Below are 51,918 nucleotides of genomic sequence, written 5' to 3' on the forward strand. Positions count from 1 at the left end.
GGAGTTTAACTCGGTGACACTTGCAGCCGGGTCGTGCTCCTCGGCCGTGGGGCACTGGCAGGAGGTGGGGGGTTGGCACCGTGCGGCGGGACAGCAGATAACAGGGGGTATCTGCCAGCTCTATCAAAACCCAGGGGCTGCCCCGCCTGCCATCCCCGGCCCCTCCGGGCTTCGGCAGTGCTGTGTGAACCGCTCCCGGCCCTAGAGGTGGACCCCGGAGCTGCGATCTCACACCGGGATCAACAGGGTCCTGCCCTAGGGGACCCCAAACCCCCTGGCTCCCCCCAGCAGGGCCGGGCTTTAGCAGATGGGGGCGTGTTCTGTGAGTGAAGGGCAGGGTTAGGGGCAGAGGAGGGGAGTGGGGCTGATTCAGCCCGGGACCCACAGCCCCCGCCAGGTGCTGGCACCGCCTGGGCTCCAAACTCGGCCGGTTCTCGCTGGGGCGTCGGAACCCGACCTTGGGCAGGTGCTATTTGCCTCTACAGCTGCCAGGCTGGGCTCCCTCCCATACGCATCCATACGCACCCCTCTACCATCCATCCATCCACCCCCCTGCGATCCATCCCTCCCATACGCACCCCTCTACCATCCATCCACCCCCCTGAGATCCATCCCTCCCATACGCACCCCTCTACCATCCATCCACCCCCCTGCGATCCATCCCTCCCATACGCACCCCTCTACCATCCATCCACCCCCCTGCGATCCATCCCTCCCATACGCACCCCTCTACCATCCATCCACCCCCCTGAGATCCATCCATCCCATACGCACCCCTCTACCATCCATCCACCCCCCTGCGATCCATCCATCCCATACGCACCCCTCTACCATCCATCCACCCCCCTGCGATCCATCCATCCCATACGCTCCCCTCTACCATCCATCCACCCCCCTGCGATCCATCCCTCCCATACGCACCCCTCTACCATCCATCCACCCCCCTGCGATCCATCCATCCCATACGCACCCCTCTACCATCCATCCATCCCCCTGCGATCCATCCATCCCATACGCACCCCTCTGCCATCCATCCACCCCCCGCGATCCATCCCTCCCATACGCACCCCTCTACCATCCATCCACCCCCCTGTGATCCATCCATCCCATACCCACCCCTCTACCATCCATCCACCCCCCTGCGATCCATCCCTCCCATACCCACCCCTCTACCATCCATCCACCCCCCTGCGATCCATCCATCCCATACGCTCCCCTCTACCATCCATCCACCCCCCTGCGATCCATCCCTCCCATACGCACCCCTCTACCATCCATCCACCCCCCTGCGATCCATCCATCCCATACGCACCCCTCTACCATCCATCCACCCCCCGCGATCCATCCCTCCCATACGCACCCCTCTACCATCCATCCATCCCCCTGCGATCCATCCCTCCCATACCCACCCCTCTACCATCCATCCACCCCCCTGCGATCCATCCCTCCCATACGCTCCCCTCTACCATCCATCCACCCCCCTGCGATCCATCCCTCCCATACGCACCCCTCTACCATCCATCCATCCCCCTGCGATCCATCCCTCCCATACGCACCCCTCTACCATCCATCCACCCCCCTGCGATCCATCCCTCCCATACGCTCCCCTCTACCATCCATCCACCCCCCTGCGATCCATCCCTCCCATACGCACCCCTCTACCATCCATCCATCCCCCTGCGATCCATCCCTCCCATACGCACCCCTCTACCATCCATCCATCCCCCTGCGATCCATCCCTCCCATACGCACCCCTCTACCATCCATCCATCCCCCTGCGATCCATCCCTCCCATACGCACCCCTCTACCATCCATCCATCCCCCTGCGATCCATCCCTCCCATACGCACCCCTCTACCATCCATCCATCCCCCTGCGATCCATCCCTCCCATACGCACCCCTCTACCATCCATCCATCCCCCTGCGATCCATCCCTCCCATACGCACCCCTCTACCATCCATCCACCCCCCTGCGATCCATCCATCCCATACGCACCCCTCTACCATCCATCCACCCCCCTGCGATCCATCCATCCCATACGCACCCCTCTACCATCCATCCATCCCCCTGCGATCCATCCATCCCATACGCACCCCTCTGCCATCCATCCATCCATCCCCCTGCGATCCATCCATCCCATACCCACCCCTCTACCATCCATCCACCCCCCTGCGATCCATCCATCCCATACGCACCCCTCTACCATCCATCCACCCCCCGCGATCCATCCCTCCCATACGCACCCCTCTACCATCCATCCACCCCCCTGTGATCCATCCATCCCATACCCACCCCTCTACCATCCATCCACCCCCCTGCGATCCATCCCTCCCATACCCACCCCTCTACCATCCATCCACCCCCCTGCGATCCATCCATCCCATACGCTCCCCTCTACCATCCATCCACCCCCCTGCGATCCATCCCTCCCATACGCACCCCTCTACCATCCATCCACCCCCCTGCGATCCATCCATCCCATACGCACCCCTCTACCATCCATCCACCCCCCCGCGATCCATCCCTCCCATACGCACCCCTCTACCATCCATCCATCCCCCTGCGATCCATCCCTCCCATACCCACCCCTCTACCATCCATCCACCCCCCTGCGATCCATCCCTCCCATACGCTCCCCTCTACCATCCATCCACCCCCCTGCGATCCATCCCTCCCATACGCACCCCTCTACCATCCATCCATCCCCCTGCGATCCATCCCTCCCATACGCACCCCTCTACCATCCATCCACCCCCCTGCGATCCATCCCTCCCATACGCTCCCCTCTACCATCCATCCACCCCCCTGCGATCCATCCCTCCCATACGCACCCCTCTACCATCCATCCATCCCCCTGCGATCCATCCCTCCCATACGCACCCCTCTACCATCCATCCATCCCCCTGCGATCCATCCCTCCCATACGCACCCCTCTACCATCCATCCATCCCCCTGCGATCCATCCCTCCCATACGCACCCCTCTACCATCCATCCATCCCCCTGCGATCCATCCCTCCCATACGCACCCCTCTACCATCCATCCATCCCCCTGCGATCCATCCCTCCCATACGCATCCCTCTACCATCCATCCACCCCCCTGCGATCCATCCCTCCCATACGCACACGTCTACCATCCATCCACCCCCCTGCGATCCATCCATCCCATACCCACCCCTCTACCATCCATCCATCCCCCTGCGATCCATCCATCCCATACGCACCCCTCTGCCATCCATCCATCCCCCTGCGATCCATCCATCCCATACGCACCCCTCTACCATCCATCCATCCCCCTGCGATCCATCCATCCCATACGCACCCCTCTGCCATCCATCCATCCATCCCCCTGCGATCCATCCCTCCCATACGCACCCCTCTACCATCCATCCATCCCCCTGCGATCCATCCACCCCATACCCACCCCTCTACCATCCATCCACCCCCCTGCGATCCATCCACCCCATACGCACCCCTCTACCATCCATCCATCCCCCCGCGATCCATCCATCCCATACGCACCCCTCTACCATCCATCCATCCCCCTGTGATCCATCCCTCCCATACGCACCCCTCTACCATCCATCCACCCCCCTGCGATCCATCCATCCCATACGCACCCCTCTACCATCCATCCATCCCCCTGCGATCCATCCCTCCCATACGCACCCCTCTACCATCCATCCATCCCCCTGCGATCCATCCCTCCCATACGCACCCCTCTACCATCCATCCATCCCCCTGCGATCCATCCCTCCCATACGCACCCCTCTACCATCCATCCATCCCCCTGCGATCCATCCCTCCCATACGCATCCCTCTACCATCCATCCACCCCCCTGCGATCCATCCCTCCCATACGCACACGTCTACCATCCATCCACCCCCCTGCGATCCATCCATCCCATACCCACCCCTCTACCATCCATCCATCCCCCTGCGATCCATCCATCCCATACGCACCCCTCTGCCATCCATCCATCCCCCTGCGATCCATCCATCCCATACGCACCCCTCTACCATCCATCCATCCCCCTGCGATCCATCCATCCCATACGCACCCCTCTGCCATCCATCCATCCATCCCCCTGCGATCCATCCCTCCCATACGCACCCCTCTACCATCCATCCATCCCCCTGCGATCCATCCACCCCATACCCACCCCTCTACCATCCATCCACCCCCCTGCGATCCATCCACCCCATACGCACCCCTCTACCATCCATCCATCCCCCCGCGATCCATCCATCCCATACGCACCCCTCTACCATCCATCCACCCCCCTGAGACCCATCCATCCCATACGCACCCCTCTACCATCCATCCATCCCCCTGCGATCCATCCCTCCCATACCCACCCCTCTACCATCCATCCACCCCCCTGCGATCCATCCACCCCATACCCACCCCTCTACCATCCATCCACCCCCCTGCGATCCATCCACCCCATACGCACCCCTCTACCATCCATCCATCCCCCCGCGATCCATCCATCCCATACGCTCCCCTCTACCATCCATCCATCCCCCTGTGATCCATCCCTCCCATACGCACCCCTCTACCATCCATCCACCCCCCTGCGATCCATCCATCCCATACGCACCCCTCTACCATCCATCCATCCCCCTGCGATCCATCCCTCCCATACCCACCCCTCTACCATCCATCCACCCCCCTGCGATCCATCCATCCCATACGCACCCCTCTAGCATCCATCCACCCCCCTGCGATCCATCCCTCCCATACGCACCCCTCTACCATCCATCCACCCCCTGCGATCCATCCATCCCATACGCACCCCTCTACCATCCATCCACCCCCCTGTGATCCATCCACCCCATACGCATCCCTCTACCATCCATCCATCCCCCTGCGATCCATCCCTCCCATACGCACCCCTCTACCATCCATCCACCCCCCTGAGATCCATCCATCCCATACGCACCCCTCTACCATCCATCCACCCCCCTGCGATCCATCCATCCCATACGCACCCCTCTACCATCCATCCATCCCCCTGTGATCCATCCATCCCATACGCACCCCTCAACCATCCATCCATCCATCCCCCTGCGGTCCATCCATCCCATACGCACCCCTCTACCATCCATCCATCCCCCTGTGATCCATCCATCCCATACGCACCCCTCTAGCATCCATCCATCCACCCCCCTGCGATCCATCCATCCCATACGCACCCCTCTAGCATCCATCCATCCACCCCCCTGCGATCCATCCATCCCATACGCACCCCTCTACCATCCATCCATCCCCCTGCGATCCATCCCTCCCACACGCACCCCTCTACCATCCATCCACCCCCCTGCGATCCATCCATCCCATACGCACCCCTCTACCATCCATCCATCCCCCTGCGATCCATCCCTCCCATACGCACCCCTCTACCATCCACCCATCCCCCTGCGATCCATCCCTCCCATACGCACCCCTCTACCATCCATCCACCCCCCTGCGATCCATCCATCCCATACGCTCCCCTCTACCATCCATCCACCCCCCTGTGATCCATCCATCCCATACACACCCCTCTGCCATCCATCCACCCCCTGCGATCCATCCATCCCATACGCACCCCTCTACCATCCACCCATCCCCCTGCGATCCATCCCTCCCATACGCACCCCTCTACCATCCATCCACCCCCCTGCGATCCATCCATCCCATACGCTCCCCTCTACCATCCATCCACCCCCCTGTGATCCATCCATCCCATACACACCCCTCTGCCATCCATCCACCCCCTGCGATCCATCCATCCCATACGCACCCCTCTACCATCCATCCATCCCCCTGCGATCCATCCATCCCATACGCTCCCCTCTACCATCCATCCACCCCCCTGTGATCCATCCATCCCATACACACCCCTCTGCCATCCATCCACCCCCTGCGATCCATCCATCCCATACGCACCCCTCTACCATCCATCCACCCCCTGCGATCCATCCATCCCATACGCACCCCTCTACCATCCATCCATCCCCCTGCGATCCATCCATCCCATACGCTCCCCTCTACCATCCATCCACCCCCCTGCGATCCATCCCTCCCATACGCACCCCTCTACCATCCATCCACCCCCTGCGATCCATCCATCCCATACGCACCCCTCTACCATCCATCCACCTCCCTGCAATCCATCCATCCCATACACTCCCCTCTACCATCCATCCACCCCCCTGCGATCCATCCATCCCATACGCACCCCTCTACCATCCATCCATCCATCCCCCTGCGATCCATCCCTCCCATACGCACCCCTCTACCATCCATCCATCCATCCCCCTGCGGTCCATCCCTCCCATACGCACCCCTCTACCATCCATCCATCCCCCTGCGATCCATCCATCCCATACGCACCCCTCTACCATCCATCCCACCTTCTATCTATCCATGCATCACCATACACATCTATCTATCTATCTATCTATCTATCTATCTATCTATCTATCTATCTATCTATCTATCCTGTCTGTGCGTTTTTATTGCGCTCACCCCACTGAATCTCTCCCATACCCCGTTTCCTGTTTCCACCCCTCCCCGCCCCCGGCTCTCTCCTCACTGTTACACCTGGGGGCTGAGGTTTGGCCGGGTGAGCCTGACCCTGGCCTGGGTGACTCTGGGGCTAATCCAGAGCGACTGCAGCCGAGCCGGGGTGACTCTGGGTTGAGACGGGTCTGGGGCTCGGGGCAGGGCCCCAGGGGCTTTGCTGCTAACGCAATCGGTTCCATAGGCTCTCGTTTCCCTGGGCTCCCTCATTCCCACCTGGCAGGATGTGAGGGGCGATGCTTCCCTCCTTTCCATGCAGCCAGAGCAGGGGCGGTGATCTCGGGGGGCTCTAGGAGTCGCTGGTTAACACCCCCCAACTGGCCAGAGAGTGGGGGGATTTCTCCAGCTCTGGGGGTGGTGGTGTGGAGACACCCCCATGTGGAGCTGGAGACTCACCCCCACCCGCTGCTTTGTCTTTTGAAAACGCGAGTTAGAGGGAAAACTGCGCCCAGGCAGAGACTGCGCGGCTGATTGAGTCGTGCTCCGGGCCGGCTAGACGGCTGTATGGGGACCAGGGAGCCAGGACGCCTGGGTTCTATGCCCAGCTTTGGGAGAGGAGCGGGGTCCAGTGGTTAGCGCAGAGGGGCTGGCAGCCAGCCTAGACTGGTTGAACAACAGTCACACTCCTGCCTCCCTGGGGCTTTGGGAGGCTTCCTCCGTCAGTCTGTAGCACTCCCAGGTCCTTAGATGAAAGATACTTTAAAACCCCAGCCCCACCCCTCCTCCCCCGGGAGATGCTGACACTGGAGTAGCTGGGAGCCCCCGCCACAGCCAGCTCCTGCCCCACTCCCCACAGCGCCCCCTGCTGGGCGAGGCTGGAATTGGAGTAGCCAGAAGCTCCTCCTACAGCCAGTGCCCCTCAGAGCCCCCTACTGGGAGAGGCTGGGACTGGTGTAGCAGGGAGCTCCCCCCACAGCCAGTGCTCCTGCACTGAGAATCCCCCACCCATGGGTGACTGTGATCCCTCTCTCCCAGGGTGACCCCATGGAGCCCAATGGCAGCAGCCCCGGGCCGGGGAACACCAGCCACCCCAAGGATCTCTTCGCCGGCCTGGAGCTGCTGCTGCACTTCAAGCCGCTGTTCATCCCCCTCTACTGCCTCCTGGTGGCCGTGGCCTGCCTGGGCAACGCCTTCCTGGTGGGCTGCATCGCCGCCAACAAGAAGCTGCACAACGCCACCAACTTCTTCCTGGGCAACCTGTCGCTGGGCGACCTGCTGATGTGCCTGACCTGCGTGCCTCTGACGGCCTCCTACGCCTTCGAGGGGCGGGGCTGGCTCTTCGGGCGCGCCATGTGCCACGCCGTGGCCCTGCTGCAGGCCGCCACCGTCTACGTCTCAGTGCTCTCGCTGGCGGCCATCGCCGTGGACCGCTACGTGGTGGTGGCCTACCCCGTGCAGCGGCGCATCGCCCTGCGCTACTGCGGCCTGGTGGTGGCCACCATCTGGGCCCTGGCCCTGGCCCTGGCCGCCCCACCCGCCTGGCACACCAGTTACGTGGATCTGCGGCCCATCGGACACGACTTGATCATCTGCGAGGAGTTCTGGAGGCACATGGAGAGGCAGAGGCTGGCCTACTCCTGCGCCATGCTCCTCCTCTCCTACGTGGTGCCCCTCCTGGCCGTCACTGTCTCCTACTGCTTCATCTCGGCCCACCTTCGCCGGAGGAGCCTGCCCGGCTCGGCCAACCTCAGCCAGGCCCGGTGGGACAAGAAGAAGCGCAAGACCTTCCTGTTGCTGGTGGTTTCTGTCCTGGTCTTTGCCGTGTGCTGGTTGCCCTTGCAGGTCCTCAACCTCCTCCGGGACCTGGACCCCGATTTCACCCTCCTGGGCAAGCGCTACATCAACCTGGCCCAGGTCTCCTGCCACCTGGTCGCCATGAGCTCGGCCTGCTACAACCCCTTCATCTACGCCTCGCTGCACCGCAAGTGCCGAGCCCACCTGCGCGGCTACGTCCGGCACAGGCAGCGGCACAACGGGCAGTGCGCCCGCGCCAACACTTGCCTCAGCCTCCTGCCCGACGCCCCGGGACTGGGACAGGGCGATCGAGCTGCCAGGGACAACGCGGTCTAGGGAAGGGCCCTGCAACCCCTCCCTCTGGGAGCAGGGGCCGGCTGCCGTGCCTTGGGTGCGCCCTGCGGCTCAGGGCATGGGGACGGGGATGCACTGCGGGCATTAGGGATCGGGGAGGGGAACCAGAGAAGAAAGGAGCGGGTGGTGCACTGGGCTGGGAATCAGGACTCTTGGGTTCTGCGCTGCTTTGGGAGGGGAGAGGGGTCTAGTCGGTTGGAGCAGGGGGATGCTGGGAGCCAGGACTCCTGGGTTCGATTTTTAGCTCTGCCACTGATACCTTGTCTGACCTCGAGCCCTAACTGCGTTCTGCCCGTGCCTCAGTTTTTCTCTCTGTTCAATGGGACTACAGACCCCGACCTTCTTCCGATCGCACTTGCATCTGCTGTGTGAGCGCTGCACGATTGTTTGTCACTTTAATGCCCTTATCCAAATCCCGCCGTCACCCCAGCCCGCCACCTCATCTCCCCTGCCTTTTGGGAGGCAGCCGCTCCTCAACAGAGATCGTCATCCACAGTATGGACCCACCAACTCAAAGCGGCACCAGACCCTACCAGAACAACAGATGAAAAACCTGCAGCCGTATCTCCACCGCTGCAGTGATCAGCGCCCCCCACAACACATCGTTCAAGGTCCATGGGTCCTGCCCATGCCTAGCACAACATGTGGTGTAACCTCAGCCAGCGCACTAAACACCCCCATCACAACCACGTGGGTGAAGCCAGACAGTCCCTGCGCTCGCAAATGAGCTCTCAAGGGAAATGACAAAAGACAAAACCACCCCGTCCCCAGTGGGCGAACACTTTCCACAAAGCGATCGCTCCATAACTGACCTCTCCTTCCTCCTCCTCAACGGAAACCTGCCCAACACTTTCAAACGAGGAGCCCGGGAGTTTAAATTCCTAACTAGTGTGATGTTGCACCCCATAATGCTTTACAGAAATATGCTTATGAATGTAAATATGACATAACTGGCATACGTTTTTGTGACGAAGTGGGACTGTTCTTAATGTTTTCTCTGAATACTGGGTGGGTGCCTCAGTTTCCCCTATGCAGTTCTTAAGTATCTAGGTGGTGGGAGAAGGGGGTGTGAATGTTGTAGAGCCCTAGAGGGCCGATGTGATGCTGTCTGGACAGAAAATGGCCGACACTCTGTCTCTTGGCAACTAATGACCTGGGCCCCTCCTCTACAAAGGTGCCAGCCAAAGGCGTTGGAGAACAAAGAGATCAGGTGACCTCCTGGCCTGGGAAAGGGACAAAGGGAGAGAAGGGGCTGGAGAGTTTCAGTTTGGAGCTGGCTGGGGACATGGAGTGAGTGCAGACGTGGGTGTCTGGCTCACTGCCCCCCAAAGTGGACCCGGCTGAGGGGTCCTGTTCTCTGTACCCACAAGCTCTGTTTTAGATCGTGTTCCTGTCATCTAATAAACCTCTGTTTTACTGGCTGGCTGAGAGTCATGTCTGACTGCGAAGTGGGGGTGCAGGACCCTCTGGCTTCCCCAGGACCCCGCCTGGGCGGACTTGCTGTGGGAAGCGCATGGAGGGGCAGAGGATGCTGAATGCTCCAAGGTCAGACCCAGGAAGGTGAAGCCGTGTGAGCTCCTTGCCCGGGGACAGTCTGCTCCGAGAGAGGAGACTTCACCAGAGTCCTGCCTGGCTTCATGGGGAGCAGTTCCAGAGCCTCGCCATGACAGTTTTATGCTAGATACGCCATGTAACATATCTCTGCAAAGGTTATGATCTCCTGGATATATTCATCCTATTTCCATGCATGTCTCATTTTTGTATTCGAAGTTATGAATATTGGCTATGTACTTGTTTGATTTTAAGTAGCCTCAGTGAAGCATTTGGGCAGCTTCTTGAGAATAGACTAGTCTCAGTAAGTGCCCAATCAAGAAACACTAAGCTGACAATGAACTTTGAAAGACGCCAATCCACATCTGAGCTTCCCTGGGAATGTAGCTCGGCCTGTAAAGTTCTGAGTCATGCATGGACATGTGACTTGCCCATATGACTCCAAAACTCCATCTTGCAGCTGGATTCTGCATAGGAGAGGGGCAGGGGTTTACACCCACAAGAGAGAGTCTATTTAAGCCGCTGGAACCCCCTCCATTTTGGTCTTCAGCTGGCTCAAAAGATGGCCTCTCCACCCCAAAGGATATCTGAAAGAAACTGGAACAAAGGAAAGTAACTACAGGGGGTGTGAGTGATTGCTGGACCCAGACTAGAAGGAGGCTAGTCTGTAAAAGAAGCCTATTGAAACATCTCTGAGGGTGAGGTTTTATCTGTATTCAGTTTTCCTTCTGTATTAGGCATAGGCTTGCGTGTTTTATTGTATTTTGCTTGGTAATTCACTTTGTTCTGTCTGTTATCACTTGGAACCACTTAAATCCTACTTTTTTGTATTTAATAACATCACTTTTTACTTATTAATTAACCCAGAGTATGTATTAATACCTGGGCGAAGGGGGCAAACAGCTGTGCATATCTCTCTATCAGTGTTATAGAGGGTGAACAATTTTTGAGTTTACCCTGTATAAGCTTTATACAGGGTAAAACGGATTTATTTGGGGTTTGGACCCCATTGGGAGCTGGGCATCTGAGTGTTGGAGACAGGAGCAGTTCTTAAGCTGTTTTCAGTTAAGCCTGCAGCGTTTGGGGGATGTGGTTCAGACCTGGGCCTGGGTTTGCAGCAGGCTAGCATGTCTAGCTCAAACAAGGCAGGGCACTGAAGTCCCAAGCTGGCAGGGAAAAGAGGCTCAGAGGTAGTCTCAGCACATCAGGGGGCAGCTCCCAAGGGGGTTTCTGTGATCCAACCCGTCACAACTAGAAATCCTGGTCTGAGCGGAGAGCCTGGATTCATGGCTTATTACAGCAATCGGTAGCCCACCAACCCCTCTTTGTGTCCTGTGACTGCAGGGGCCTTAACGGGCCTCTCTGCCTTGAATGGGCCCTTGAAATCTGTGTTCACTCCTTAATCTTGTATGGAGCTGGGATGCTCTGTACCTTTCCCAGCCCTGGAGAAGAGCTCTGTGTAGCTTGAAAGCCTCTCTCTCATCAACAGAGGTTGGGCCAATAAATGATATCCCCTCCCCCATTTTGTCTCTCTAATATTGTGGGACCGGGACGGCGACAATCACACCGCACATGCTCAGCATTTGGGCTCGCACTGAAAGGCACCGGTGGTGCCCCAGGCGTTCTGCTAAATGTGGCGCATGATCGTCACACCGGTACCGGAGTGTGTGCCAGGTCCCGGCTCTCACCACATTTCTACACCGGCGACTGGCTAGTAGGACTTGCTGGGCCACCTGTCGGAATCAAGGTTGGTCAAGACCTGTTCACTGACTAAGGGCTGCCTGGACTGTGGGGAAGTGTAGCGGGATGGATACCCGCTCCTGCCCTGAGGGGTTTAAAACTGCCCTGGAGGAGGGCCACGCCCCAATCAGGCCACAGCTGGCCTTATATAAAAAGGCTGTGAGCCAGAGGCCACGCAGTCTCTCTCTGCCTTCAGAGAGAGAAGGGAGCTAGAGACAGGGTACCTGAGTGGAGCAGGGCTGGGGAAAGGCTGAGGAGCTGGGGAGCTCCAGCCTGGAAAGCCCCAGGCTGCGGCCTAGCAGAGGGCCCATGGGTACTGGGGGTTGCAGAGGGTAGCTCAGGGTTAGGCCAAGGCAGCAGGTCCAAACCCCCCTTGCCTGTGATGAGTGGCCTATACTGCAGTCTGCCCCAGGGAGCGGGGGCTAGTTGGTGACTGGCAGTGGCCTAGTACTGAGGCAAGGTGGGGATAGTGGGTGGGGGTTCCCCGTTGGGGGAGACCCAGATCTGTGGGGTACTGCTCGGGGGCAGCACCCAGAGCAAGGGGCCCCGGGGTCCTGGGAGGGACACGGGGGCCAGTGCGAGGGACAAGGTGGATCACCGGCCTGTAGAGGGCGCTCCAGATGCTGAACGAACTGATTCCCAGAGTCACCAGCAGGAGGCGCCGCAGGGGTGATTCCGCTCCTCTATACGAAGTCAGAGAATTTCAGCCCCACCCTCCACGCTGTGGAGTTGAACGTCTCCTGGCAGAAGACCAAGATCCAGACCTGGGAGCTGGGCCAGCAGAACCCCGGGTGCAGGAAGAGCCAAGCACCATGGGGAGTGGGGATGAGTTCATCTACCTAGACTGCTGGCATTGTTTGACCGGTCGCAGCGAACGGGACGCTCCCCCACGGAGAGGTCTCGCCACTTCCTGCCTGAGTCCAGGTCGCACTACGGACATGGTCTGACTTCATGTGAAATGTCCCAGTCCCACAACGATCTGTCCTTCCTCCAGCCGCTCATTGTTTTCGTCAGGATGGACAACCTCGCCCACTCAGTGCACCGTGCTCGCCAATGCTGCACCGACATGCGACGGGGGAGGCCACGCCCTGACCTGACAGGGCCGCCCCGAGGTTCGTGGCACCTCGGGACTGAGCCAGATCTACACACCGTCTGGTGTGACACCATCAGCCGTGGTCACTCTGGCTGGCACGACGGTGCTCCACAAATGGTGCGCGTTTGCGTATGATTTGGGGATGCTCTGCACGAGGCAAAGGAAACAGCTCATCTTCCCCTGACACTTGGGGTGCCCCGATGCACTTTCCAGCTCCAGAAACCTTCCAATTGGACATGGCATGGAAATGAAGGGGGGAAGGAAAAGAGCATCTCCAGGGGAAATTGCAGCTTGATCTCCAGGGTGCAGGGTGTCTGTGAGAGGAGCCAATCGGAGCAAGAAGGGCGTGTAGTGAGGCCGAGTGGCCCCCCTCAGAGCAGGAGAGCGAGGGACCATTACATGCCTCTTGGAGGTCGGAGCCTAGATCACCCCGCCCCCCTCGCCGGAAGTACCGGGGCGTGGCCGGAAGTAGAAAAGGCAGCACAATCGGAGGGGAGCCTGTGGAGGAGAGGGCCGCTCTGCCGGTTCGGCCGTGTCCCCGAGAGGACTGGCCCGGAGTGCCTGCTGCCGTCTACCCCGAGGAGCTGGAAGAGGACTGGAAGCTAGAGGGACCGAACCCCGGGGTGGCAGGAAGTAACCCAGGGGCAGCCACGGAGCAGCCGGCTGCAGAGCTCGGCGTGGCTCAGTCGGCGCGTTGGGGCTGGATCCCCACCGACGCAGGGGCAGCCAATCCTGCCCCTGCCCGGGCCCTGGGCTGGGACGCGGTGGAGTAGGGTGGGCCCGTGTCCCCCTGCCGCCCCACCCTGGTGTGGCTAACTCCTTACTGGGCAGGGAAGTTCAGGCCCTGAGGAAGGAGCTTCCCTCACCAGCTCACCTGTAGACTGTTCGTTTGCTGGATGCCTGCGCCCCGCCCAGGCTAAAGCCAGCCCGGATAGGTTCTGTTTAAGGGTTGCCTGGCGCGACAGGACCAGCCTGAGTGGCCCCCCTCCGAGCGGAAGAGCGAGGGACCATTTCAGGCGGTCTAATTCAAAGTCAATTGCCTGCTTGGGCTTCGGTAGCGCCAGCAGAGCCAGCCGTTCAAAGCTCCTTGGGGAGTCAAGTGAGCCGGAGCTAATGGAACGGGGGAGGTTCGGTCTCTGCAGACGCCTGGCCCGTGTTTCCATTAACCCTCGGCCCCGATGCGGACGCAGCGGGAGAGAGCGAGCTGGCCTCGCGTCGTCTCTGCCGCACGCTGATTTCCCTGCGCCCAGCTTGGGCGGCAAAGCCAGCGGCGTCAATTTCATGTTCCGTGGGTAATTGGTTTCTGCTTTGATTAAGGTTACTGAATGACAGCAGCATCGCTAGTTCCACCCGAGAGCAGAGCAGAGCTGCATCGCGCCGGGCGCTGCCCAGACACACAGTGACCGAGATCAGGGCCCCGTCGCGCCGGGCGCTGCCCAGACACACCGTGACCGAGATCAAGGCCCCGTCGCGCCGGGCGCTGCCCAGACACACGGTGACCGAGATCAGGGCCCCGTCGCGCCGGGCGCTGCCCAGACACACAGTGACCAAGATCAAGGCCCCGTCGCGCCGGGCGCTGCCCAGACACACGGTGACCGAGATCAGGGCCCCGTCGCGCCGGGCGCCGTACAGACACACACTGACCGAGATCAGGGCCCCGTCGCGCCGGGCGCTGCCCAGACACACAGTGACCAAGATCAGGGCCCCATCGCGCCGGGCGCTGCCCAGACACACAATGACCGAGATCAGGGCCCCATCGTGCCAGGCGCTGCCCAGACACACAGTAACTGAACAGCACCCGGCGCGAGGGGGCCCTGATCTCGGTCACTGTGTGTCAGGGCAGCGACCGGCCCAACGGGGCCCTGATCTTGGTCACTGTGTGTCTGTGATCTCTCCCCAGCTCTGCTGCTGGCCGACTTGGGCAAGTCACCCCACCCCCTTATGCCTCGGTTTCCCCATCTATAAAAATACGGATAATGAATGATCGTCGCCTTCTTTATAAAGTGCTTTGATATCTTCTGATAAAATGCACCAGGGATTGCTCTTGTTCTCCTGGCCAAAACGTTCTTTTGCCGGGGTCTAGCTTATTTCATTCGGGGCCTGTTATGAGTTATTCCAGCTAAAGAACTCTTTGGCCAGCGTAAGCTGCATCTGCACAAGGTGGACAGGTGCTGATCTTGCTAAACCAGCAACCTCTGCTAGTGCAGACACGTTCTGAGCCAAGGAAGGAAGGTTGTCTAGTGGTTAGAGCAAGGAGACTGGGAAGCAGAACTCCTGGGTTTTATTCCCAGCTCTGGGAGGTGAGGGGAGTCTAGTGATTAGAGCAGTGGGGGGGCCTCAGCAGGGAACATGGTGCTGCAAGGAGCGGGGGGCTGGGCAGGACCGCTCTCCCCACACAATCAGTGCTCACTGAAGCTGATCGGGAAACCGAATTTCCGCTCTGTGATCGTTTTCAAATCTGGGGGAAATTCTTCGTCCTGAAACAGGATGAAAAGCCAAAAACTTGACATTTTCCCCAGCACTGAAATCCTGCAGGTTTTCATTTCGGGAGCATGGAAACGGGATGTTTCCAAAAGGAGACACTCTCCCTGGGAGCCCCAGGGGCAGGGACTGACTGAAACTGACATGATTCTTGTCTGTTTCACAACTGGGCACCAGTGAAATGACCAGACTGGCCCAGCCAGGGAGCCAGTCACCTGAGGGCCTCGCAGCTAATGGCACCCACAAAACTGGGGCCACAATGGGTACAAAATTGGGAGTGTGGACTGGGAAGCTGGTTTTAAACAGCTAGATTTACTTGGATTTCCTGATGTTTATTCCAGTGTGAGTGTGATAAATGGAGGTGGGGGGTAGCTCCCTTTTGTGGACAGCCAGCCAGCCAGTTGGCTATGGAATCCCTCCTGGTGGTTGTTCTCTACTTGCTTTACCTGTAAAGGGTTAACAAGCCCGCAGGTAAAGGGAAGGGAGTGGGCACCTGACCAAAAGAGCCAATGGGAGGACTAGAACTTTTAAAAACTTGGAAAAAACTTCCCTTTGTCTGTGTGTAGTTGTTCTCTGGGAAAGAGGGGAACGGGGAGCAGTTATGCTGTGAGAAGCTGAAAGCCAGGTATGAAAAACCATCTGATCATACCTAGAGATTGCTTAATACCAGCCTGGAGTGGCCAGTATTAATTTTTAAAATCCTTGCGGGCCCCCACCTTCTGCACTCGAAGTGCCAGAGTGGGGAATCAGCCCACATCCCCAGTGATGCCAGGAGACCAAATGACTTATCTGTGGTTAGAGTAGGGAGGGACTGGGAGTCAGGACTCCTGGATTCAATTTCTGGCTCTCCACTGATTTGCTGTGCGACCATGGGTGAGTCAATCGGTCTCACTGTGCCAGTGCCGTAGAATGGGTTTCACACCCCCTTCGTCAAGTGCTTTATGATCCTCAGGCAGCCGCTGCTCCTTGGAGCTGTGTGGTGTTATTACCCGGAGTTTTCCTTTCTCTCCCCGACCCAGTGGCCCCAGGAAGAGCAAAGCAGCAAACTTCAGCGTCGGTCCTTGGAGATTCGCCGGCTAATTCACGTTCCTGGCTTCTAATTTCATAAGAAAACGACCAAGGGCCCTTCAGAGATTTCTCTTGCTAACCCTCACTCTCAGCTTCACGCAGTGATGCTGGAGGCTGGCTTCTGAACAAACCCACCCCTCGGCCTCTGGGTCCTTACACAACTTTAATACACACAGAGCCAGAGAAATGGTGAACACACAACCCAGGAGTCCCGACTCTCCAGCTCTAACCACTAGACACCACACTCCTCCCTGTGCTGGGGAGAGAATCTGGGTGTCCTGGCTCCCAGCCCCCCCGCTCTAACCACTAGATCCCACTCCCTTCAGAGCCGGAGATAGAACCAAGGCTCTCAGCCCCACCTGCTCTAACCATGGGATCTAATTCCCCTCCCAAAGCAAAGGATGGAAAATAGCTAGCAAGCTCGACTGAGTAATCGATGGGTCACCTAAAATGCACCCTTTGGACCCTTGCGCTTTGGTCTCTTTTCACTTTGTTAAGATGTTCAGACCGACAAGAGTCCCTGCTTCCCCATCACAGACAGTCACTGAGGGTTGGTCTTAGCCTCCCCATTGCCCAGCCCAGCCCAGTTGCACCAGACCCAGGAGCTAACACAAATCACATGAGCCTGGCTTCTGGAAGGCCCGGCCGCCCGGCGCAAGGTGTCCCAGGCCTCCTCCGGAGGGGGATAACAGACTGGAGAGAGGCGCTCGGAAATAGAACTGTCAGCTGGTGCCTGGCTCCTTTGATGTGCCGGCTCCCGTCTCAGCCATTGCGTCTGACTAGAAACGAAATAACCGGATGGCTGTTTGATTCTGCCGGTCGGAGATGTGGGGGCTGGGGATGAGAGCAAACCTCAGAGCCCGTCAGGAGCAGGGCACGCTGGGGACCTGGGGCACAAATCTGGAACGATACACAAATCTAAACCCGGCAGTTAAGACTTTGGAGAGATGCCATTGCCGTAGCAACGGAAATACCAGCCAGATTCTTGCTGTGAAGAGTAAATATTGGCTGTAGTGGCTCACAGGGGCTCAGCTGGGCACCAGATCCCCCCGGGCGCCCATCGTGCAGGGCGGGCACCATCTCCACCTGGCCTGGCTCTTGGCTTGGCATATGGGGTGGATTAAGTGCTCCGAACAGCAGTCTGAGACATACAAAGAGACAGGAGCTGCTTAGTGGTTCTGGCACTCAGACGCCCCGCAAGTCTCCGAACGCCACCAGGTCGCAGTTCCCAGTCAAGAGAATAAGGGTCAGGATCCCTTTGTCTGTACGGGCTATAAACTCCTTCGGACAGAGGCTGTGTGTCTGTATAGTACCCGGCGCGACGGGGCCTTGATCTCGGTCGCTGTGTGTCTGGGCAGCGCCCGGTATGATGGGCCCTGGTCTCAGTCACTGTGTGTCTGTGCAGAGCCCGGCCCGACGGGGCCCTGATCTCAGTCACTGTGTGTCTGGGCAGCGCCCGATATGACGGGCCCTGATCTCGGTCACTATGTGTCTGGGCAGCGCCCAGCGCGACGGGGCCCTGATCTCGGTCACTGTGTGTCTGGGCAGCGCCCGGCCCGACGGGGCCCTGATCTCGGTCACTGTGTGTCTCGGCAGCGCCCGGTATGACGGGCCCTGATCTCGGTCACTATGTGTCTGGGCAGCGCCCGGCCCGACGGGGCCCTGATCTCGGTCACTGTGTGTCTGGGCAGCGCCCAGCGCGACGGGGCCCTGATCTCGGTCACTGTGTGTCTGGGCAGCGCCCGGCCCGACGGGGCCCTGATCTCGGTCACTGTGTGTCTGGGCAGCGTCCGGCGCGACGGGGCCCTGATCTCGGTCACTGTGTGTCTGGGCAGCGCCCGGCGTGCCGGGGCCCCAATCTCGGTCACTGTGTGTCTGGGCAGCATCCGGCCCGACGGGGCCCTGATCTCGGTCACCGTGTGTCTGGGCAGACTCCGCACAGTGGGGTTCTATGTGGTCTGTCAGTTCTGCCATGCTGGAGATGCTGATGTTCGGCTAGACAGGAACAAGCAGAGACACAGCACAATATGGGGCTAATGGCTTTCTTCGCACTCTGAATTTCCTCTGAGAGGGAGCAGAGGGGGAATAGGCTCTGGGGTCTCCCGCTCGTCCCTGCTGTGCGGGTTCCCCCCAGGGAGCAGAGCCTGGCGGGCGGCTGCCTACCTGTGCAATTCATTGAAGCCAAATTGGGGGGAATTATCCCCAGCAGCTGCAATTACACTGGCCAGCAGCAGGAAATCGTTGCCTGCTCCCCTCTCGGCTCCAGCAAAGTGCCTATGATTAGCCCAGGATTGATCAACTCCCTGTTGCTAGCCGCGGCAGGTATAGGACAAAAGGGCCATTCTGGATCCGGGGAGAGGGAGGGGCAGGGTTTAATCCTGGGAGCAACTGGCCGGGGTGGCACAGGTACAAGGGGCCCAACAGCACGGGATGGGGAGCAGCAGGGCAGGTCCTGAGCAGCCACCGAGCCCCTGAAGAATCTCTGTGATGCTCAGCGGTATCTGCTTCCAAACCAGCCTCCCCACTGCTCCCATCATCCCACCTCCATCAACGCCTGCCGCCAGAACCCCTCAACCCCACATCCAACCTCCATCCCCTGCCACCAGAACCCCTCAACTGCACCCCAAACCCCATCCCCTGCCACCAGAACCCCTCAACCCCGCACCCAACCTCCATCCCCTGCCACCAGAACCCCTCAACCCCACATCCAACCTCCATCCCCTGCCACCAGAACCCCTTAACCCCACACCCAACCTCCATCCCTGCCACCAGAACCCCTCAACCCCACACCCAACCTCCATCCCCTGCCACCAGAACTCCTAAACTCCATCCCCTGCCACCAGAACCCCTCAACCCCACATCCAACCTCCATCCCCTGCCACCAGAACCCCTCAACCCCACACCCAACCTCCATCCCCTGCCACCAGAACCCCTCAACCCCACATCCAACCTCCATCCCCTGCCACCAGAACCCCTCAACTCCACACCCAACCTCCATCCCCTGCCACCAGAACCCCTCAACTGCACCCCAAACCCCATCTCCTGCCACCAGAACCCCTCAACCCCACACCCAACCTCCATCCCCTGCCACCAGAACCCCTTAACCCCACACCCAACCCCCATCCCCTGCCACCAGAACCCCTCAACCCCACACCCAACCCCCATCCCCTGCAGCCAGAACCCCTCAACTCCACCCCAAACCTCATCCCCTGCCACCAGAACCCCTTAACCCCACACCCAACCCCCATCCCCTGCCACCAGAACCCCTCAACCCCACACCCAACCCCCATCCCCTGCAGCCAGAACCCCTCAACTCCACCCCAAACCTCATCCCCTGCCACCAGAACCCCTCAACCCCACACCCAACCTCCATCCCCTGCCACCAGAACCCCTTAACCCCACACCCAACCCCCATCCCCTGCCACCAGAACCCCTCAACCCCACACCAAATCCCCGTCCCCTGGTACTAGAACCCCTCAACTCCACCCCAGCCCCTATCCCCTGCTACTAGAACCCCTCAACCCCACACCCAACCTCCATCCTCTGCTGCCAGAACCCCTCAACTCCAGCCCTTGCTGCCAGAATCCCTCAACCGGACACCCAACCCCCACCTCCACTTCTCCCATCACTCCACCTCTATCAGCCCCTGCTGCCAGAACCCCTCAACCTGACGCCAAACTCCCTCAACTCCACCCCAACCCCCATCCCCTGCCACCAGAACCCCTCAACTCCACCCCAACCCCCATCCCCTGCCACCAGAACCCCTCAACCCAACACCAACCCCCCATTCCCTGCTACCAGAACCCCTCAACCCAACACCAACCCTCATCCCCTGCCACCAGAACCCCTCAACCCCACCCCCAGCCCCCACCACCTGAACTCCACTCCCATCCCCCCATCCCCTGCCCCCAGAACCCTTCAACTCCACCCCAACCCCCCAGTCCCTCCTACCAGAGCCCCTCAACCCAACCCCCATCCCTTGCTACCAGAACCATTCAACTGACCCCAGCTGCCCGCCTCCAGCCCCACCCTGGCTTCCACCAGGCCCTGAGCCCACCACACTCCCATCCCTCCCCCTCCCTCTATCCATCTCCCCACACATCCATCCATCCCCTTCCCCTCCCATCCATCCCTCCTGCTCCCTCCCTCTATGCCTCCCCCTCCCTCTTCCATCCCATAACCGCTGTGTGTGTGTGTGTGTGTGTAAGCACTCTGTCTCTGTGTGTGTGTATAACACTGTGTGTGTGTAACCACTCTGTCTATATAAACACTGTGTCAGTGTTTCTCTCTCTGTGTGTAACCACTCTGCATCTGTGTGTGTGTAACCACTCTGTGCATGTGTGTCTGAGTCTCTGTGTATATAACCGCTGTGTGTGTCTGAATATCTGTGTGTCTGTGTGTGTAAAACCACTGTGTAAGCACTGTGTGTGTGTGTGTGTGTGTGTAACCACTCTGTGCATGTGTCTGTGTGTGTAACCACTCTGCGTCCGTGTGTGTGTGTGTAACCGCTCTGCATCCGTGTGTGTGTGTGTCTCTGTGTGTGTAACTGCTCTGCGTCCGGGGGGGTGGGGGGGTGTCTGTGTGTGTAACCGTTCTGTATCCGTGTGTGTGTGTGTGTGTGTGTGTGTGTAACCGCTCTGCATCTGTGTGTGTGTGTGTGTGTGTGTGTGTGTGTAACCGCTCTGCAGGTTTTTGCACATATGTGGCCGGTGGTTGCTTGGTGGGGGGACACTGGGCCCAGCGCAGGCCACAGCTGAAACTAGGCATTTTAGCGCCCAGGGCGAGGCGGGATATGCCCCACCACCACCACAGGTGATGCGGGGGAGAAGGGTCATGGCCCCCCCCACCAGACTTTTTAGTTGTGCCCCCCCCCAACCCAGGGAGGCTGGGTGGGCTGCTGAAGTCAGTCAGGGGCTGGAGGTTGGTGCTCCCTTCCCGAGCCCTGACATGTGGGACTGGTCCCACCAAGCCTTCCCCGACCCCACCCCCTGTGGCTTTGCACCCTGGGTGGCTGCCCCAGGGCAGGGACTGGCTGGCTCAGGGGGCAGGCAATGGGACCTGGGGCCTTTCCCCGCTGGGGACGCCAGCTCCCATCTGGCCCCTGGGCAGGGATTGGCTGGCTCAGGGGGCAGGCAATGGGACCTGGGACCTTTCCCCTCCAGCGGGCGCCAGCTCCCATCCGCCCCCTGACTCTGAGGGGAATTCCTCCCCTCCAAGGAGCTGACCCCGTCTCTCCCCCACCCCGAACACTCCCATGAGGGCAGCCAGGACGCAGAGGCCTCTCCCAGCCCCTCCCACCATACCCCATTTCCCCACCCTAGTCTCCCTTCCTCGACCCCGGGGCGGGGGGGAGCAGAGCGGGTTACCTGGGAGATGCAGGCCCAGGAGCTGGGAGTGGGACAGGCAAGGCGGGTCAGTGCCCTGGGGGGAGGGGCACGGGGGAGCCAGGGCTGCTCTCGGGGAGCTGTCCGGGGTGCTGAGGGAGGGGGTGGAAGCAGGGCGGGGGCGACCAGGTCCAGCTAGCCCATCCCCAGGCCGTCCCAGGACAGGGCTGTCCCCTACTGAGAATCCCAGACCAGGTACAGTCCCATCTGCCATCCCCTCTCCTGCCCCACCCAGGTTTCACCCCGATTAACCCATGGATCAGCTACAGGCGAAGGGCTGATGGAGGCCCTCCAGCCGCACACAGCGGGGCACCCCCTGGCTGGCCGGACTGGGGAACTGGGGGAACCCTTATTGTAGTGGTTGGGGGGGGCTGTGTAGCCAGGAGGTGCCATGTTACAGCTGGCTTGTGCCGTGTGGCCGTGATATTCTGGGAATAGAACCCATGAAGCCCTTAGGAACGTTTAAATAGGGTCTCAGCAGAGCTGGGTGGTGGGGAGCCCAGGGCTGGGCTGGATGGGGGCTGCGGGTCGGGAGTGAGAGGCACCGCAGAGCTGGGGGGGACCCCAGGGCTGGGCTGGCAGGAGGCTGCGGGTTGGGAGTGAGGGGCACCGGCAGAGCTGGGGGGCACCCCAGGGCTGGGCTGGCAGGAGGCTGCGAGTCGGGAGTGAGGGGCACCGGCAGAGCTTGGGGGGAGCCCGGGGCTGGGCTAGCAGGGGACTGGGGGGCCAGGAGTGAAGGGCACCGGCAGAGCTGGGGGGCACCCCAGGGCTGGGCTAGCAGGGGGCTGGGGGGCCAGGAGTGAGGGGCACCGGCAGAGCTGGGGGGGCGAGCCCAGGGCTGGGCTGGCGGAGGGCTGTGGGTCGGGAGTGAGAGGCACCGCAGAGCTGGGGGGGACCCCAGGGCTGGGCTGGCAGGAGGCTGCGGGTTGGGAGTGAGGGGCACCGGCAGAGCTGGGGGGCACCCCAGGGCTGGGCTGGCAGGAGGCTGCGAGTCGGGAGTGAGGGGCACCGGCAGAGCTTGGGGGGAGCCCGGGGCTGGGCTAGCAGGGGACTGGGGGGCCAGGAGTGAGGGGCACCGGCAGAGCTGGGGGAGCCCAGGGCTGGGCTAGCAGGGGAATGGGGGGCCAGGAGTGAGGGGCACTGGCAGAGCTGGGGGGAGCCCAGGGCTGGGCTAGCAGGGGGCTGGGGGGCCAGGAGTGAGGGGCACCGGCAGAGCTGGGGGGGCGAGCCCAGGGCTGGGCTGGCGGAGGGCTGTGGGTCGGGAGTGAGAGGCACTGGCAGAGCTGGGGGGAGCCCAGGGCTGGGCTAGCAGGGGACTGGGGGGCCAGGAGTGAGGGGCACCGGCAGAGCTTGGGGGAGCCCAGGGCTGGGCTAGCAGGGGACTGGGGGGCCAGGAGTGAGGGGCACCGGCAGAGCTGGGGGGAGCCCAGGGCTGGGCTAGCAGGGGACTGGGGGGCCAGGAGTGAGGGGCACCGGCAGAGCTGGGGGGAGCCCAGGGCTGGGCTAGCAGGGGACTGGGGGGCCAGGAGTGAAGGGCACCGGCAGAGCTGGGGGGCACCCCAGGGCTGGGCTAGCAGGGGGCTGGGGGGCCAGGAGTGAAGGGCACCGGCAGAGCTGGGGGGGCGAGCCCAGGGCTGGGCTGGCGGAGGGCTGTGGGTCGGGAGTGAGAGGCACTGGCAGAGCTGGGGGGAGCCCAGGGCTGGGCTAGCAGGGGACTGGGGGGCCAGGAGTGAGGGGCACCGGCAGAGCTTGGGGGAGCCCAGGGCTGGGCTAGCAGGGGACTGGGGGGCCAGGAGTGAGGGGCACCGGCAGAGCTGGGGGGAGCCCAGGGCTGGGCTAGCAGGGGACTGGGGGGCCAGGAGTGAGGGGCACCGGCAGAGCTGGGGGGAGCCCAGGGCTGGGCTAGCAGGGGACTGGGGGGCCAGGAGTGAAGGGCACCGGCAGAGCTGGGGGGCACCCCAGGGCTGGGCTAGCAGGGGGCTGGGGGGCCAGGAGTGAAGGGCACCGGCAGAGCTGGGGGGGCGAGCCCAGGGCTGGGCTGGCGGAGGGCTGTGGGTCGGGAGTGAGAGGCACCGCAGAACTGGGGGGGACCCCAGGGCTGGGCTGGCAGGGGGCTGCGGGTTGGGAGTGTGACGAACTGGGACTGTTCTTACTGTGGTGTGTGAATGCTGACAGGGGAGTGTGACTAGGATGGTCTGCATCGGGGGATGGGAGCCGGCCCAAGGGAACATACCTGAGCTTGTAACATGAGAACCCAGGAGGGGGTTGGAGGTCAGATGACTCCGGGGCCCGGGAAACTGAACAAAGGCTGTGGGAGGGGTCGCTGAAGGGGAGTGCTGGAAGCAGGCTGGAAGCAGGCTGGAAGGAGGCTGGAGAGATGGCTGGGAGGCAGAGATGGCTCTGACCCCCCAAGGGGGGTGGGCTGGCATGCCCTGGGACCCCAAGCTGGACCTAACTGAGGGGGGCCCTGTTGTCTGTGCCTGCAAGACCTGTCTTGGACTGTATTCCTGTCATCCAAATAAACCTTCTGCTTTACTGGCTGGCTGAGAGTCATGGTGAATCGCAGGAAGCCGGGGGTGCAGGGCCCTGAGTTCCCCAAAACTCCGTGACAACTGGTGGCAGCGGCGGGATCTACTGCACCCCGTGGACGGCGCTTCCTGCAGTAAGTGACTGGGGAGCAGTAAAACGAAGGGGGATTGACGGGGACCAGGCACGCTGAAGAGTGGGAGAGAGACGGTTATTACCCCTGGGAGTGTGTGACCAGCGAGAAGGACTTTTGCAGTAACAGGGTCCCCTGGGGGGATCGCAGCGAGTGGTCCCAGGGGCGGAGGAGTCTGCAGCTCGACCCTGGCAGAGAGGTGGTGACCTCGAGAAGGGCTGGCACACTAGGGGTCCCCCTGGGAACTGTGGGGAGCTGTGAGCACACAGGCCGGTGAGTGGCCAGCAGGAAGATGTATGCCAAGCGGCTTAAGAGCGACCTGGTGGAGCTGTGCAAGCAGAGGCGGCTGCGCATTGGGAGGCTCACCAAAGAACAGCTCATTGCCCAGCTGGAGGCGGAAGATCGCGCGAATGAACTGATCCCTGTGTCTCAGGGAAGCAGCCTGGCAAATGCAGCGCAGGCACCAGTGTCTGTCCCAGCTGGGAGTGGTCAGCCCGCTGCTGAGGGCTTCCCGAGACCCCTCCTTCCTATGCCTAGGGGAAGGGTGGGGAGGAGCCCAGCAAATACCGAAGGCGCTGTGACCCCCCCGGCCAGCAGGGGGTCCCCCCGGCGAAGCTCGCCGGCCAGCAGAGGAGCCTCCCGGCGACGTTCGGCATCCGGGGAGCGGAATTGGCTGGAATGGGAGAAAGAGCTAAAACTGAGGGAGCTGGAGGATCGTGAACAACAGAGACAGCATGAAGAGAGACAGCATCAGCGTGAAGAGAGACAGAGACAGCATGAACGGGAGGAGAATGAGAGACAAAGACAGCATGAACTGGAACTGGCGAGACTGAGGGGCAGCGAACCCCCGGCTGCGGTGAGTGAGGGGGGACCCAGGACTACACGGAGCTTTGATAAGTGCATCATGGCCCCATACAAGGAGGGGGAGGACATGGATGACTTCCTGGAGGCCTTTGAGACGGCCTGCGAGCTGCACCGGGTGGATCCCGCGGACAGACTCCGGGTCCTTACCCCCTTACTGGACCCCAAATCCGTGGCATTGTACCGCCAACTGGGAGAGGCAGAGAAAGGGGACTACGAACTATTCAAAAAGGCCCTGCTACGAGAGTTTGGGCTGACTCCTGAGATGTACCGGGAAAGGTTCCGGGGTCAAGATAAAACCCCTGAGATCTCATATTTGCAACTAGCCGTCCGCATGGAAAGATACGCCAGCAAGTGGGCTGGTGGGGCCCAGACGAAGGAGGACCTGATTAAACTGCTGGTACTGGAGCAACTGTATGAGCGGTGCCCATCCGACCTGAGGCTGTGGTTGGTGGACAGAAAGCCAGAGAACCCGCGACACGCCGGGCAGCTGGCTGATGAGTTTGTAAAGAGCCGGTCAGGGGGTGGCAGGGAGGAGCCCCAAAGGAACAGGCCCGCCGCGATGCAGAGAGAGAGTCACCCTGGGACCTCCCAAAGGGGGAATATGGGGAATCCCCTCCCACGGGGAAGGCCCAGCATCAGGGACAACCGACCGGCTCGAGGGGACCCACAGGACATGAGCTGCTATTACTGCGGCCGAAGAGGCCACGTTCGGGCCCAGTGCCCCAAGCTCAAGGACAGACTGAGCAGACCGAACCCGCATAGGGTTAACTTGGTAGAGGCCCAGACGGACGAGGGGCAGGCTTCTCACGCAAGAGGGGCTGGCAGCTTATCAACTGCTCAAGAGAGAGAAGGGCCCCAGGCCAGCTCCTCTAGGGGGCTGGATGCCCCAGACTCAGGGTTTTTGGTTTATACGGTGGGCGCGGGGCTGTCCCTCCGGAGAGAGTACCTTGTTCCCCTGGAGGTGGATGGGAGGAAGGTCAATGGATACTGGGATACGGGCGCAGAGGTGACGCTGGCCCGGCCCGAGGTGGTGGCCCCAGATCAGGTGGTGCCCAACTCCTACCTGACCCTGACGGGGGTGGGCGGAACACCAGTCAAAGTGCCCGTGGCAAGGGTACACCTGAAGTGGGGGGCCAAGGAGGGCCCCAAGGATGTGGGGGTACACCCGTATCTGCCCACTGAGGTATTGATGGGGGGGGACCTGGAGAACTGGCCAAGCAACCCCCAAAAGGCACTGGTTGTGACCCGCAGTCAGAGCCGGCGAGGGGCCCTGCGCCCTGGCCTTGGGGGGGGTGCCTTGCCTGAGGCGCAGGACCCTAACCTGGTGGGGAGGGAACGCCCAGGGACGCGGCTCAGGGAGGCTGCAGCTTCGGACCCAGCGGGCGAGAAAGAGCAGGTGGCCATCCCTGTCCCAGCTGCTGAGTTCCAGGCCGAGTTACAGAGAGACCCCTCCTTGCGGAAGATAAGGGACCTGGCCGACCTCAATGCGGTACAGACCATGGGACGAGGTGGCCGGAAAAGGTTCCTGTGGGAGGAGGGGTTCCTGTACCGAGAATGGGCTCCCCCAGGGAAAATGGAGTCAGGGGGGATCAGGAGGCAGCTGGTGGTGTTGAGTCTGAACTTTTGATGAGCTTAAACTTAACCCAGACTTGATGTCTCTGTCTGAATTTTTAATCAAAGCTCTGACCTGCGAACTACTCATGACACCCCCCCTCCCCTTAAGTAGCCATCTCCCCTTATCTCTTTCTGAATGTACATTTTAACCTGTTTTATCCTGTAGAATCTTGTTTGATTATGCATGACCATTATGATCTGTTAATCACTTTGTTTACTTCTGTGTATAAATATTGATGCTCACCCCTAATAAACTTGCCACACTTACTCTGAAGCCTTTCAAGCTAAGGATAGTGTGAGCCCGTTGATCAACGAATTGGTGTCTGGTCTCTGACAGATTGTGAGCCCATACCAACTCCGCACGAACTCGGGTGCTGGAGAGGTGAGTGAGGACTTGCTTTTTTACCTAACAATTTGGGGGCTCGTCCGGGATATCCTTCTGGTGCGGTGCCTCTGTCCAGTGGTCAGACCACTCATATACGAATTGGCAGGCGCCACGGGAGATTTCTCCCAGCCAATTCAATATTGAGGGGTCGTGTACTGGACAGCAGGGTAAACGCCAGTTGGAGGGCTCCTGTCAGACACCATGGGTCAAGGGACTAGCGTGCCTCTTGAGAGTCCGTTGGGGATTGTAAATAAGTTATGGAACGAAGGGAAACTCCCAGTACAGACAGGAATGTCTAGGAGAAAGTTGTACACACTGTGTGTAAGGAATTGGACTGGGTATACCGCGGTATTGGCCAACCCGGAGATGAGGTGGCCTTCGTATGGCTCTTTCGAACAGGCTGCCTTAAGAGGAGTAAGGAGCCAGATCGAAAAAGACCATCCGGGATAGTTATGTTACTGGTTTTGTTGGGACACAGCAGCAGAGCTGTGGAAATCTTTAAAAATTATGGCAGTCAGGTATTCTCCCGAGAGTGAACCCCCTCCATGTTATTTCGATGAAGGGTGTAAACCACGGCGTGTTTTGACTCGTCAGTTGGTCCCCACTGCCCCTGCCCCTATTCCTCCGCAGGGGGACTCTCTCCAGGGCGCAGAGGGGAATCTGCAGGACTCCAGGTCGGAATCTCTGCAGAGGGATAAGGGGGAAATGGAAGGGCACACCTCGGGAGGAATAATTACTAGGCAAATGATCAAGCAGATGCAGCAGGTTATATACCCCACCCCTGGGGACGCCCAGAGGGTCTGGTTGCATCCGCAGATACTTACACCAGGGACGAATACACCCCTGCACCACCAGCTCAGCCCGTTCCCCAGGCCTGGATCAACTACGGGCAACAGCAGCAGCTGCAGCAAACTCAGCCTCCTCAATGACGGTACCCCGGGGGCGAAGGCAAACAATGTGATGGTCTTATTTCCTTAATGTCTTTAGCCGGCAAAGAGCCTCGTCTAACCCTTTCAGTCCAGGGACTGCCTGTCTCCTTCCTCATTGATACTGGAGCTACTTTCTCTCTTTTAAATCATGCCCCCTCTCCCTGGCTATCCTCTGAGGTTAAAACTGCAACTGGGGTGGAGGGCAACCCACAGTCTCTGGGACTCACTTTGCCTCTAAATGTTATTTATGCTGATAAATGTTTTTCTCACCGTTTTCTTTTTTCCCCAGCTTGTCCGATCCCTTTGATGGGCCGGGATTTACTCTGTAAGCTTGAGGCTACTTTAACCTGCACTCCTGAAGGGGTAGGATTATTGATGACAGTGTTAGGAGATTCGGCCCCAACTCAGGGTAATTGGGAAACCCCCCCCCCTCTCCCCTGACCTCACTGACTTGCCTTTAACCCTCTGGGGAATTTCTGACACTGATGTTGGCCTGCTCCTTTCAGCAGAGCCAGTAAGGATTCAAGTGAAGCCCTCCTTAACCCCCCCCCGTCAGTCCCTCAATACCCCCTGTCGTTGGAAGCCCGGGAGGGCATCCGCCCCATTATCGAGGGATTCATTGCACAAAAGCTAGTCCGCCCTCAGCGCACTCCCTGTAACACCCCTATACTGCCTGTCAAAAAAGCCTCCTAAAAAGGACGGAGACCCTATTCGTTGGCGCTTTGTACAGGATCTACGGGTTGTTAATCAGTATGTGGTCCCTCTTCATGCAGTAGTTCCTGATCCAGCTACTATCATCAGTCAAATCCCCTGGGATGCTGAGTGGTTCACTGTTATTGACTTAAAATCAGCTTTTTTCAGCATTCCTGTGCACCCAGACTCTCAGTATCTCTTTGGTTTCACCTGGGAGGGACAAAGTTATGTCTGGCAACGACTTCCTCAAGGCTACAGAGACAGCCCCACGATTTTCAGCCAATGCCTCCGCCACGACTTGGAAGGCTTCACCAGTCCGCAGGGATCCACGTTAGTCCTATACGTAGATGACATCCTATTAGGTAATCGCGAAGAAGCTGCCCTCCGCATCGATGGTAAGGCACTTTTATTATACCTACACACCAGAGGCCACAAGGTAGACCCTAACAAGATTCAGTGGGTCTCACAGAAGGTCCGATATCTGGGCTTCCTATTAACCCCAGAGGGAAGACAAATGGACCCAGTCCGCATAAAGACTATCCAAAACTGCCCTCTGCCAAACACCAAGAAACAACTTCGAGGTTTCTTAGGATTAATTGGCTTCTGTCGCCCCTGGTTACCGTCCTGCGGGGAGTTAAGCAAGCCGCTCCACCGACTCACTTGCTAACCTTGCTCCTGACCCTTTGCAGTGGTCCCCGGACACAATCCAAGCCTTTCAGTTACTCAAGGACAGTGTGGCCTCCTCCATGTCTCTCCGCCCCCCCAATTACAGCAAACCCTTTCATCTTTTTGTCCACGAGAGGGGCGGAATTGCTAGTGGCGTCCTTACCCAGCTGAGCGGGCCCCACCATTTCCCGCTTGCTTTTTACTCTCAGCAGATCGACCCTGTCGCTCAGGGAACCCCATCCTGCACCCGGACTCTGGCAGCAGCTGCCCTGCTGATCACAAAGGCAAAGAGCCTGACCCTGGGTCATTTTACCACGGTTTGGACTTCTCATGACTTGTCAGCCCTTCTGCGTAGGGGCACAACCCAAGTCTTTTCGGCCCATCGTCAGCAACAGCTAGAGGCCGAACTCTTAGAAGACACTAACCTAATTTTTGAAAGGTGTGGGCCCCTTAATCCAGCTACCTTGCTTCCTGACCTGCCAGTCCTCCAGGATCAGCACGACTGTGTGGAAGTAGTTTATAGCATCTTACAGATAAGGGACAACCTGTTTGACGTGCCACTGGACAACCCTGATTGCATCCTCTTCTCGGACGGAAGCTCCTTCTATGTTGATGGCAAGCGTTTCACCGGTTATGCAGTCACCTCTGAAAGGGACATTCAAGAGGCCGCCTCACTGCCAGGCAACTGGGGAGCCCAAGCCGCCGAACTCTATGCCCTGGCCCGAGCTTGCCAGTTGGCCGCTGGTAAGACCGTTACCATTTTTACTGATAGCAAGTATGCTTTTGGAGTTGTGCATTGTCACATCCACCTCTGGAAGTTTCGAGGTTTCCAGACAGCTGCCGGTAAACCCATTCAGCACCTCCCCCTCATCCACAAGCTTTTGGACGCCCTCCAAGAACCCTCGGTCCTGGCTGTAGTTCACTGCTGGGCCCATACTAAAGATGATAGCCCCGTCACCCGTGGGAATGCCCTGGCTGACGCCTCCGCCAAGACGGCTGCCGTCTTACCCTTAGCCATGCCCACGTTGGCTATTGCAGCCTCCTCCTTTACTCCACCGCACCCCGTACCAGTACCCGCTGCTGAACTACAGTCGTGGGAGAGCCTCGGAGCCACTCTGGTCAAAGGGACCTGGCTTATGCCGGATGGCCGAGCCTGCCTCCCTCGCTCCACATACCCTGTGGCAGTTCGCTGGCACCATGATAAGGGGGGTCACTACGGCACGCACGCCCTTGTGGACACCATCGCTCGCTTTTGGTATGCTCCAGGCATTCAACCCTACTGCCTGTCAATTGTGAAAGCATGCAGCACATGTCAGCGTAATGGACCTGCTCCGCCTCTTAAAAAAATTAAGGGTGGAAGACCTCCGCCTGCTGCTCCATTTCAACATCTTCAAATTGATTTTGCAGATATGCCAAAGGCTTTTGGGAAAAAGCACCTCCTTGTTTTGGTTTGCCCTCTGACTTCCTGGGTCGAAGCTTTTCCTACTGCTAATTGTACTGCTGCCACAGTGGCGAAGATTCTCCTTAGAGACATTGTACCCCGTTTTGGCATCCCTCTCGTGCTTGACTCAGATCGCGGACCTCACTTTACTGGTCATGTCCTTGGCCGTTTAGAACAAGGACTGGGCATTTCACACTCCTTTCATACACCCTACCACCCTCAGTCTAGCGGGAAAGTTGAGCGTATGAATAGGGAGCTTAAGTTTACATTGGCTAAATACTGTCAGGAAACAGGATTAAAGTGGCCTCAGGTACTTCCCTTGGTCCTGTTTCACCTTCCTACTCACCCAACCCGTGTATTGGGATTATCCCCCTTTGAACTGCTCTATGGACACCCCCCTTTCAAAGGCGGGGCGCTACCACGTGCTGATGTTTCACTATTGGGAGGGGATCATATGACCGTGTGCCAGTTTCTCTCCCTACAGGCTCGCCTCCGTACCCTTTGGAAAGCCTCGCAGTTTTCCCAGACCGTGCCGCTGGAAGAACAGATCCACCCGTTCCAACCAGGGGACTTCGTCTGGGCCAAAAAGTTCATTCGTGGCGACACCCTCCAGCCGAGGTTTACTGGACCCCACCAGGTTCTTTTAACAACCCAGACTGCAGTGTTCCTGGAAGGACGCAAATCCTGGATCCACCACTCCCACGTCAAGCCAGCCGTAGTGGACCACAGTGACGGACCAGCAGCTCTTGCCACCACTGAGGACACTGCCTCCGACCAGTGGACCAGCTTACCTCTTTCAGACATCAGACTTAAATTGACTCAGAAAAAATGAGAGGACCTTTTATTCTGACAACTGTATGTTTTTTATTATGCCTTTTTAGTTTATTTTCTGCTTATGAAGATAATGCTTTTATTAGATATTCCCACGAGGTTAAAACTCGTATTTTAGGAAATAGAAGTAATTGCTGGGTATGTACTCAATTTCCAGTAAATGCAGAACAGGGACTCCCCTTCACACCCATTCCCCTGACCACTGCTAATATGACTTGGATGCCACTGGCTAGAGTAAAAGATCCAGTCCAACACAATCTTACATGGGACAAAACAGGAGTGCCAATTAACAGATATCTCAGGGTAACCAATCAGACAGGATCACTGTGTTTTGTTAAAGAAAAGGGGTCAACTTTTGTGGGAACAAGTAAATGCAACATGTATTTTAATGGCACCGCCTTTAGTAAAAATCTTGGCTTCAAGCCTTGCACATCCCACTTATCCCATATGTGGATCCCTCACCCCGATCCAACTTTTTCATGGGTGGGCAGGCCTTCAGAGTCAGCTTTTAAGAAGCCCTGCTCAGATCAAAAGGGTGTCCAACTAATTGCTAAGGGACATACGATTGCCTTCTACAACTGCTCAAGCAGTACTCTACTACACTGCCCTTTGAAAACACCACTACCAAATTGTGCCTCTGCAGTTCGCACAACGACCCCTCTGCGTTACCAGGGGAACAGTGGTCCAACGGGTGGTGGGTTACCCACTACTTTGAGAAATGGAATACCCGAAACGCATTGTATGGAACATACTGCGTGTGCGGGCCCAAAGCTTATTACTTTCTCTCCCCTGATTGGGCAGGGTCATGTTATTTGGCATGGCTAACACCGCCTTCTCGCATCTCCCTCACTCCCCCTCATTTTCCCCACGTTCGTAACATCCGTGAAACCTTCAGAGATATTAATATCCGTGATGGTTTGTCGTGGCAGCAGTGGGCTGGTCTCATTAGCTTGAGGGGTGGTGTCATCCGTCTACAGGGACTACTAGAATCTTTAACCAATGAAACTGCGACCCTATTTGAGAATCAGGCCGGGGAAATGTCCCAGCTGCGCCAGTTAGCTTTGCAAAACCGAATGGCTTTAGACATAATGTTAGCAGCCCAGGGAGGAACTTGCGCCCTCATAAATGAAGAATGCGGTGTTTTTGTAAATGACACCTACTCTGACACTTTTCAACGTACCAAACATCTAAGGGAAATAGCTAAGAACTACTCCTCTGGCCAGCCACCTTATGATTGGTGGGGAGCCTTATGGAATTGGCTGCCTGGATCTGGGTGGGTTAAAAACCTCTTGGTGGGTATTGTTGGGGCCATAGTAATCCTTATAATACTGTGTTGCTGTATTCAGTGTGTCCCCTCCCTCATAGACTCATGTGGGTCAGTTTATTCTTTTCCTACTTCAGCCAAGGGCCTTACTCTCTTCGAGTTGGCCCAGGCTGAAATTGCCAAGCGGCCCTTGGCTCCTTAAAATGGGGTGTAGCTTTTGGTAAATAGTTATCCCAAAGCTACAAATGGAGGAATGTTGAGTCTGAACTTTTGATGAGCTTAAACTTAACCCAGACTTGATGTCTCTGTCTGAATTTTTAATCAAAGCTCTGACCTGCGAACTACTCATGACACCCCCCCTCCCCTTAAGTAGCCATCTCCCCTTATCTCTTTCTGAATGTACATTTTAACCTGTTTTATCCTGTAGAATCTTGTTTGATTATGCATGACCATTATGATCTGTTAATCACTTTGTTTACTTCTGTGTATAAATATTGATGCTCACCCCTAATAAACTTGCCACACTTACTCTGAAGCCTTTCAAGCTAAGGATAGTGTGAGCCCGTTGATCAACGAATTGGTGTCTGGTCTCTGACAGATTGTGAGCCCATACCAACTCCGCACGAACTCGGGTGCTGGAGAGGTGAGTGAGGACTTGCTTTTTTACCTAACAGTGGTACCCCAGAAGTATCGCCGCCAGCTGCTGTGCCGGGCCCATGACATTCCCCTCTCAGGGCACCAGGGAACCTGGCGTACCCAGCAGAGGCTGCTACGGAGCTTTTACTGGCCTGGGGTCTTTGTTACTGTCCGACAGTACTGCGGATCCTGTGACCCCTGTCAGAGGGGGAGGAAGGCCTGGGACAAGGGGAAAACAGCTTTAGGACCCTTGCCCAGCATAAAGGATCCTTTCCAGAGGGTGGCCAAGGTTAAAAGGGCGGCTCTAAACCAAGAGAGCCCAAAGCACAGACCTCCAGACTGGAGCGCTGGAGAAGACCACAGCCCAGTTGGAACCCCAGAGGTATGGGGGTGGGAAAAGGGCACAGGCCGCATAAACCTTCCCACATGCGAACTGCGAGTGCCATCAAGCACCCCCGACCTAAGGGGGGGCGTGAAACTGGAGGGGCCTGGTGTAAGTCTCACCAAGGAACTGGAGGGATGCGGGGGCATCCATGGGAACGGGGGTAGGTTCCAACTTCCCCGGGTCACTGGCTAAAGTGACCCTGCTCAGTTCGGTCTCGAAGGGGGGAGAGATGTGACGAACTGGGACTGTTCTTACTGTGGTGTGTGAATGCTGACAGGGGAGTGTGACTAGGATGGTCTGCATCGGGGGATGGGAGCCGGCCCAAGGGAACATACCTGAGTGTGTAACATGAGAACCCAGGAGGGGGTTGGAGGTCAGATGACTCCGGGGCCCGGGAAACTGAACAAAGGCTGTGGGGGGGGGTCGCTGAAGGGAGAGTGCTGGAAGCAGGCTGGAAGGAGGCTGGAGAGATGGCTGGGAGGCAGAGATGGCTCTGACCCCCCAAGGGGGGTGGGCTGGCATGCCCTGGGACCCCCAAGCTGGACCTAACTGAGGGGGGCCCTGTTGTCTGTGCCTGCAAGACCTGTCTTGGACTGTATTCCTGTCATCCAAATAAACCTTCTGCTTTACTGGCTGGCTGAGAGTCATGGTGAATCGCAGGAAGCCGGGGGTGCAGGGCCCTGAGTTCCCCAAAACTCCGTGACAGGGAGTGAGGGGCACCGGCAGAGCTGGGGGGAGCCCAGGGCTGGGCTAGCAGGGGACTGGGGGGCCAGGAGTGAGGGGCACCGGCAGAGCTGGGGGGAGCCCAGGGCTAGGATACCCAGGGGCTGCGGTTGAGGACTGAGGTGACCAAACAAGCAGACTGTAAATCAGACACTGGGTTGTGTGCACACGCCCGTGCATGTGCGTGTGCAGGCGTGTGCAGGCGTGTGGGTGTATGTACCGTTGTTCCCGCTCTCTCACCGTCCAGCCGCCCAGGCTCTGCTATCGCTCTGTGAATGGAGCCCGGCTCCTGCCAGTCACCCCCCGCCCCGGCCCCACAGCAAAGCTGGGAGCGTAATTACTGCGTCTCCCCCCCTGCCCCCAGCGTGCCCTGGGGAGCAGAGAATTCTGATCAGGGGGCTGGTGGCAGGTTCTGGGACCGGGGTGGTGGACGTCGGGAGGTGGGGGCAGGTGGGTCGGGGTGTAAGGGACTCAGAGCTGGATGTTGGGAGCCAGAAGGGGGGTGGTGGGGGCTGAGTGATGAGACTCGGGGGCTGGTTTCTCAGGGCCCAGCAGGGAGCCGTGGGGATTTGTCTCTGTCTCTTCAGGGGACGGACAATGGCTGCGAAATTAGCACCGTTTATCGCAATAAAAGACATTGATCGACCAGGCATTTTCTGCTGTCTCCACTCGGTAACAAAGGCCCGGAATTGTTCGGGGGGAGGGGGGGAGGGTGTTTGATGGCGGCAGAAATCTGATGAAAGAGTTGAAACTAATTTGTTGTAGGCTGGGAGTGAGGGGCACCGGCAGAGCTGGGGGGGGACAGGGCTGGGCTGGCAGGGGGGCTGCGAGTTGGGAGTGAGGGGCACCGGCAGAGCTGGGGGGAGCCCGGGGCTGGGCTGGCAGGGGGCTGCGAGTTGGGAGTGAGGGGCACCGGCAGAGCTGGGGGGAGCCGGGGCTGGGCTGGCAGGGGGCTGCGAGTTGGGAGTGAGGGGCACCGGCAGAGCTGGGGGAGCCCGGGGCTGGGCTGGCAGGGGGCTGCGAGTCGGGAGTGAGGGGCACCGGCAGAGCTGGGGGGGGGGCTAGGCTGGGCTGGCAGGGGGCTGCGAGTCGGGAGTGAGGGGCACCGGCAGAGCTGGGGGGGGTGGGGGAGCCCAGGACTGGGCTGGCAGGGGGCTGCGGGTCGGGAGTGAGGGGCACCGGCAGAGCTGGGGGGAGCCTGGGGCTGGGGTAGCAGGGGGCTGTGGGTCAGGAGTGAGGGGCACCGGCAGAGCTGGGGGGAGCCCGGGGCTGGGCTGGCAGGGGGCTGCGGGTCGGGAGTGAGGGGCACCGGCAGAGCGGGGGGGGCGGGAGCCCGGGGCTGGGGTGGCAGGGGTTGCGGGTCGGGAGTGAGGGGCATCCGGCAGAGCTGGGGGGGGTGGGGGAGCCCGGGGCTGGGCTGGCAGGGGGCTGCAGGTCGGGAGTGAGGGGCACCGGCACAGCTCTGTACATGTGGTTGTGATGTGGGAAATAGCCCAGTCCTCCCCCACCACCCAAGAGGAGCCGGGACAAACACCTGCCCGGAGTTGAGGACATTTAAGGCTCTAACCTGGGAAGCGTCTGCAGCAGCGGAGCCAACCCAGGGCTGCCCGGGATCAAGGGCTGCCCAGCGCCGGAGCCGGGATTGACAAACGAGCCTGCGCTGCAGAGAGGCAGCAATGGGGGGGCTCCAACGCCCCCCACACTGACCCCCTCCACCCCCCCCACCACTCCGACTCCCTCCATCGGCCCCCACACTGACCCCCCTCCACCAGCCCCCACCACGCCGACTCCCTCCATCAGCCCCCACTGCCCCGGCCCCCCACCGCCCCGACTCCCTCCATCGCCCCCCACACTGACCCCCTCCAGCCCCCCGGACCACTCCGACTCCCTCCAACGCCCCCCACACTGACCCCCTCCCACCCCCCCACCACCACTCCGACTCCCTCCATCGGCCCCCACACTGACCCCCCTCCACCCCCCCCACCACTCCGACTCCCTCCAAACGCCCCCCCACACTGACCCCCTCCACCAGCCCCACCACTCTCCGACTCCCTCCATCGGCCCCCACTGCCCCGGCCCCCACCACCCCGACTCCCTCCAACGCCCCCCACACTGACCCCCTCCACACCCCCCACCACGCCGACTCCCTCCAACGCTCCCCCACACTGACCCCCTCCACCCCCCCCACCACTCCGACTCCCTCCAACGCCCCCCACACTGACCCCCTCCACCACCCCCACCACTCCGACTCCCTCCAACGCCCCCACACCTGACCCCCCTCCACCACCCCCCACCACTCCGACCCCTCCAACGCCCCCCACACTGACCCCCTCCACCACCTCCCACCACTCCGACTCCCTCCAACGCCCCCCACACTGACCCCCTCCACCACCCCCCACCGCCCGACTCCCTCCAACGCCCCCCACACTGACCCCCTCCACCCCCCCACCACGCCGACTCCCTCCATCGGCCCCCACACTGACCCCCTCCACCCCCCCCACCACTCCGACTCCCTCCAACACCCCCCCACTGACCCCCTCCACCACCTCCCACCACTCCGACTCCCTCCAATGCCCCCCACACTGACCCCCTCCACCAGCCCCCACCACTCCGACTCCCTCCAACGCCCCCCACACTGACCCCCCTCCACACCCCCCACCACTCCGACTCCCTCCAACGCCCCCCACACTGACCCCCTCCAGCCCCCCCCACCACTCCGACTCCCTCCAACGCCCCCCACACTGACCCCCTCCAGCCCCCCCCACCACGCCGACTCCCTCCATCGGCCCCCACTGCCCCGGCCCCCACCGCCCCGACTCCCTCCACCAGCCTCCACCACCCCGACCGTCTCCACCGAACCCCCCACCCCGAACCCCTCCCCCGGAACCCCGCATCCCGACCCCCTTCCCCCGGCCCCCACCGCCCCAACCCCCTCCGCCCCTGGTGGGAGTCACTGACTCAGCAGGGTCAGATTAACCTTTGGTTGGCCTGACACCAAACACGTTTGTGGGCCCCCCCACTAGACCTCTATGGCCAGCACCCCCCGACCCAGTGACTGCCCAGCTCCCCACCGCCCAGCGCCCCAAAGCCCACAAACCTCCCCCCCAACCCCCTCTCCCACGCCCTGCCCCCGGCTGCACGGACCTTATAAACGAAGCCACTAGGTTGTTCCCCCCACACCCGTTGTACTGAATGACTCCCCCCTAACAGACATCAGGCTCCAGCTTCCTCCACCGCAGAGCCTGGTGCTGCCCCAGGGCTAGTTCTCCTCCAGACCTGCTGGTCTCTGCTCTGGGCATTTCAACGCTGGGGCAAGGAGCTCCCAGTTCTCCCCTGGCCCCCTCCTGCTCCCCGGGCCCCCGCTGCCTCCTTGCAGCTCTCAGCAGCCTGATGAAGAGCATCTCCAGGAGCTGCAAGTGCTTTGGAGAGCGCGGGGCGAGGGCGGATCTGTCCCCAGCAAGGAGCGGGCGTCAGGCAGCTGGGAAACCGAGCAGGCGAGGAAGGAGAAAAGCTGAACCCAGCCCCGACCCTGGGGATGACAACCCTGCTCATGCTGCGGAGAGGTTTGTGGGACGTGTCCTCGGACCCACTGAGGTGAGGTGGGTCCCGGTGCCCTGACCTCAGTTGTTCCCTCACTGGGTCCAGCCGAGCTCTGCCCACGTCAGGGCCTGCCAAGGGGCTGGGGCATTTGCCCTGGGGGAATCAGACCCCAACAACAGGGCTATCAAGGCCCAGCTGAACCCGTCTAGACCGAGTGATGGGGAAAGTTGTGATGAAGTTGGGGATTTTGGTAGTGTTTTACATGAATAGTGTGTGCGCGCCTCAGTTTCCCCATGTGCTGCATGTTTAACAAGGTGGTGGGAGAGGGTTTGTGGTTGCAGAGGACCAGGTGCGACCTCACCTAGCGGCAACGACCTGGAGATGGGGGACCCTAACAGCTGGTGACCTGGAGACTAAGAGGCCCACCCCAGGTTGGCCATCAGCTGGTTCTGGCCAGTGGGAGGACAATGGGCTGAAGCGAGAGGACCCCGATGACCTGACCAACCAGTTCCAGCCAGAGGGGAACAAAGGACGGAGGCGAGAGGGCCCCAGCAACCTGTTTACGAAGGAAGACAAAGGACAGGGGAGGAGCTATTGGGGCTGGTGATATCGGATGCCCAGCTGGAAAGTGCAGGGTCTCTGGACTGGAGAGAGGGAGCAGGCAGAGCCCACCTGGATGCAGGAGAGACTTAGATGTGATGTGCTGTGCTGAGGGAGGCCAGGCCTGAGGCCCTGAGAGTTTCCTGTGCTGGGTTCAGATGCTCAATAAACCCTCCTGTGTTACGCTGGCTGAGAGTCGCTCCGGGCTAGCGAACAGGGTGGCATTATTCCCTCTGGGCATGGAGGCTAACGGATAGTCTCAAAATGTGATTGTAAATGAGGAATCACCCCAAAGCGGGCGTGTTGCCTGCGGGGTCCCCCAGGGATCGGTTGTTAGCCCTGCTCTAGTTCACATTTTTATCAATGACCTGGAAAAAACCCCAAATCCTCCCGGATAAAGTTTGCAGCTGACACAAAACCTGGGGAGTGATAAATACCGAAGGGCACAGGTCAGTGATTCAGAGAGGTCGGCGTCACTTGGTGTGACAAAGTGGGGGGCTTTCTTGTTTTCTGTGGAGTTTTCAATGGTTTGCATGCGGAGGGAGTGGGACTCAGTTCCCCCACGGACCGCACGGGGCCAAGAGTGGGCACGATCTGTGAGTCTGTGACAACGTGGTGTCAGAAGTGGGATTGGTCATGGATGTGTTGGCTGCGGGCGCAGGTGCTTTGCAGTGAGTGGCGGCCAGCGATAGAACGAGGGTATTGAACGGAACCAGCCTGGAAATGGCCTAGAACCAGCTCCGTAAGAGCGACCTGGCGCGGACACTTGGTAAACGGGGGGCAAGCGAACACTCGGCGTTTCCGTACGGCTGCATGTTAAGGTCTACCCGTAGGAACAAAGCAGGTTGGGGGCTCTATCCTGGGAAGCGGGGACTCCGAAAATGGTGGCAAATCAGGTGAACGTGAGCCCCCAGTTTGACGCTGTGGCCAACAGCACTAATGCGATCCGTTGCCTGGGGTGCATAGACAGGGAGATCTGGAGTAGGAGCCGAGAGGTGATTTTACTCTGTATCTGGCCCTGGTGCGACCGCTGCTGGGATCCTGTGTCCAGCCCTGGTGCCCACCATTGAAGACGGATGTTGGTAAATTGCAGAGGGGTCAGAGAAGAGCTGATCAACAGCTTAGAAACCAGCCTTGTCGCGAGAGACTCAAAGGGCTGAACACAGAGACGGGGAAGGGCTGACTTGAGCCCAGTCTATAAGTACCGCCCCGGAGCGCACCTATTTCATAAAGGGCTCTGCAGTCGAGCAGCGACGGGTCTAACACGAGCCCAGGGCGGGGAGCTGAAGCTGGACGAATTCAGACTGGAAATAAGGGGTCACTTTTGAAGCGTGAGTCTCATTAACCATCGGAACAACTTCCCACGGGTGGGGCGGGGATTCTCCAGCACTGGCAATTTTTCACTCCAGACGGGATGTTTTTCGAACAGCTCTGCCCTAGTGTAGCGGGGTGGTCCCCCGCTCCCTGGTCTGGCAAGGGTCACGGCCAGCCCTGGGAGAGGGCTGGGGCTAGGCTGATGGGGGAAGCAGCCACAGCTGGGCCACGCCCCAATCCGCCCTCAGCTGGCCCTGATAAAAGGGCTATGAGCCAGGAGCTAGGCACTCTCCCTCCAGCTTCAGAGGGAGAAAGACCCGGCTGCCTGGGAGCTGAGGGTGCAGGCAACAGAGCGGGGCTGGGGAAAGGCGAGAGGAGCTGGGGAGCTCCTGCCTGGCAACTCCCCGGGCTGCGGGCCCCATGCAAGGCCAAACCAGGTACTCGGGTTGCAGAGGCTGCAGCCCAGGGGTTAGGCAAAGGCAACCCCCACTTTGCTGATGATGAGTGGTTTTCTGCCCCAGTGAGCGGGGGCTAGATGGAGACTGGCAGTAGCCATAGACTGAAGCGAGGGGGGATAGAGGGTTGGGGGTTCCCCCGGGAGGGGAGACCCAGATCTGTGCGGGTACTGCCAGGGAGCAGCACCCCAAGATAAAGGGGTCCAGGAGGGACATGGGGCCAGCGGCAGGCGAGACCCCGGCTGCAGAGGGCGCTCCAAAGGCTGGAAAAGCGAATTCCCTGGACGACCAGCAGGAGGCGCCGCGCCAGTGAGTCGTCGCCTCGCCACACCTAGGAATGACTTTGGAACAGGTCTCTGTCTAGGTTCTCCAGGAGGGCAGACAGGATGATCACAATGGGCCCTTTGGGACTTGGATTCTGGGACTCAGTTCATTGCAGAGACAGACACAGTGTCCAGAACGGTGGCCTGGGGAATTAGAGACACGCTGGGATCTCTGCGGGGAACGGAGCTCGCTCAGGGACGAGCCATGCGGTTCATTTCACTGGACGGCGAGTGCTGAGAAGAAGTGAGGTGATTGTCAAAACCGGCGCGTCGCAGGGCCTCACACGTTGCAGTGGGGCACTCGCATGATGTGTGATTTTTCTATTAGTGATGCAGAGCCCAGCCCAGTCTGCTCGTTTGCATGGTTGATGTTGGCTACACGGCACTTGTGTCTCTCCAACTCCCCCGTGCAGTGGAAATAATTGAATTCACACCTTCAAGGAGAATCCAAACCTGCTGTGAGCTGTGCCAGAACGAACGGCCCTCGGAGTGACGTGCAAAGGTTTTGCTAAAGGCGTGAAAAAACTTGTCTGATTCCAGAAGAGATGGAAGTCTGTGCTGCCAGGGGGCGCTGTGCTCCAAGGCGCGATCGTCCTTTTGAGACCGTGCAGACCCCAGTGCAGCGCTGGGGGGTGCTGGGAGTGGCTGAGTAGGGGCCCTCTCCTATCAGACTCAATGGTGACCTGAAAGTCCCGGTGTGATGCTAAGGGGCATTGTGTTGCAGAGGGCAGGGTGGGGTCTCAGTAGGGGGCGCTCTCTTCTCTGAGACAGTGCAGACCCCAATGCTTCAGCCAGCAGGGGGCTCTGTGTTGCAGGCGATGCTGTCTTTCTGGGGCGTTGTAAGATTTATTCCCATCTCTTCTTGGTACAATCTGCCCCGTTATTCTCCTTTGCAAAGCCCTGGGCTACTGAGATGGGTTTTCTTCCGGTTTCTCTTGCTCACCTGGGCTGGATTTAGGAATGAGCTAAGTGAGAACCTGGGATCAGACCGTGCCCAGCACTTTGAGCTGCTGGAAACCCGGGATCTAAACTGGGGTAACTTGAGCTCAAGTCCTATTGTCATTAAACCCAGGTGCTGATGGGATGGAGGGTAGCACAGGCAGCCACTGTGACTTTTAAAATAAGCTTTACTTAAAGCAGTGACTTGAGCCGCACTCTAAAAGCCATTCAGATCCATTCATAGAATCATAGAATATCAGGGTTGGAAGGGACCTCAGGAGGTTCTAGTCCAACCCCCTGCTCTAAGCAGGACCAATCCCCAACTAAATCATCCCAGCCAAGGCTTTGTCAAGCCGGGCCTTAAAAACCTCCAAGGAAGGAGATTCCACCACCTCCCTAGGTAACCCATTCCAGTGCTTCACCACCCTCCTAGTGAAATAGTGTTTCCTAATATCCAACCTAAACCTCCCCCACTGCAACGTGAGACCATTACTCCTTGTTCTGTCATCTGGTACCACTGAGAACAGCTGAGCTCCATCCTCTTTGGAACCCCCCTTCAGGTAGTTGAAAGCAGCTATCACATCCCCCCCTCACTCTTCTCTTCTGGAGACTAAACGATCCCAGTTCCCTCAGCCTCTCCTCATAAGTCATGTGCTCCAGCCCCCTAATCATTTTTGTTGCCCTCCGCTGGACTCTTTCCAATTTTTCCACATCCTTCTTGTAGTGTGGGGCCCAAAACTGGACACAGGAGAGGCCTCACCAATGCCGAATAGAGGGGAATGATCACGTCCCTCGAGCTGCTGTTCGAGTCGGTTGGTCCTGGAACACCGTCAATCCGCAGCTGAATTCCACAAGGTGGAGCTTGGAGTTAGCAGAAGTCCCAGCATGCAATGCTGCAAACCTTTTTCAAGAGGCACATGCTGCAGTCGCAATTCCCCCCCCCCTCCCCCCATGGCTCTTTTAGCAAAATCCTTTCAAGATGGCATTAAAAATGCCTTCGGTAATGATGGCGAAGGGCCCTTGGAGGATGAACGGTGATTGAAATTGCACTTCATCCAGCCCGGCGAAGGGCCCTGGTGCTGCGGTGGCTGCGATGGGTTGATTATCCTGAGACAGACAGGCAGGTTTAAATGTTAATTGCTGCGCTCAGCGAGCTGGGGGGGGGGGGTGGGGGCGGGCAAAAAGCAGAAGAGCCGCTCGAGGTGACATGTTGGTCGTTCAATGGGAAATGAGGTATAATTGCACCACTCCGGCGCTCGCTAGTCACAGCTGAGCTGTCCCAGGCCCGTCTTCGGCTCACCGTGCTGCTTATTCCAACTGGGTTAGCGCGGAGAGACGCCACGTTGAGATGTGGGTCCCGTCGTGCTCCAGACCCACTGCGCGAGGCAGCTCCCACAGAGCTACCACCAACATGGACACAAAAGGAGGGGTACCGCTGGGGCCTGGGGAGCAGAAGGGGAGGTCCTTGTCTGGTGTAAATTCCAGCCTCCGTAGCTGAGACGGGTGCAGTGACCACAAGTTCATATTCCCCTTCCACACACGCCACCCTCTACCTGCCTTAAGGGTGAGCCATGGGGAGGAAGGGGCAAGAGAGGAGCAGGTGGGGGTGTGGTCTTGGGGGAAGGGGCGGAGTTAGAGCAGGGCCTCAGGGGAAGGGGCGGGGCTTTAGGGGAAGGGGCGGGGCAGGGGAGGGGCCTCGGGGAAGAGGAGAAGCAAGGGTGGAACCTAGGGGGGGAAGGGGCAGAACAGGGGGCGGGGTCACGGGTTGCGCGCTGGTGACCTCTCCCACTTCTAGGGAGCATCTGGCTCTCCGGCATGGTGACGCCCCATAGATATGTGGGAATGGGGAACAGAGTGAAATATGTCACAGCTAATCACAAGCAGCCCCTCGCTAGCAGTGTGGCCAAGTGGTTAGGGGGCTAGCTGGACACTCAGGAAGGGCAGGCTCAAACCTCGGTTCTGCTATAGCTCCACTGTGTGACGTTGGCCTGTCTGTACCTCAGTTTCCCAGCTGTACACTAGGGACAATCGTTCTGCCCTCCCTCCCAGGGGGGGTAATAAATGTTCACTTTCGCTGTTATTTACGGACTGAGCTCTGGGAACTCATGATTGAGTCATTGATGGTTAGAAAATTCATGACCACGTAACCGGCAGGCTGTTGAATTTCGCAGAGATTGCAGGGAATGGATTTTACAACTACATGGAGCCAGTCTCAAGGACAGAAGGACGGTTACAAGTAAGGTCCTTGAAATGGACTCGATTTCGTGGGAAGGGTCCGTCTGTCCTTGAAATTGACTAGCTACGACAGCGATTATTTTTTTTTGAATTAAAGACTTTGTCCTGGACGTTTTCCTTTAAAAAGCAAAATATTGAAGCGGTCGCATCGCTTGGGGGCCTTTTCACGCTTTCGTGAAACGGTGAGTTACACAGGGCCCCACCTGGGGAGTGGGTGGCATCCACCCCCTGAGAGAGCAGGATATTGGCTAATCACAGGCTACATCTGCAGTTAAAACGCTACAGCTGCGCCCTTGTGGCACATCATTCACCGCGGTTAGTCCACCTCCCCGAGAGGCGCTACCTGGGTCGGTGGTGCTGTCTACTCCAGGAGCTGGGTCGGCATAATTACATTGCTCGGGGGGGGGGCGGGGGGGCGTGAAAAATCTGCTGGGTCGACTGAACTTTTGAGTGTAGAGCTGGCCTGAGTGAAAATCGGACTTCTGGTTTTCGCCAGAATCTATCGGGTGCCGCCTCTCGATGACAAGAACGTCCCCTGACATTTTAGAATCGATCGGCTGCAGCCCGTCAAGCCCCAGTAAAAGCCCCATCTTGTTAGTATCTTCCCCTGTACAACGCCTAAGAAAGCTGATGACAGCGCCCCTTTTGAATTTCCTCCCCCAGAGAAGCCCTTGTGTTTGAGGACAACTGTTAAACCCTAAGCCATGAGTTATAGCATCATAGGGCTGGAAGGGACCTCGGGAGGTCATCTAGTCCAGTCCCCTGCACTCATGGAAGGACTAAAGTATTATCTAGACCATCCCTGACAGGTGTTTGTCCAACCTGCTCTTAAAAATCCCCAATGATGGAGATTCCACAACCTCCCTCGGCAATTTATTCCAGTGCTTAACCACCCTGACAGGAAGTTTTTCCTAATGTCCAACCTAAACCGCCCTTGCTGCAAATAAGCTCATTGCTTCTTGTCCTATCCTCAGAGGTTAAGAAGAACAATTTTTCTCCCTCCTCCTTGTAACAACCTTTTATGTACTTGAAAACTGTTACCATGTCCCCTCTCAGTCTTCTCTTCTCCAGCCTAAACAAACCCATTTTTTTCAATCTTCCTTCATAGGTCATGTTTTCTAGACCTTTAATAAATTTTGTCGCTCTTCTCTGGACTTTCTCCAATTTGTCTATATCCTTCCTGAAATGTGGCGCCCAGAACTGGACACAATACTCCAGTTGAGGCCTAATCAGCGTGGAGTAGAGCGGAAGAATTACTTCGTGTGTCTTCCTTACAGCACTCCCGCTAATACATCCCAGAATGATGTTCGCTTTTTTTGCAACAGTGTTACACTGTTGATTCATATTAGCTTGTGGTCCACTATGACCTCCAGATCATGGCGTACGCCCAGAGAAGTTAGAAAAAAAACATGCAATGCTCTTGCTGGAAAGTTGCAACATAACACGACTTTATTTCCTAAAACCCAGAACCCTGACAATCAGGAACCAAAACCAGAGGAGACAAAGCAGGCTGCTCCCTGATGAAGCGAGGCCCAACTCACCCCACCTAACTCTAAGCTGGCTCTCTGCAGTCTGCATCAGATTGCACGCTGCCCTACAGACTCCTTTAGCCTGCCAGCAGGACCAGGAACCACCTGAGAATTTAAAATGTTAGCTTGAAATTTTATCACATGTATTCATCACACAATGGGAATGCAAAACTAACTTTGATCCTGCCGATCTATCAGCATTTGTCCTGAAAAAAGACTTTGGTTTTTTGTTCACCTGGTCGGTTATGGCTGATAAGGTCTGTAATCCGGACAATTAGACTCAGTCAGCGTCTCGAAAATTATCTCTTTATTTTTTATTTGGGGGGGGGGGGAAGCCTGCCCCCTTGTTGATATACTGCTTGCCTCCTGGGCGCTGAGCATTTGAAAGTCTGGCCTGCAGCTCTTTGGAAAACTTTTTGTCCCCGTGTGACTAAGAAGACCATTCAAAATTGACAATGCAAACCACACCCCTCCAACCTGAAAAATGAAAAATAATGTTGACAGGGTCATTTTTTTGGTCTGCTTATTTTTGTGGGGCTGGGAAGTTGAAACATCTAAAGGGAAAAATCAAGAACTAGAGATTTTTTTTAAAATGGGGAAAATCAGGAACCTTCTGGTGTGGCCAATTCTCGGTTGGGTATATTTCTGGGCGTATTTGGGCGTATTTCTGAAAGTCTCAGCTCCGGGAGGAGGGGGATTCTGAGAATCTCAGCTCGAGGAACATAAAGGAAAGTTGTTCTGGGGACGGGTGAGTTCAGACTCAGTAGCAGGGTGGAGAAGAACTCATGATTTTTATTTATTTATGTATTTATTCAAGCTGATTTTTGATTTAACTAGGATTCGTTTCATATAAATTCAAGACACGTTTCTTTTAAAAAATAAACCCGTCTGAATGTAAATTTGAAATGATGACACCTGCTAAGGCTTACCTGATGATCACTAAAAGAATTCTAGGCCAGCCGGACGGGTTTGCTGATGACGTTTTGCAGAAAGTCAAGCCAGTGACCTGGGGGAAGTCGCTGGCTAAGCACCCGTAGCCAGAGGTTGTGGAAGGCTCCGCGTTTGCCAGCAGTCGCAGGTGCAGAGCGAATGTGTTTCTCATTCCAGTTTATTCAGCTAGCCCAGTTCAATGACTCGCTCTGTCCAACAAGATCTAACCGCTCCTCTTAACAGCCCAACACAGACTTGGCTCGAGCCCCCATCCAGTAATCTGGGAAAATTACACACCACGCCGGGGCAACACTTCCCCTAGGGTGACCAGACAGCAAGTGTGAAAAATCGGGACAGGGAGTAGGGGGTAATAGGAGCCTATATAAGAAAAAGACCCAAAAATCAGGACTGTCCCTATAAAATTGGGACATCTGGTCACCCTAACTTCCCCTCTCGCAAGCACCGAGTCTAGGTAGGAAAAGACTTTGACTAAAAAGGGGGGAAGGAACCTGGCATTCATTTGGGGAAATGCCACAAGCAGGATTCTCAAGCATATGCCCGTGAGCAAAGCACCTACCCCAGAGCATGTTGGGTCGTGTGTCCTTTGCCTCAGTTTCTCACCTCGTGGTGTGAGAGGCTGACAAACAAACGTCCCTGTAACACCTCACTCCCCTCTCCCTCCACCGCGCTCCACTCCCAGCGGTTGTGACCTGCCGGCATCGAGAAAAGCTGTTTGATTCAAATCTTGCTTAGTCTGAAAGTTTAGGATTTAGAATGTGTGTTTGCTTTCTATTTTCTTAGGTAACTATCTGACCTTTATGCCTACCAATTATAAGCACTTAAAATCTCTCTTTCTGTCATTAATAAACTTATTTTAATGTTTTATTCTTACCAGTGAGTTTGTCTAAAGTGACAGAGGGTCCTGTGGCACCTTTGAGACTAACAGAAGTACTGGGAGCATAAGCTTTCGTGGGTAAGAACCTCACTTCTTCAGATGCAAGTCATCTGAAGAAGTGAGGTTCTTACCCACGAAAGCTTATGCTCCCAGTACTTCTGTTAGTCTCAAAGGTGCCACAGGACCCTCTGTTGCTTTTTACAGATTCAGACTAACACGGCTACCCCTCTGATACTTTGTCTAAAGTGGTTGGGGAATCTGCACTCAGATTACAAAAGCAGGTGCGTGGCCGCTATCCTTTGACGAAGTGGCAAACTAATTAATGAGCTTGTGTTGTTCAAGAGACGGTCGTGAGCAGCATAAGACGGTACGTTTCTGGGGTGCAAGGCTGCGGGGTTTTGCTGGTGTCTCCTGTATAGTTCATGCAAGGCTCTGGGAGCATTCATGCAACTTAGCTGGGTGTATTTCTGTATGCTGTTGGCTGAGTGATCACAACCCATGGAGGGGTTTGCTGCTTGTCATTAGCAAAGCATTGTGAGAGACAGCCCAGGGTGTATGTGCAACCAGCCCACTTAATGACATTTTATTTCACTAATGGAAAACCATTTTAAGATGCTGTTTTTGTGCATTTGTAATTGAATTCCAATTTGCATCCAAACGCAGCTTGTAAAAAAAAAAATCTAATCAATAAGAAATGAGTCATTTGCCATAATGGAAATTAAGAATCTGAATAAATGTTTATCCAGCTATATAATTGCTTGAATAAATGCATATAGATATAACCTGTCCTGGTTATGACAAAAGGTACAAAATGTAACGTAAAGGCTATCTTTAGTTGCAAATCAACATGTTTAATGCTTACCAAGCAATGAAAATCAACCCTTTTTTTTTTTTTAGGAAAATAGCTCAAAGATACTAATGCAAAACAAGATTAAAATCAATTATTCAAACCAGGTTTTTCTCCCAGATGATATAAACCACGAATAAAATTGTTGTTTGAAATCACATTGAATTGTATCAATCCACCTAGCTCAGGAGAGCTGGGGTCAATTTCCTGGCTCTGAAATGTACTCCTTGTTTGAGTAACTTAATCTCCCCTAAAAAAACAACAAGGAGTCCGGTGGCACCTTAAAGACTAACAGATTTATTTGGGCATAAGCTTCAGATACATCTGAAGAAGTGAGGTTTTATGCCCAAATAAATCTGTTAGTCTTTAAGGTGCCACCAGACTCGTTGTTTTTGTAGATACAGACTAACATGTCTACCCCCTGATACTTAATCTCCTCTGTGTCTCAGGTGTCTCCGGTGTGCATTGGTAAAAGAAGGGTAATAATCTGTCCTGCCTATTAAGATTGTAAACTGTCCATCGGCTCCCAGGAGCAGCAGGTGGGAGCTATGGGGAGACACGCACTGGATGGAGAGATCCTGGCACTGCGCAAAGTGTCGTTAATCCCACGTCGCGATGCCCCGTCAAACACCCCTCGGGGGTGAAATGTGGGTTGATTTTGCCAATGCAGAACCCTTCACTCTGCGACAGCCCAGATATCTGGCAGCCCCGGGAAGGGTCGGGGGCTGGCTGTGGGTGTTGCCAGGTAACCCATCTTCTGTGCTTTGGGGGGTGCTATTAGGGCTCCGAAAGCAGACGGGGGGATCGAACCCCGCAGTTAGCTCCAGGCTGCACGGGACTGGGTGAGAGAAATGCCCATGAACAGCCGGCCAGGAGAAGGGGGATCCCGGAAAGCTCATTAGCAGGCGGGTGGGTTCACTGATTGGTTTAATGCATGTTCTCGGCAGTGCTGGCACCGTAAGCACCCAGGTGCTGCTTGGGGGGAGCTGGGCAGGGCCGGAGCTGTGGGGCTCACAGGGCTTGTAGCCTCTGAGGGGGTGGGAAAGCGACCGGCTCGGCCAGTCTGACTTGCTGGGGATAGCACAGTGCTAACAGGAAACCGGGCAGCCTGGAGCACCCAGCAGGAGGGAGAGCGAGGCGGGTCCCCGCCCACGAGAGGTAGCACCTGGCGTGCCAGGAGCCCAGGGCGGGTGCCCTTTAGGTTTGCCAACCCTCCAGAATTGGCCTGGAATCTCCAGGAATTAAAGATGACTCTTTAATTAAAGATTATGTCATGTGATTAAATCTCCAGGAATACGTCCAGCCAAAATTGGCAACTCTAGTGCCCTGGCCGGCCCACGGAGGGGCAGGACCGATGCAGTTGCCCTGAGCGGTGACACCATCATTGTCCCTTCCTCAGCTACACGGAGCTCCAGCCATCACCTAGCCTGGGATGGCTACAGCGCCCCCCCCCCCCCCCCCCCCCCCCCCCCGCTGTGCCATGAGGATAACAGCACCTGGCGCTAGGGTTGCCAGGTGTTCGGTTTTTGATGGCAACGGCGGGTTGAAAAGGGACCCTGGCCACTCCCGTTAAAAGTTCAGTTGCCTGTTCAGGTCCAAGGAAGCTGCTGGCATCTCCCTCTGGCTCCTAGGTTTAGGGGTGTTCACGGGAGCTCGGCATGCTACTTCCCTGACCCCCAGCTCCGGCTCCACATCTCCCATTGGCTGGGAACTGCAGGGGGGCGGCACCTGCAGAGCAACGGCAGCGCGCAGAGCCGCCTGGCCACACCGCCGCCTAGGAGACAGAGGGAAATGCTGACAGCTTTCCGGGTGCCGCCTGAGGTAAGCGCCAGCCAGAGCCCGCACTCCGAATCCCCTCCCATGCCCCAAGCCCCTGCCCTGAACTCCCTCCCGCACCGAAACTCCCTCTCGGAGTCCACACCCCAGCCCCCTGCACCTGCCCTGAGCTCCCTCCCGCACCCACATTCCCTCCCAGAGCCCGCACCCCACACCCCCTCCTGCACCCCAGCCCAACAGGGCCCTGATCTTGGTCACTGTGTGTCTGTGCAGCGCCCAGTGCGATGGGGCCCTGATCTCAGTCACTGTGTGTCTGGGCAGCGCCCGGCACAATGGGGCCCTGATCTCAGTCACTGTGTGTCTGGGCAGCACCCAGTGCAACAGGGCCCTGATCTTGGTCACTGTGTGTCTGTACAGCACCTGGCGCGACGGGGCCCTGATCTCAGTCACTGTGTGTCTGGGCAGCGCCTGGCGTGACGGGGTCCTGATCTCAGTCACTGTGTGTCTGTACAGCACCTGGCGCGATGGGGCCCTGATCTCAGTCACTGTGTGTCTGGGCAGCGCCTGGCGTGACGGGGTCCTGATCTCGGTCACTGTGTGTCTGTACAGCACCTGGCGCGACGGGGCCCTGTGATGGATGCACAAACAGCCCCCAGAGAGGGTGGGGTCACGGAACTGCCCTGGGCCCTGGTGGCAGGGTTGCCTACAGTCCCTTATTACAAGGGACGTCCCTTATCTTTCCATCTCCGTCCAACAAGACCGGGAGCTGCTGAGTGCTGCGAAAAGCAGCAAGAAAGACGCCCGGCGAAGGTAGGTGAGTCCTGCATCTCGGTGATGTTGCTGATAATCTCAGGAGATGGGGTGGGGCGGGGATGCTAAGGAAACACCCCTTGTTTGAGAAATACAATGTAGGTGATGGGCCACCCCTGGCAGCTCTGCCCTGCCCCACCCGCAGGGCGTGCCCCACCTGCAGGGCCCTGCCTGGCCGGAGGAGGAGCTTGGCAGGGAGCAGAGAGCAGCTCCCTTGAAAGGCGCCAGCGGAGGGGAGCAGGGCTGGGATCGGCAGCTCTGCAGAAGGAGCCGGCGGCAGGCCCAGCTGATGCGCTACCTGAGCTGTTGAGGGGAAGGACTCTGGGCATTTGCAGGGTCAGAGACGTCTCCTCGGGGTTGTTCTGGTCTTTGCTTCTCCCTCTGGCTTGGGGAGACCGGCGGGAAGTGACCCGGGAGGGTGTGTGTGGGGGGGGTGACACAGAGCTCTCCACGGGCAGGGCTCAGCTGTCAGCCTTGGGGCCCTGCTGGAGCCCGGGGGAGAGGGTGGGCCAGGGGTCCCCGGTCAGGGCTGGAGGCACACGGCCTGTCCCTGACACTAGTGACTCAGGATTAGGGAGATCCCCCATCCCAGAGAGTCCCGACTCTGGGGTTTTGGCCGGGTGATGCCCAAAGCCCTTTGCCAGGCAGCAGAACTAGC

The 51,918-nt window shown here is 58.1% G+C and overlaps 3 protein-coding genes across 3 annotated transcripts in view; all 3 read left to right on the plus strand.

Annotated features, from left to right (window-relative positions):
- The first annotated feature begins 7,556 nt into the window (after positions 1-7,556).
- On the plus strand, positions 7,557-10,199 carry LOC101943936 (prolactin-releasing peptide receptor-like). The gene has a single exon (XM_005314908.4). It carries the CDS (start codon positions 7,557-7,559, stop codon positions 8,640-8,642), a length of 1,086 nt encoding a protein of 361 aa, XP_005314965.1. The 3' UTR covers positions 8,643-10,199.
- Positions 10,200-27,120: 16,921 nt separating this feature from the next.
- On the plus strand, positions 27,121-33,900 carry LOC135976359 (uncharacterized). The gene is made up of 2 exons (XM_065571581.1): positions 27,121-30,531; positions 31,713-33,900. Exons 1-2 carry the CDS (start codon positions 29,868-29,870, stop codon positions 31,958-31,960), a joined length of 912 nt encoding a protein of 303 aa, XP_065427653.1. The 5' UTR covers positions 27,121-29,867; the 3' UTR covers positions 31,961-33,900.
- Positions 33,901-51,454: 17,554 nt separating this feature from the next.
- The window catches only part of LOC101936596 (peptidoglycan-recognition protein SC2-like), a 6,212-nt gene continuing 5,748 nt past the window's right edge, over positions 51,455-51,918 (plus strand). Inside the window, exon 1 of the mRNA XM_005313206.4 lies at positions 51,455-51,596. The gene's annotated coding sequence lies outside the window, so the exon portion shown is untranslated. The remainder of the gene's footprint in view (positions 51,597-51,918) is intronic.

The sequence above is a fragment of the Chrysemys picta genome, chromosome 17 (assembly GCF_011386835.1).
Source record: "Chrysemys picta bellii isolate R12L10 chromosome 17, ASM1138683v2, whole genome shotgun sequence".
Lineage (NCBI taxonomy): Eukaryota > Metazoa > Chordata > Testudines > Emydidae > Chrysemys > Chrysemys picta.

Coding starts and splice junctions, on each gene's coding strand:
- LOC101943936 (XM_005314908.4), top strand. CDS start 7,557: ATGGAGCCCAATGGCAGCAGCCCCGGGCCGGGGAACACCAGCCACCCC.
- LOC135976359 (XM_065571581.1), top strand. CDS start 29,868: ATGTCTCTCCGCCCCCCCAATTACAGCAAACCCTTTCATCTTTTTGTC. Junction 30,532..31,712: donor AGCTTGCCAGTTGGCCGCTG/GTAAGACCGTTA, acceptor CTCTCCCTACAG/GCTCGCCTCCGTACCCTTTG.